Genomic DNA, 60,948 nt, shown 5'->3' with positions numbered 1-60,948 from the left:
GCCACATACATTTTGAACAATGATTCACGGGTTTTCGACTGCCTACACATTGCGTTTATACCTTTTAACGCAGCAATTTTACTTAATTTTTCTATCAGTCTGAGTGTGTTTGATATTATAACAAAAAGTAACTACATTTTACAAACTTAAATTTTTGTTATGCAAATCCATTGTTTTCATTGTATTTTTCACTTGTCTATCTTGTATTATCTATCTTATATACAGTCTCGAATGTTACCTTCCGAAATAGACTTTTTAATTGGCCATGGTCTGTATTTGAATGGACAACACGACGGGTGCAAACTATGTAACAGGACTTGACTACTCATCCAAAGCTCATACGATCACCCCGTGGTTTTGGTGGGGTTCGTGTTGCTCAGTCTATAGTATTCTCTGTTGTTTTTTGTATACTTTTGTTTGTCTTTTTTTGTAGTTTTCCGCCTTTTTGTCTTGGAACTGTCATTTTGTTTTCGACATATGGGTTTGTATATCAATTACAACTTTTGTGTATAATAAAGTTGAATGCCAATTTTGCCTTTTGCCTCTCATTTTGAACACAATTTAAGAAATACAATGATTCGGTATATCGTTAAATCTATGGTGTCATGATGCTTCTGTTGCTAAAGCTCGTGGATTGAATTTTTGGTCCGGGTACACTTTAATCAAATAATCATGATAATTCTTTTTGTAATTATCAGTTCTTTAGTTGAAACGCATATCTAAAAAAGCAAAATTGAAGGATATGACAATCCCCTTATATTAAAAGTTAAATAAATCAAAGTGTTAATTAATTCATGTTGCTCAATCTTTAGTTTTCGTTGTTGTGATGTGTATGCTGTTGTTTGTCATTTTTCCTTTTTATTTTTTTTTGCACTGGTGTTGTTAGCTTACATGTATGTTCTACTAATGAGTTTGAATGTCCCTTTGGTACCTTTTGCCTCTCTTTTACACGTAGCAAAAAAAATGTATTTACTGCGTAAAAAAAAAAAAAAAAAAAAAAAAAAAAAAAAAAAAAAAAAAAACAGAATGAAAAGATTGACTGGTATAGAAAAATGACTACAACAATTTATAAATATCATTCGTCCGAAGAGCTTTTATGGATACACCTTTTCATGAAAGCTCAAACACGAATATCTGAAACCCAAGGGTGTTTAAGAACCAAATAGTTGAGAAGCTATTTGACCAAAAAGGACCTAAAAAAATATCTAAATCTATCTTAAGATCAACTCTGCCTGAAGGGAATGAAACCTTTGTTCTGAATAAACTCAAAATTTATAAACAGACAGTTATAGAAGGGTTTATTATTAATCATCTAATTACTGTTGTACTGAGCCGATGATACCCTCAGGGACTGATTGTCTACTAGCAGCGTTATTTTCATAACTTTATATAAAGTGTTGAACGATTTCAAATAAGTTTCATAACTAAGAAACATTCAAGATCAGCATTTATTCAAAATTATATTTACGTTGAATCAAATGCAATTAAATGACAAAACATACTTATTAGCAAATGTTTTGTGTCCTGCTAGACGGACAATTCCAACTTCCATCACAGTTGCAGTCACAGTTAAACCGGTAACAGCCACTGTTATATTGGAAACGACTGTTTCCAGTGTACGTTTGTCCTCTAACTCGACAAGTTCTGCAGTTCGAACTAGACCCACCATTGTTTATGTTTGATCCAGAACAGATGTTTGTTGTATCCTGAGCAGGGCAGTTCCAACTACCATCACAGTTACACACGCAATTATAACGCGAACAGCCTTGTGTAAACTGAAATCGGGAATTTCCCCTATATTGCTGTCCATTGACTGCACATTGTCTGCAACCGCTTGTCGTGGTGACGCTCATTAACACTAAGAGAAATACAGCTGTTAAAGTGTGAAACATCTGAAATAAAATGCATTATATTTACATTTATTATCATTGAATGACCGATCTTGTAGTATTTATACATATGGTAATGTTCATAATAATATTATTAAAAATCATATCAAACTTTATAAAAAGAAATATATAAGAGAGACAAAACGAGTTGTTTCATAATTTTGTGTCTACTTCTTTGTTACGCAGCCTTGTGGCAGATTCATGCTTATTTATATGCAAGTCTGTTTTTGCAATGAAAATAACTGTTTTGAATGCTTTTTATTAAGTGAAAATTTTGTTTTCGTATTTTTGTTATCATCAACGACTACATGCTCTTGTAAAGTATTTGTCTCTCGGAAATTTGATTTAATAACATGCTTGGCATTGCCCCAACATTTAGAACAACGACGTTTTTGTTCTGAATCATAGTCGCTAAAATTGCTGTATCAGAAATAAAACAAGTACAAAAACAGATTCAAATGTTCATTAAAAAGGATTGTAAAAGGAAAATAAAAACAACATAAAGATACCGCTGAAGAATTTAAAAAAGTCTTTAAATACATGCTTGTGACTCTTCGCATGTCAAATAATTACTGAAAATGAAATCGTTGATACAGTTCCAATAGTTGATTAACCTGGCTGTAATGATAATGAACGAGCTGCTACTAAGCTAACAACATAATATTGTCTTTGTCAATCATTTTCAGACTATTGAACGTAAATGTATACGGAAACCATTATTGTATACGAAAAAGGCTACTTTGTATCCGTAATTATTTGAGGAAACTCAATGCTAGAATTTTTAACATTTTTCTTACTTAAATTGGTCGTTCCTTTCACAACGAACAAAAATACAAATGGTGTCGGTGATATCTGTAACCAGTAGTAATCGTTTCATTATCTTATTTTTATCCAGTCTATATGTTAAGGTCATAAACTAGGTGAAAAAAGCGACAATTAGAAGTATTACCTGTGATTTCACCCGTATTTGTACAAAGATGTAGCAGTATAGCGAAATCAACGAAATTTATCGGATTTTTTCTGATGTTAATTTCCATGGCTCTCAACAAGTTTTTTTGCACCTATTAGCCTACAATTAGAGTGATATGGTGTATTTACAAGGGTCTGTGTGTGGTTTACTAAATAGACATTAATGGTCTATTACATTAAAGAAAAGAGAAACATTAGCAAAATGAGCAAACAGAATGCATAACTAGATTTGCTGTTGTTAGCAATACCGGATAGCACCCTCGTCCCTCAACTGCCATGGTAACGGCAGTCATTTAAAAAATTCCAAAGTTCTACAGCGCATCTACACATGCCAGTTATCATATTTGTTAGTTTCAATTAGGTTTGAAGCAATTTGAAATTTTGGACAATTTTGATGTTTCCATGGTAACGGTGATCATTTCCAATTACAAAGACAGATATCTCATTGGCACATGCCATGATACATATCCATGTAGTTTAATTAGGTTTGGTGTAATATTTTCACAGACAATGCTGTTTAAATGTATTTTCCTATAGGATCAATGTTAAACTTCCCCACTGTTTCCATCACAATGGCAGCCATTTTAAAATTTCCAAATACTCTCTGCACATCTAGGCATACCAGGTAACAATTCCATAACGTTTCATCTAGTTAGGTCTTATAATGTAGGATTTAGAATTTTGAATTATTTTCTTATTTTAGTAGAGTCCATGGCAACGGTAGCCATCTTGAAAATTCCATACCCCGTTTGCAAATCTGAACATGCTGGTGAACATTATGGCATATTTTCATTAAAATTGGTTGATACAATTCCGAGATAAAAGCTGGACAAAAAAGTGGACGAAATATAATAATAAGACGAAAAAGAAACGTAGAATAACAGTATGTCACGCAACTCCGTTGAGCGTGCCATAAGTAATGGCTGCAAAAGTATAAAAAAATTAGTGTTGAAAATAAAAGAAACAAAATAAAACAATACTGATTTAAGAAATAAACAATGTTCAAAATTAAAACAAAATTTAGTGCAACATAATTTTCATGAGAATGTAACATTATAAGCGTTATAAGGATCCAGAAAATGCCCTAAAATGAAATATGCAAGGAATTGTCAAACAGTAATGGTATAAAACAAAATGTAACTTATTTTGAAGGAAAAACATTCCAACAAATGTTAGGATCAGCCCTCAACCAATCTTTCAATTCACGATTTATAGTATAGTTCAACGTATAAAACAACTGATCATAGATACAAGGATTAAAATTTGTATACGCCAGACGAGCGTTTTGTCTGCAAAAGATTCAACAGTGACGCTCGAATGAAAAAGTTAACAGACGAATGTTCATCTGTTTCAAATCAAGCATTTGGTCCAAACAATAATTATAAAAATACCACCTACGGAACGCCATCTTGGAATAGGTGATAAAAATTGTAAGCTACAATGTTTACATTTGGGATTTCCTCGAGTATTTTCCTTTGCAATTTGTATGTTGTAAGTTTATAAAAGCATTGTTAAAAAAGTTAGATAAATAAAAAAGTAAGATACCTTGCCTGTGTTGAGAACAACTCTGTCCAAATCTATGCTACTAGATTTGATTTTAAAGGTTTAAATACAAATATTTGATGAAATTATAATTGTCAAATTAGATATAATTACAAATGTAATAGGGGAAAAAACCTTGGTTATTATGGTTTGACATTTAAGTTGTTCAAAATACAACAATTACAATTAAAATCTATTCTCTTTGTAAAGTGCATTTTGAAATGAAGACCAATGCACGTAACACTAATTATAGCGAGCTGTTCGTGTTTAGTTATCAACACGGTTTTGACATATCCTTGAACTGTAATAATTTTAAAGATTTACTGCATATTAAATTCTGAATTTGTCAACACCTTTTGGTACTGGAAGTCAAACAATAGTTTGCACGGAAGAAATGAATAAGATAGCAAGTAAAAGAGGACCATGAAAGTCTGATAATGTTTGTTCGAATTCGTTCATCTTCATCGTGTACGACTGTTATTCTTTGATATGTGATATTCGGGCACAATTTACTATAAAGATGAATATATAAATCAGATGAGCCTATGGGTAAGACTAAACATGTAATGTTTTCTACAGAAAGAAAAACTAAATACCATTTGCAAAAGCATTTACAGCGATTTAGTACATAAATACTACTTAAACAAACAAATTACCACATTCCAAGTCTTGTGCTATTTCTTAAACCATAAATAGAAAGAATTCACTAAAAAAGGGAATAAAAATGATGGATACTAGAAGCAATGCTGTATATTGATTAATAACCCAGTGTAAAAATGACATGTCTGGTAAATGAAAAAAGCAGCACAAAATATCAGTTATCTTTGTTAAGACACCAACCAGAATATAAATCAAAATTTAAATTCAAAGATTAACATGCGATTGTCAACAATAGACTAGTAAACATACAATTATATATGCCTGAAATTTAGTAGTCGTAGAACTTTGATTTCCTGAAAGAAAAACACATTACGATATAAACAAAGACACCGCTGTCAAGGTTCTGAAGTATATTGGCACAGTTAGTATATAAGAAAATGTATAACAAAAATACCCAGGCAAATTTAAAAAGGGAATTCCATAAAAACGCTATCAATCAAAGAACAAGTGAAAGCAATAGTGAAAGAAAGCAATTGCATATTTCTGACTTGGTACAGGCATTTTCCGAAGAAGCTATTTGCCTAGTATGCAATGCCTTGCATTTTTGTTTGTAAATCCTACGTTGATAATGTATCTATACTACTCAAATAACGAGGTTCAATTTGTTAGCCGGCAAGACGAAAAAACGACGAATCAAAGATTTCAACTTTAAATATAACTAATATAGAACAATGATGTAGATTAAAAATTACACCATTCAATTTGTGTTCCACATAATTAATATTCCCTATAATTAACAAGGTCCGGCTACCAATACCAATAGTATATGTCACATTAAATATGTATGCTACGTATAAGACTCCTTTCATAAGTTATGGTGTACAAGAGGATATTTAACTCACTGTATCGGCCCAAATTTAATATGAACATTTGCCTACCAAATTCAATAGCCTGGCCGTGACGGGACTTACTCCAGAAAGTTAACATTTCCAAAACATGAATAAATACAAGGCAAAAATAAACCATACGAATACACCTACTCACCTTCTTCACCCCGGGTGTAGTAAGAAAACCAGGACTGGTTGAAACAAAAAGATTTTGAAAACACAGAAAACTGTGCACCTCATAATCAGCATGACTTTATCAGATGAAAATACGTATACTAAAAATTCAGGCTACAAATAAAGCGAAGGTACTTTATTTCAGTCACGGACCCGCGATGTCGCGCGTGTATTATTGTGGTTTTTTTAAACTAAGGCTGCCTTTCTCAACTATCGATTTGTTCGTACCCAATAAAGTTTAACACAGAAAAAAATTGGAGCACGGAATTTATACTGCATATGTTAATTTTTTTTATTCCAAGACTCAAAGTTCTAATCTTTACGTCGAACAGAATATATTAAATCAGACTACAAACTGGCTGTAAATATTAAATATTCGTACATTGTAGGAAGTATGAAATTTATTATTACGAGTTCCATACTATAGAGTTTTGATTCCACGGTGATTGTGTGACAAAACAAATGCATACCGGCTATTTTTCATCTTGTTAATTCAAATATGTCATCAAAATATACCTTCATATGCCAATTTTAAGAGATGAATGTGGTCGAACGTTTAGACATTGGCTCAAAATTTTGGTTTCTTGGAGATTTCTAAACTTTGGACAGACATACCCAACTTTTCATTTTCAAAAGATAGGCATCAGCGGATTTAAAGAAAAAGGAATATCTTCTTTACATAAACTTGTTCTAAATTTGAGGCACAATTCTTTGCTTATGATTATGTTATATTACATTTTCATTATTTTAGAAAAATAACTTGGTATTTTTGCCTCTAAATTTCTCTCATCTTTTAAAAAGCATCAGTGATTTTCTCATAAATATTGGTACAAATTCCTCAAACATAATCAAGATAAATGTCAGTTTAAAAAAGTACATGTACTCATTTTCACTCGACGCCATTACTCTCCCTGTTATTATATCGTGTATGTGTACTGTTTAAGCAATTTCAGAGTCCAAATAATTGCTCTTATCAAATCTCCTTCTTTTATTTACAGCGGAATTACTTCACAATACGGCATGACTGTAACCCTTGTCAATAGGTTTATGGATATAAAAAAAATTTGCACGAAAATTAATGTTGATATAGTAGAAATTACAAGAAACAATAACCTTTTCTATGCATTCTGACTTCATTTTTGATTTAACGTCACTGACAATATCTTGCCAACACATTTCGCCGTATGCATGCATAGGAGTGAAATAACAATATTTCTTACACATGCATAATTATTGGTTTGTTAAAGTCTATATAAAGGATATTAAGTAATCCGAATGAATACCTTTCAAAAAATAAATACTGAGATAGGGACGCTATAACAATTATTAGCAGCCAAACAGAAGGACATCAACAAGACAACATAAGAAAACAAAAGAGACTCAATTTATGCATCAACAGAATTGACAGATTTTTACTGTTCTGGACATTATCTAGATCAAAAATGTATTTTAATACTTGTAAATGTGATAATTGGTTTGAGCGATTAAAATATCCCTTTTATAGAAATTTAAGACAGCTCAGTTAACTCTTCAATATTAGTAAACATACGTACACTCTGTGGGCAAGATCCAGAGTGACATCTCCAATTAAATGCAATTTAAAAATATGCCTGTAAAATCGTCTCTTTCGTCGTCGTTTAATTATAAAAACAACTTTGAAGATTACTTTAATTAATAACTTTTCTTTTTTTTTTTATAAATGATGTTTTTACGAGTACTATAATTCCTATTTCACAAATTTTCAAGTTACTGTCTTTCTGGAAGTAAACAACGTATTAAAACATGTACATTTATTATTTGTCGATATTCTGTGTACTTTAATGAGTTCTAAGTGCATTTCAAATAAACACGAAATATCCCAATCATTAGCATTAGTATCATTATAAAGTTGACAATACTTGTTTATTTTTTTCTGAATTTTGTGTCAAATCTGTTTATGAGAATTTTTCAATTTCTATTACACTTATAAAAATATCTTGGTTATTTGATTTATTTGTATAATTATGTTTTAGAAAACAAAATCAGATTTAATGATAAAAACGAATGTATTCACTACTTGAAATTGACAAAAAATACAGTTAAAAGAGTTAGAAACTTACTCAAAGAGAGGCGAAATATACCAGAGGGACATTCAAACTCATAAGTAGAAAAAAACTGACAACGCCATGACTAAAAAAGAAAAAAAACCAACAGACAAACAATAGTACATAAAACATAGCATAGAAAACTAAAGACTGAGCAACATGAACCCCACCAAAAACTGGGGCTGATCATCTAATAAACTGAGCCTAATAATCTCCATGAAAGGGTAAGCAGTTTCTGCTCCATATGTGGCACCCGTCGTGTTGCTCATGTTAGTACAAACCCGGTAATAAGTATCATTCGGTAAGTCACATTCGGAAAAAGGGGAAGGGATTGTAGTTACGCCATTATGAACATATCCACTATCATCTGTGTAACGGATAGTCCGTAACGGTCAATTCGTGATGGCGTCCGTAAAACTTACGAAGGGGTCATTTCAACTTCACCACTTGGAACTCTTGGTTTAATAGCTTCTTTGTGAGCAGCAACCCTCTATCAAGGAAATCATATTAAAAGATACAAGCCCGGGAATATCGTATCAACTGGGAGATATATACTCCGTATGCAGGCGCTGCTGGAATGTTGCTACACAGATATGGAAAGTTCACAATTGGGAGGCTGAAATCATCTTTTTGTCGTAAAGTTTTGTTTACAACCGACCCTCATTGTCAATTTTTAGATGTAAGTCAATATATGAATCAGACTTAACTGTATATTTTGTATCCTGTATCCCAAGTTCGATGGGATAGATTCGTTCAACATAGTCACAAATTTTGAATTATTTAATGAGAGAACGTCATCTATATAGCGGTTGGTATTTTGCAGGTTAAGGGTGATATGTTTTACTAGCCCTACGGAAATAATATGCATATACTATGTTCCACTTTGAATGCAAGTTTAAACACTTGGCACATACAATTTTGGTTTATTTCGGGACTACAATCATGACTATTGAGACTATCAAATACATACGTGTTTGATGTGACTGAATATTAGTTATACCTCAAGCTATGACTGAAAATCTTTGTTTATCTTAGTTTTATTCCAATTCTTTTATGCAGTGATCACAATAAACGGCATAAGGTTTTTTTTTATATTTACTCTTATTTGCTTGCAATCGTTCAGACATGAAGTTTTATGTTTCTTAGTTGATTTTTTTCAGATCTTTATTTCAATTATGTAGTTAATCTTAACATTTCTTAAAATTTGATATGTTATTCAGAGATTACACAAGCTTACGATGTAGATATATACATTTTAGAACTACCATATTAGATTTGTCAAATCATAAATTTCCTTTTAAAAGTAATAATTACAGGATTTTTTATTGTGACCTTTAGATACATCTTGATGAAAGAGGGACGAAAGACACCAGAGGGACAGTCAAACTCATAGATCGATAACAAACTGACAACGCCATGGCCAAAAATAAAAAGACAAACAAACAAACAACAGTAAATATGACACAACACAGAAAACTAAAGACTAAGCAACACGAAACCCGTCAAAAACTGGAAGGGTAAACAGATCCTGCTCCACATGTGGCACCCGTCGTGTTGCTTATGTTATTACAAATCCGGTAAATAGTCTAATTCGGTAAGTCACATTCGTGAAAAGGGAAGGGTATTGTAGTTACGACATAAGGAACATATCTGATATCATCTGTGAAACGGTTATTCCATAACGGTCAACCAACTCGTGATGGCGTCCGTAAAATTTACGAAGGGATGATTTCAACTTCACCATTTGGAACTCTTGTTTTAATAGCTTCCTTGTGAGCAGCAATCCCCTATCAAGGAAATCATGATAGGAAACACAAGCCCGGGAATATCGTATCAATAGGGAGATATATACTCCGTATGCAGGCGCTGCTGGAATGTTGCTACATAGAAATGGAAAGTTCACAATTGGGAAGCTGAAATCATCTCTTTTGTCGTAAAGTTTTGTTTACAACCGACCCTCATTGTCAATTTCTAGATGTAAGTCAAGATACGAGACAGACTTAACTGTATCTGTAGTATCCTTTATCTCTAGCTCGATGGGATAGATTCGTTCAACATAGTCACCAAATTTTGTATTATTTAGTGAGAGAACATCATCTATATAGCGGAACGTAGCGTTAAAGGATATTGCTAACTTCTTATCTTTCTTCCTAAGAAGTTCCTGTATGAAGTCAGCCTCATAATAATAAAGAAACAAGTCGACAAGAAGAGGGGCACAATTGGTTGATGAATTATTCGTTATTCGACATTTTCTTTTAAAGTGAGTGAAGTTTTTGGATATCATTTTCTATTTTCACTCTTAATATTGCATCACTACTCTCGTCGGAGGTTCAAAATATTGAACGTTAAAAGAATAAAAATTATATTATTGAAATGAATATGCCTCGCTTTCATTATGAGTCAAATTTTGCCTTTATATGTGAATTTTTGATAATTTTGTTACATCTCTTTTATAATATATATTTCTTTTCGAAAAAAAAAATCTTAATATTTATTTTTCGCATCAAACCAAAGATGCATAAAGATGCGTATATACTAAATATAAGTACAGTGTACCCCTTGTGATAATTGTTTAATGATAATATAAATATAGAAACATGGGAGTTAAGACTTGATTTTAAATAAAAAAAGGATTAAACAAGACGGCAACATAATATAACTACTACATTGAAACTCTGTACAAATTTATTCATAGCATTGCTCAAGATTCTGTTTTTTATGTACTGCTTATGATGCAATTGTAACTCATGTTTCCATGGATTGACATCATAAAAGACATATTTTGAGATTTAAAAAAACAAGCCAAACCCTGCCATATGTTCATGCTGCCATGCTTAGTCAGGGACATCAGTAATGGCTGATAGTTATATTTTGAACCAATTTTGATTTCTGTCAGCTATTTGGTACATTGTTCAGATTTGTTTGACTTTTCCTCGAATTCTCTATTGCACGCCCTTTACATTACTTAGAAAAGTATATGTATAGTTGGTAGATACACATACATCTAATCATCTAATTGCTTTTATATTTCATATTTCTTCTACTGGCATACATCACTGTTACGCTATAGGAGTGAACGATTATATCAATTAAATTAAGTGTATTATTCCTATTCAAGGTTTTCAAATGTTGCTCAACTGACAAGGAAAACAAACCAAAACCCGCGATGCACATGTGGTACATTAACTTCAAATTAGTTTCAGAACTAGAATTATGTAATTATGTAATTTTGTATAAAATGTTATCAATTTGATTTAAGTGCAATGTAAATCGACTTGGGGTTTATAAAGTGCGTGTACGGATTTTATAACACGAATTAATACACCTCTTCTCTTTCTGTTCACGTTATCCACATAATATCAGCCAGGATGTACACAAAAAATCTTACTAGCATTAACAATTTTAGTGTAACTAAATTATGATCAAATTTAATCCTAATAATTTTTGTAAAAAAAACTTGTCCGAAGCAATATTTGGTTGAAAATGTAGCCCAATGTAAGAGTTTGCTACTATTTTTATTTTACGCACACATGTAACGGTAAGGTGAGTACATACATATCTTGCCCCTGCCACTATTTTTTTCAAAAATCTGAATTTGAATTCCATATCATTATCTAACATAAGCTATCCTCCAAGTAGTACGTGCAGTTGAACAGCATCAAAGAAAAAAAGGAGAACACGGTATCATATTGCCAAGAGAGCAGGTTGGTGAAGGAATATATTGATTGATACAGACAGAATGCACGGTTATCGAGAGAAAAATAAAAGAGGGTAGCGATGAATCAAGAATATAAATGATTCATAAACATGTGAAAAGTAGATAGTAAATGAGAAAAAAACTACTTTAACACTTCTGAAAATGAAATTTTAATGCCAATTTTTTTTATTTGTATTAACAAACTTAAATAATTTTGACTGAATGCATGAATTATGTATTTATCGTGTCAACATTCAGATTGTGGTGTGATCAGTATATAAATTGCATAGTTATTCATAGTAACCGTAAATCTAAATATGATTTCAACAAATTCATTTATCAACATGGCAGAACAGTTCATGTAAAGTTCAGATATTTTGTTGCTTTATTCTCCTTTTTTTAGAATATTGTCTCAGTCACTTCTTCAACATATGTTTTTGTTTTATGCAAACCAATGTAATAGATATGCGATGGGTATATAAATGCAATCAACAGCTAAATCACGGCAATGATTCATGATATTGATCAAATGATAAATTAAAACGTGATTTTTTTCAATCGGATTCTTCTTCCAAAACTCTTTCCCAAAATCATTCTAAAAAGTCGGTCTGGATCAACGCAATGATATTATTCATGAACAGCACATTGACATAGTGACATGTACACTCTGTAAAGGGTCATGTTATATTTGATGAGTTTATATTTGACGATATGTGACTAGTCACAATTGATCATAGCATCATTGGACTGGTGAAATGAAGTTTTCTAAAAGGCCAAAATGGCAAAAACATTGTTTTGATGTTTGTTAAAAAACCAATTTCAGTGACTTTGGGTATATGATGGCGGGCAGATTTCATTGGTGGAGGAAGCTGCATTACACAAAAGTGTTCCTTTGCTTTTGTGTTGTTTTTTTTTTTTTTTTTGCCGTGCATATACTGATTTTGTTCAAGGACGTATACTCATATCCGTTCTTTCAATAATACGAAAGGTAAAAATAAAGGAATCACTCGAAAGTATCCTTAATGAGCACCGGGAAATAAGATATGTCAGACCTTGCTAATAAGTCTTTCATCCATAAAAACACAAAAAATTCAGAATTTTTACTTTCAATGTCCTTTTACAAAATATAGGTTTGCACTTTGTAAATAAAGCTTTTTCACAAACTACGCCTCTTTTGGGGAGATATGTAATATTGTTTTTGTACTGGTTCCCATTTATGATCTCTATGTTTCATCTCATAGAGACATAACTTGGGCATGTTACCAGTATAAGTACACATGTATAGCGGCGAACTTGAATTCTGAGAAAGACCCAAAGTGAAAGGAGAGGTAGTACGGACTTTTAGTATCAGTTTAAACTCTTGAAAGTTCGGGGCATATAAATGTTGAAAATATGCCGCACAGCACTATGTTTTGACCATTGAATAAAATAGTAGTGCATATCAATTTTCCGTTCTAGGATATAATTTTTTACGAAACCTCATAGTGAAAGTGGCACTGGTTTAGCCGTAAATTGAGTTCTAGTGGAAATTGAATTGTCTACAGAAGTGCAGCCAATAGATTCATGTTTATTCTCATGTTATCAAAAAACTATATACTATTGGAACATACTCGTTTTGTAATTCTAGCTCTCGTTTCATAAAAAATTTAGCCAATGATAAATTACTGATAAAAGATACATAATTGATATATATATATATATATATATATATATATAGAATATCAAACATGATATATCTCAACAACGATATGTGTCTAACGAACACTTTGAATCTTTGAATTCAGTAGCTTTTCAGACAATTCTATATATTGTTGATTAGTACAGGTAAATAAAAACTAATGAACAGTCTGTACATAAATTGATTAGATCCTAATGTATTGCAAGCGAATTGTTGGAACAGTTTTTAACTTACCGCAGTGGATAAGTCTGAAAATTTACTGAAATACTGAATATGTTATGATAATTAGGTCTTTCCACTTTTCTGTGGAAAGACCTATTGTATTTGTTCTGATTATTATTAGGTCTTTCCACTTTTCTGTGGAAAGACCTATTGTATTTGTTCTGATTATTATTAGGTCTTTCCACTTTTCGGTGGAAAGACCTATTGTATTTGTTCTGATTATTATTTAGGTCTTTCCACTTTTCGATGGAAAGACCTATTGTATTTGTTGTGATTATAATTTTTTTTTCTTCTTCCGCCACTTTTATTTCTTGCGTATAAATTTTGTTTCGCAAGATGTCGCTTAGAGGTTTGGTATATGATATCGAACAGTTTATGCGCCTTTGAAATTCACCCTGCGTAACCGAATAATTTTCTTTGTAGGATTTATCTCCCCGAACACTGTTTTCATTGTGACTGCATCTGCTCCGTAACCGTATAAGAAAGCGACAAATTCATTTTATAAAATTGCTCGTTATATCCTTCGCATGATTTGTTCAATTTTGACCGAAGCCATACGAACACTCCATATGAGAGTTATTTCCCCTTATGCATTTGATATAAGTGATATGCATTTCTATCTTGTAAACCATAAGTGATAGAGACCTAAGATCTATTTATTTGAGGTCCTTGGTCCAAAAAAAGAAAATAAGGTCAAGGTCAGAGGCCAAGGTCATATTTTAAATTTTGATTTTGGCTTATTTTCAATTCTTTTCAAAAACTGTATAAGATATTGACAACATATTTTTACTAAATTGTAAGTTGCGACATGTCGTAACACATAAATTTTGGCTGAAAGGGTACACTAACATTAATTGGAGTTTTCTTCCCTCTTATATTAAAAATTAGGCATATAGTGATATAACTCATCAACCATGTATAATTAAGACCTATGGTCTTTTGATTTGAAGCCCTTGGTTTATGACCTTAAAATTGAGCTCAAGGTCATTGGTAAATTTGACGTTCTAGATTTTGACCTTTGCTTTTACCTCATATGTATACATGATGAAGCCATGGGACTTTTTGCATTACGTGGCAAGCCACTTGACTATCGAAAAGCCACCCGGAAGTGACCTGGTGTAAACCGGAAGTAGCTATTTTTTGTACTTATTTAATGTAAAAGTATATTGAACCATATATTTTTGGAATCAGTATCAAGTAAACTATCAAATAAAACCGAAAGTGACATTTTTCAAACCGGAAGTAACAATTTATCTCCCTTATTTTTGGAATCAGTGTCAATAAGCTATCATTTGATATCTTTTGTTTCCTATCATGATTTCCTTGATAGAGGATTGCTGTTCATAAGGAAGCTATTAAACCAAGAGTTCCAAATGGTGACGTTGAAGTCATCCCTTCGTAAATTTTACGGACGCCATCACGAGTTGGTTGACCGTTATGGAATAACCGTTTCACAGATGATATCGGATATGTTCCTTATGTCGTAACTACAATACCCTCCCTTTTCAAGAATGTGACTTACCGAACTAGACTATTTACCGGATTTGTAATAACATAACCAACACGACTGGTGCCACATGTGGAGCAGGATCTGCTTACCTTTCCAGAGCACCTGAGATCACCCCCAGTTTTTGATGGGGTTCGTGTTGCTTAGTCTTTGGTTTTCTATGTTGTGTCATCTGTACTATTATTTGTCTGTCTTTTTATTTTTGGCCATGGTGTTGTCAGTTTTTTTTCGATCTATGAGTTTGACTGTCCCTCTGGTATCTTTCGTCCCTCTTTTGACGCTGGATATGATATATCTAACTGAGTTTTAATATTTCAATATCAAAATTGATCTTTATGGGTGGAAAGAATTTTTTTTCCTTCCGTCAAATTTTGTTCTTGTGATAAATTTTTGTTTCGCAATATGTCGATTAGATCTTTCTCATATTGTATCCTATAGTTTATGCGCTTTTAAATTTTACCCTGCTAAGCCAAACAATTTTCTTTGTAAGAGTTATCTCCCTATTCACTGTTTATCATGTGATTGCATCTCCTTCGTAACAAATAAAGATATCGACAAAATTCTTTTTCTAAATTGTTCGTTACATCCTCAGGAATTTTTGCCTAATTTGGATCGAATCGATTCGATGAAAATGTTTTGGAGTTATCTACCTTTACGAAATAAATTTGTCGGTATGTTTTTTTTACTCATGAACCGTTAACCGTATAATCCTGGAGTCTTTTTATTTGATGTCCCTAGGTCCTAACTTTGAAAATGAGGTCAAGATCAAAGGTCAAGATCAAGTTCTCAATTTTGACTTTTCCTTGTTTTGGCATTTTCTCCAGCACTTTTAAAGATACATATAAAAGAACAAGTGCAAAATGTTTGCTTTATTGTAATGAAGATATGTTACATTTGGTCTGAAACAATCTAATGGTATATTATAGGAGTTAGTGCCCATGAAATGTCTAAGTATAAGGTTTATTAATTATTACATCAACTTGGTTCATTATAAAGCCATATGACCTTTTACAAAAGGTTGGGTGACATATGACCTTGAAAAATGACAACAAGAAGTGACCTTGAGAAAACCGCAAGTGCACATTTTTGCACTTTTTTCAATGAAAAGTACGCGGAATCCATATATTTTATAATTTAAATACATAAACTTATCACTAAAGACTATACATGGCTTTTGATAAACCGGAAGTGGTCAATTATCTCCTTGTTTACATGCAAAAGTATATAAAAACTATATTTTTGGAATGAGTCTGAAAGAAGCTATCATATGAGACCGGAAATGATATTCACTTCACCGGAGGTAGCACATTATCTCCCTTATTTCACTCAGAATTATATAGAAACCACTTATGTATCGCATCAGTATGAAGAAACTGATCATAAGTTGCCAATTTAACTTTGAGTAAACAGGAACTAGCTTCTTTTCATCAATTTGAAAATTGCTGTGGAAAGACCTTCAATTGTTCTCTTAAAAATTTGTTTTTAATTTATTCTGTGATCTTTAAAAGCTGGTCAGATCAAAATGGTCGTTTCAGGTCAAAATTGTTTTACTTGTGTATGTCTTTATATCTTACTCTACTGTGTGTACTATCAACTACATACTTTGTATTCGTTGACCTCTTTGTCAGATTTGTTTGTATGCTTGTTTAGGTTTTTTAGGTCAGTTGTGTCGTATAAAGTAAAATAATAACAAAACAAACTCAAAGGAAAGTCCCTAAACAAATGGCAAAATCAAAAGCGCAAACATATCAAACGAATGGAAAACAACTGTCATAATCCTGACTTGAAGCAGTCATTTCCTTATGTAGAAATGATGAATTAAAACTAGTTTTATGGATAGCTTAACCTCCAACAAACAGACATAATAGGTAAAAATGTCAAAAATAGGGGTACAGCAGTCCACATCGTGTTATAATCTTAATCACTATAAAAACTAACAAATATATCAACAAAGAAAAACATAATGACATATATACAAAGCACATAAGTAGAAATGAAAGACAAGAATACAAAAAATGACCACAGCACAACAACATATTTGAGAGATGCACTAGTACCGAGCCACGCGAAAAGGATATTACCAAAAAGGGACTACTCCTTAACGATTAGTAATCTACAAAAACAAAAATAAAAGAACACTAAAACACGTATTTTAGATGATAAACAACATCAATACCTAGAATGTATACTTCAAGACCATCATGTATTATTTGTGAATTTGATACGGATTACTTATCAACTAGGTCTGGGTATCTTCCGATGAAATGTTTTAAAAAAAGGACGAGACGATCTTTGACATAACCTTGGTTAGTCAATTTTCTGCTCAGAAACTGTATGTCTGCCGTGTATGGTAACACAGTTTTGTTTGCATAATCCCAATGATTGTCACGTTTACCAAGTATGTCAGTATGGGTTGATAACCCAATTTTGTCAAAAAACGAAACTATAAACAACTGTCAAACAAGTTGGAGATTTTGATACATTGTAGTTATAAAACCAAGTTAAACACACCATTTTCTTCGAAAAATTCATGTATCAAGTCAGATATATAACAGTTGTTTTCCATTTGTTCCGCTGGTTGACTAACTTTTGATTTTGTCAGGTTCTATACATATATGCTATGCATGGACTTTCCCCTTCTTTTTATTAACGTGGTTCGGTTTGTTTGTTAACACACGTTTAGCAATATTCAAACAAAGACTTCTAAAGAGAAAGAATAAAACATCTTGCCAAGTTCTTTAATTTCATGTTAAGATATATTGATGAACCAACATTTCAGCCATTATTTGCATATCTCATATATCCAAATGAACATACAGATACTTCTGAAACAAGAAGGCCTACCTTATATTCTGATCATTGCTGTGCAATGGAATACTGCAAATAAAAGTAATTGATAGACTTGATGATGTCATGCAGATTTTCAATTATCAACTTCCTATTTCTCATTAGCAGCATATTCCTTGCAAAATCATATGACACTCACATCTGAATCGTTACGCTGTGTGTGTACATGTCTATATCAGACATACTTGGTTCAAAAGCAGAAATTGCCCATCAGGGTTATGAGGAAAATCAACTGGAAGTAACACTTCTCAAGTTTAACTGTCAACATAAGGAATTGGAAGAACGGTACGAAATGTCCATATCTCAACTAACTAGATACATGTTTTCGTTGTCTTAGTTCTTAATGTACCAGAATAGTGTGTGTTTGGATTGTACATCTACCGATTGTGTACTATTCCCTATTGTGTGATTTTACAGAACTTGGAATCACTTGATGATATAATGCATGCATAGTAGGAGATGCTTACAAGGATCAACGCATCTAGTCTAGTTAGAATTTATGCGATTCCATCATTGATTTCAATTAATTTGTAGATTCAAAATAAAATTACGGCGGTTTTGATATTAGTAAAATAATGTTGTGTCTGAATCATGTATATAGTGTACTGTTAGTAATCATTTAATTGAATGACAAGCAGCAACTTTGTTTTTTAATTTTTTTTAATTTTTCTTAAATCAAAATGTTATTAACATATTTACATTTATGATAGAAACATCTAGTACCGGTACATTATCCCGGCCTCGTTATCATTATGGTAAGTTGTGTTAGTACACACATGTTCATTAATTCGGATATGATTTCAGAATTCATCTAATGATTTATTTTCACTAATTGTTTTAACCTTTAAATCAAATTAACAATGAGCAGAGCTACATGTATATCTATTATAAGTCAACATTTATATTCAACATTCACTAGCGGTTTCCTAGCTCTTCCATTTATTGCATGTGAGGAATAAAAGCATCGGACATCTTCAAGCAGCAGCTCTCAATCTTTTCTTAAGGATAACTGAAATATCCTATAAGCTGATTACACATACTAGAGATTTCCAATAAAATGACATACGTACCTAACTCGACGTACGCACGTAACGGGACCGGTTATTGCTAACCTATTAATTTTGTTAAATGCGTCATTCAAGTTTTAACTAAGTATTCCTAAACTATAAAACCCATTCAGGATAAATTTTATCAACATCAAGTATTTCTAAGATAATGAAAAACGTGATTATTGAGATTGCTGCCAAAACTTCACTGTCATAAGACCACGTATATACACGTATCTTTACCTATCATACGATTGATTGGAGTTGTCTTTCATGGTTTTGACCATGACTTTGTTTTTCGATATACTTTGCTGATGAACCTTTTATTATTTAATATTTGACATGCTTTTATTTGTCGTTATCAGATTGGTGTCCCTTTTTCCTTTCGTCTCTTAATGTTTTATAATATTTAATTTCCTAGGGTATTTATTATATGACAGAGATTTTTCAAGCAATTTCAGAAATATCGAATTCAAAGTGTTAGTCAGAATTTGTCTCTGTTAAAGTTGATAACTGGGATTGCATCATACTTTATCAAGCATCATTTCAAACAATATCTTCTTCTGCAATTAATCTTGTTTATTTACAATCTCCGATTTTTTTCCCTAGGGAAAACGTTCGACAAAGGGATGTGTATATTTAAAAATAATTAATACATGTCTTGTACTTCTTTAAATTTTAATAGTTGACATACACTTTTCTTTCAAATAAAAGTCAACTAACATTAAAAAAGAAGAATTTTGTAATTAATAATATAATGATATATGTAAATAAATGTGTACACCAATTCGTTATATAGATTGTAATTTGGAAGGTGTGATTTATTAGCAATTGATGACTAATCTGCATATAAACATTGACCGCTGTGGATAGTAAAATATCAATTAATAGTTCATAGTAATTGGCTAAAAAAATTTCCTGTCCCAGGTATCTCTGATTAAAAGTGGACGAAAATGCCAATTTATATACTTGTTACACTTTTAAGACAACTATATTGCCACTTCAGTCTTTACAGTAATTTTCTTTTTAACACGTACTTTTAATAAGTAAGGCTTGATATTGTCATAGTTGTTTTTGGATTAAGACAACTCTTACTAATCCAACTAGAAGTGGATTCTAAAATTATCACATATTGATTGAGTTAAGCAAAAATGTTTAGTTTCAATTTTTGTCTCGCATTAGAGGTATATATTTATATATAAAAGTTAAACTCTACGACATATTCATGCATAGGATCACCACTGAAGGTGATATACGGCCGAAACACATTTTATATCAATAATTACTTTGAATATGTATATATGTGTAAACCAAGCTCTCTGAAGAAGGTTTTTACAGGTTGTTCTTATGTCGTGCTGTTGCACCACTGTCCAAGGCTTAGGGGGTGGGGGTTGAGCACTCATTCTTAATGTGTCTGTCCCATGTCAGGAGCCTGTGGTTCACTTGCTGTCGTTGGTTCATATCTGTTATATTTGTTTTTCGTAACTTGTTTTGTTTTAAATCAGGCCGGTAGTTTTCTCAATTGAATTGTTTCATATTTTTCAAGTTGGTTTCATTTATAGTCTACTATACGGTATGGATTTTTCTCATTGATGAAGGCCGTACGGTTGCCTATCATTGCTTACATCAACTTCATTTCTTATTGGCAATTATGCCATATCTCCTTATTATTTTTTTTTAACTAAATACGTTTAATATTCTCAGGTAATTTAACATTTAAGAATAAGCTTTCAGTACCTGGGAGTACTTGAAGATCGGTACTCTGTGTCTTTCATCATAAAAATGTGATTGTTTTGGGCTTAATTCAATATTGATTAGTTGGGGCTATTTCCAACTGAATTTTACAGGGTTTTTTTTTCTTATATTGTGCTGTTAAACCAGAGTGTCGAGCGCTGGTAAACGCGTTTAATCAGGTCAAATTTTATATTTGCTTTCCCAAGTCAGATGCTTTCAATTCAGTGGATGTCGTTGGTTACTTTCTGTCATTTTTGTGTTAATTTTACTCTTGTAAAAATGTTTATTTTCGTTTGAAAAGTTTACATTTTTCAAAGTCAATGCCTTATATACTAGTATCTGATAATACGGTATGAGTATTTGCTTATTGTTGACGACAGCACGAGCCACTGTAGTCGTAATTCACACCATTTGGACTCTGTTTGATAGTTTGACCCCAGGAGTGTAAGGAATAAATCGACAAAAGAATGCATGCTAAGCATACTAATGGTTTTGAAGAGAAAATAAAAAATATTTGTTGAACGGACAGACTGGCGGACGGACAGACAGGATGATTGTAATATGAGTGCGGGTACAATATTTTGTCAGTGTATGTATCTTAGGTGCTAGTGGTAAGGAAGTCTGGATCAAAACGGGGTAATCTCTACTTGTTAAAACATATTTTTTACTATTTAGAATATCAATTGTATGCCTACTGGATATCAGTACAATAGCAAGTCACAAGGATAATGGAAGCTGTGGAACACCATTTTACAATAAAAACTAAGCTTTTGATACAAAGAAACAAGGAGAAATTTCAAACAAATTATGCAACAAAACATGATATCAAAACAAAACAAGTGTTGCTAAAATAATAATATATGCACTTTATATGCACTTAAAGCATAAAATATATGAACAGGTTTTTATTAAATATGGAATTGACTGGTAGCAGGCCAGCCTCGATTACGGGTTCAATTATTTTGTTGGACAATTAGATCCAGCGAATCGCTATCATTTCATCATCCTTAATATATATGTAATATTTGTCGCTGGATATAAGACATACATCAGTATCATCATCATCATAAGTATTATGGTTTGAGGCTTAATCTTCGTCGTATTAATTATAGCTTGTAAGTTTTATAGCTTGAGGCTAAATTCTTATCTGATATTTTAGCCAATTTATGTCGAGAACTTATTTTATGCATGCATCTCTTTGCTACATAATTTTTATAAATGTCCAAGTTAAAGCCAAAAGAGATCATAGAAGTATGTTTATCAAATGATCATGTCTACTCATAATTAAAACAGTAAGAAAGCGATTGACTCGTCCGACTAAAACGAAGCACAAAAACAACAATTACTAGTATTTCAAAATAAACTCCATGTACCGATCGTAGAGTATTCACAGCTACTGAACAATATCTTAAAAACAACTACAACTAATAAATACAGAATAATTATGCAGTCTAGAATATTAATCAATTATTTCGTACTGTTACACCAGGCCCGTTAGCATGTTTAACCCCGCCACATTATGTATGGATGTGAGTGTCAAGTAAGGAGCCTGTAATTCAGTGGTTATCATTTGTTGCTGTGCTTTCGTTCATTTTTTTGTACATTAATTAGGCCGTTAGTTTTATCGTTTTTGTTGTTTTACATTTGTCATTTTGTGGCCTCTTATAGCTGACTATTCGGTATGGGCTTTGCTCATTGTTGAAGGTCGTACAGTGGCCTATAGTTGTTAATTTCTGTGTCATTTGGTCTCTTGTGAAGAGTTGTCTCATTGGTAATCGTACTACATCTTCTTTTTTGTACATATCGCAAATTAAGTAAAAGAGTACATAAACACTCTAGAAAAGCAAGACCTTGTGTCATTTCAAAAGCATAGAGTGTCTGTAGGACCATTAGTTTTCATAACTGTATAGCAGATTATATGTAGTTTCTATAAAATGTAATGATAATTTATCAGTAAAAGATACATAATTATTAGTTAGTGGGATTATATATAACTAAATAAATGAATATTTATATTAAAAGAAACATCAGAAACAAGAATATGTGTACATTAGATTACACGCCAGTATCACATTTCCGTGTTAAGTGAGCTCTAAATCCAGGAAAAAATCCAATTCAGTATGTAGTCGTAAACTTCTAAATCTCGTGCGAGATGTCTAATGTTCAAACATTGTTGTTTTTAAAACGTATTTATCAAAGTCAAACGACAATCATTTATTATTTTTTTGTGCTATACAATTTGTGGTTATGGCCGGATCCAAGATATTTGAAAGAGGGCGTAGTTCCCGATAATTGAATTTATACTGCCGAGCGAAGCAACGCGAAAAAATATTGGACGATTTTATACTAAACATTTGTATATAGATAACGTGGAAAATGTGGGATGTTCAAAATTACTTGGCAATCGAAAGGGGGGAGTACGCCCTCTACCCCTGTATCTGCGAATGCACGTTTATGTATACATGATCAAAACCTCGTCCCATGCATTATTATAAATAAAGACTAAAAAGCACTTTTTGATAAATGTATCAATGATATGAATTTCTGCCCACGACAAATTATCTTGAATTAAATTATAGAAAAATATTTTTTTTTAAAGTTAGTCGCGTACACCTTTTACATTCGGGTGTGTTGGAATCCACTTTTTAAACGTTAAAACTTATAAAAACAAAAAAAGAGATAACCTTCTCGCTTCGGATTTCATTATTTTAATATTTTCATGCTAAATATTTACTTGGTAGTTTTTTTAAATTCATATGTTGTGAAGAACTGAAATATGGGTCAAGTGAAATGACAAGAAATGATGGGTGTATTTGATTACAAGTTGCTAGCTTACTTATTCCATTAAAAAATTGTTTGTCAATAAAATCATTAAAAATTTAATAACAAAATATTCAAAGATTAAAAAAATTAGTTGGGGTTGATTTTTACATTAAGTCTATATCTGCAAAAAATGCGTGTTCAAAGAGCAAAATATGCATGCAGTGTATGCTCCCCTCCGTCATGCTTCGATGCAATAGGACGATATACGTTGAGTTAGGTCGGTTATGTCGAGTAAAGTCATTTTATTGGAAATCTCTACTAAGACAAAATCAAAGAACATACGAATAAATGATGACGAACAAAACGCGCAATTATAAATATATATCAAAAATAGATAAAATACAGATTACGCGTCTTCATCTTTGCTTTGCTTATACAGATCTTTTCCCTCTGTTCTGGTAGTTATTACACCAGGCAAGGAAATTACCGTCTCCAAAATATTTGAAAGTTTTTTTTATGATTACGACAAAACCCGAGCCGCCCGAAAGGTTTTCACAATGTGAAAGTAACGAGTAGCGTTGTCAGATCGATCCTTGTACGCAAAGCGTAGAAACAGGATCTGTTTTTCAATAGATTGTGTAATTATTCCATTACATGTTCTATCCAAAAGGAATCTAAATCTTGATACTCCTTGGATGCAGGTAAATTTTCCGATCGACGTAGGCAGAACAAAGGGGAATACAATCAAATGTCATTAACGTATTGTAACATAAAAAAAACACACATGCTTAAAAATGCACTCATATTTACCGTTCTCGAGTTATATATATATATATAGGTGAAAAAATAGCTGAATATTTGGTTTCCGTTCTTTTAGTTTAGTTTGCTTCCACCAAATGTAAGTAACTTATATACAATGCGTTTTACCACAAAACACAGATCAAGTTTGAATTTGGGTTGCGTCACGATTACCTTTCTGAAGTTATTTCCCTTTATTATTGGAAAACATTGTCAAATCTTTAGTTTTCGTTCTCTAAATTTAGTTTGTCTCAATAGAATGTTATAAAACTTATACACAATGCGTTTTACCATACAACACATATAAAGTTCGAACAGACAACACAACATAGAAAACTAAAGACTAAGCATCACGAACTCAACCTTAAACCATATCAAAACATATGTAGTATTCATATGTGTCAAAACATATGAAAACATATGCTCGTAGACACAAGGTTCTCATAGCTTTAGAACTATGTCAAGACCAAAACTAATAAAGAATGAGTAATCAGTTAATGTGAGTCCTGAGTTATATGCATAGAGAAATAAAAAAACTTCAGATGAAGAGAAAGGTTCAACATTTTCCTTAGACTGATCTTGACCAAATAATCACAAATAAAAAAACTGTATGCAAACGCCGCACAATCAACAGCCTCATAACAACAAAATATTTACACTAGCACCGTTATGCAGGTGAACTAAGAAAGACCAACGAACTCACAGTATTCCACTATTTAAGCAGTATTAAATAGTAAATTAGTCAGCAACATAGTGGTCTTCTAAATTTCAATACTAATTGAGCGTTCCTGATGAAGGTCAATCCGGAAAAGCGCTTCGGACGAATGAAATTTATAACTGGTTGTATTCCTTCTTTTTTAAATTCTAGACAACCAACGAATGAAGAACCAGAGTGCCATGTTACAACAGTAGAAATCGTTTGGGTGCATCGTTTATCATTTTGAGTTCAAGCGATAAACAGATTGAATGATGGGTAAAAAATAATTGAACACATATTAGTTACAGAACTTAACGATTAGGCAATGGTTTACGCAGCCGACATGTCACTCCTGACTTTAAGATCGTTCTTTTAGCTTTGTATAGCTATAAGTAACAGAATGGGGACCAAAGATATCATAATATGTACAAGCAGAAGCGTCACTTTCTACGGAAGCAAGGCAAAGAAAGTGTTCTTCAGTATGCATTCTAAATATAAATTTTGTGTTACCAGTGACAAGCAAATTTCGAATTGTCATGCTTTCTCTGAACTAGTTGGTCTTTGGTTGTCTTTGAACGACCAACAAAGTAAGGACATACAGTCGTGAAATGGACTAATCATAAAATGGAAAAAGTAATGCTTAAAGTCAATGAAAAAATCTAATACATATCACCGAGCTTAGGTTATCTTTCAGGTTGGCATGCATTTACTTGAGACATTAAAATACTTTAACCAAACAGTATCCGTATTTTCATGTCAGTATCGAAGTACTTGCTACTTTGCTGGTGATACCGTCGGGGACTAATAGTCTTCCAGCAGAGAAAAGGACCCAGTAGAAGTAATAGCATTACATGTAAGAGTGAAGTAAGATAATGTGGTGTTTGATTACATGTAGCAAGTATTTTAATTGAGAGAATCAACGATCACCAGAACGACAAGATTCAGAAGTATAGGAAGTTAAACGAGCTGCTTTAAATTACAAAATAAAAAAAAACCTTTTATTTATAAAAATCAAAAGATGTGGTATAATAATTATTGCAAATGAGACAACTCTCCACTAGAGACCAAATGACATAGAAGTTAAAAACTATATGTCACTATAATGACTTCAACAATGACCCATACCTCATAGTCAGCTATAAAAGGCCTCAAAACGACAAATAAAATATTATTCAAAATAGAAAAATAACCGTCTGAATTATGTAAAAACAATGAATTAAAGGTTCCTGACCTTGTAAGCTTTTAATACTTTGATTATGACGAATGAAAGGAGATGTAAATACAAAACATTTAATTATAGCAAAGATAGTGTTTCTGTCTAGGCGGACAATTCCAACTTCCATCACAGTTGCATGTACAGAAAAACCGGTAACAGCCATCTTTATATGTGAAATTACTGTCTCCTCTGTACATATATCCTCTTACTTGACAATGTCCGCATGTAGAATACAAGTGTTCCCCCCAACAGACTTCCCTTGCATCCTCAGTAGGGCAATTCCAACTACCATCGCAGTTACAAAAGCAACTATAGTGCCAACAGCCGTCTTCAATCTGAAAACTTGAATTTCCCGTACGTTTCTTCCCTTCGGCTGTACATTGTGTGCAATAACTTGCCATTGTAACGCTTATTATCACTAAGAGAAATACAGCAGTGAAGGTATGAAACATCTGAAATAAAATGCATATTTTGAATAAATGGTCGTATTATAACATACTACAGCAATGTTCATAATAATATAGAAAACTACGCATCTGCTAATAATTTTTTAAATCGCAATTAATTCAACTCTTATAATAATAAGTCCTATCAAACTTTCTTTTAAAAAAGAAGAAACCAAAAAAAAGGAAACTTGTATAATCAACTTGTGTATGCTTTCAGTCTGCGAAGACATGTGGCAAACACAACTGTCCGTATTCGCCTAGAAAAAGCTGTTTTTATAAAATAAAAACGTAAAATTAAAAAAAACAAACAAACAAACAATTCACATGGAAATACCGCTTTAAATTGCAAAGATTAATGATTGTTCATGTCAAATATGCATGCATGCATGTATGAGTCAAGTTAACACTTCTCTGGAGACATCTTTAACAGAGGAATAATTTAATTCCCCCTTTATTGTCTACGTATGTATGAGATTCCACACACGCGGATCGCATTTTAATTATTAGGTGTTGAACATCTCGGAACATGTCTTACATTTGTTGATGCACTATGGGATGATTATCAAATACGCATGAAATAATCAAGCATTAATGGTAAAAGACAAAGAGGAAATTTCCTTTGAACGGAAAGAATAAAATAAATTTTCAATCTTAAACAAACTTATGGATCAGTCATCAAACAATCTTTAAGTTTGCGATTTATATTTTAACGTTGAAACAGACGAATGATCATCTATAGGAAATCAACAAATGACATTTACACTTTGTTCAAACAATAAGGTAAAGAATTTCTATTATGGAATGTAAATTTGAATAAGGGATAAATAATTGTATAAGTACAATATCTTAATTTCGGATTTCATCAACTAATCCGCAAACCAATGTGTACATTTTAAATCTATAAGTACAAACGTTTATGGCAAATATAAATAAAGAAACAAGTAAGATACCTTGCCTGTGTTTAGTGAAACTCTGTATGAATCTATGCTACTTCACAGGATTTTCATAACTTTAGATACACTTAAAGAGGTAAATGTCAAATTAGATACAACTAGTACTTAATGGAGAAACGGTCTTGGTTTTTATTGTTTGACATTAAAAATTCATGAAATTACAATTATAATTTGGATTCATTATCTTTGTAAATTATAATTTGAATACATGATAGGCGAAAAGACCACAGGGAAAATCAAATACATAACTCAAAAACGAACTGACACTGCCAACGACAAAAAAACATTCCATAGAAAACTAAAGACTGAGCAACACGAATTCCACCAAAACCCGGGGCTTATGTAAGGTTATCCGGAAATGTAATCAGAACCTGCAACAAATACAAACCCGTTGTGTTGTTCCTATTAAATACGTTGATAAGTTATATCAAGTGCCTAGACATAGCATATTCTACTGATTAAAGCGAGCTTAAGTTAAGTTATCAACACACTTTTAAATGTTGACTATTTCAACAACTATTGGAATGATATTACAAAACAGTTTGAGTCAAAGTGTAGTAATGAACAAACTATCAATTAAATTAGGACCTCAAAAGACTGATAATATTTTGTTCAAAATAACTAATTGCGCGGGATTGTCATGATCCAACGAAAATGATACGAATACGCTATGTTCAGTTTTTAGATGCATGGAGCAACATTTGGCGTAGACTTATTTGTTTTAAACTACATAACTAGCATGACTATTTATAAAAAATACCAGTTTAATGTGCCCAATGTAAATATGCACGAAGTTGTGACTTCAAATCGTTTATTATATCGAATATTCAGATTATATTTCCAATCTCGAACAGTATGATGGTGACCCTGTGTTTAATGTAGTTTTATTATTCATATGTCCAAAACTGGTAAGATCAGTTGTAAAACTAGTTATAAATCTTGTTAGTTCGGATTCAGATATATGGGTTATGCTTTTTTGTATGATGTTTTTGATTTTAGTTCATCTATATGTTTTGGAGTTTAGTGTGACTGCCATTTTTACTGAACTAGTACACATTTATGTTTAGGGGCTAGCTGAAGCACGCCTCTTGATGCAGGATTTTCTCGCTGTGTTGAAGACCCATTGTTGGCCTGTGGCTGTTTTCTGCTCTTTGGTCGGGTTGTTGTCTCTTTGACACATTCCCCATTTTCATTCTCAATTTTATATATGTAAGTGAAATCCTTTGACGGTTTAAAGGGTTATGTTCCATTATACTATGTAAAGATATTCTTGAGCTGTCAGTTCATCGAAGTTCTCACAGTAACTACAACATACAGTTAAAACCGTTAATTGTCATATTTATGAATATGGATCGTATAAAGTTAAAGTTCATTCATATACAATGACGCGTTGGACAATTTGCATGAAAATGTCAATTTTTATACTGTATATTATATTATATTATCATGTTATAATACCGGTAAATTGTTTGTAAGAGAAAATAACAAATTAATGTGCGCAACCAACTACCCGTAAACGGTGATAAATTTTATTCAACAATAAATTCCGAAAAAAAATTAATATTTTTTAACGATGAACATTTTTTTGTGTACTTCTTTGATTAACAACAGCGAAAATTATATGAAATGTATTCTGTTGAATACTTTCAATTTGAATATCAATCACTTTGTTTACATACAGTAACATATGTACATGTATCTTCTCTTAGAAAATAAGCTGTTGTTCTGCTTATTTATTTATGAAATAAATACAAAAAAAGTTGTCAATTTGGTCAAAATTGCGGTTTTGGATATCTTCTGGAGTATATAAGTATGTGATCTGTTTCGAAATAAGCCAAAATAATGAAAACCATGAAGTCAAATATCGTCATGTTACATTTTGTGTCCAAATATCGTCCTTTATTTCAAAAGCGCTCCCCACAAATTCTGGATCCACTCCTGATTTTGAGGAGAAAATAGTATCACTACATACCTTTATTTTTTTATGAAAACCTTGTTTTTACATGCATTGTACAGGAATTTCGAGAATTACTGTTTCGATTTGGCATCATCATTATCATTATGATAATTAGCATAATTATTATAATTATTATCATTATAACCTTTATCATTATTATTCATTGTAATTATTTAAAAAAAAAATCAGAACTTAATTAGAAGATATAATATGTTTAGAACTTACCATCATGAATCAGAAATACAGCAACGACACATATAATAAGGAATTCAGGTAAACATAGGTTTCTATTTAAACGAAATTGTATAAAACTGGTAAGATTTGTTAAAGATATAAAATTACTTCATGTTGAAGTTTAAGTATGCCAGTCTACGTGCAATCAACTTTAAAATTGTTAAAAGTTAATAGTTCATGCATATTTTAGACGAGACCAAATTAGCAGAGGACATATAAAATTGAGAATGGAAATGGGGAATGTGTCAAAGAGACAAGAACCCGACCATAGAGCAGACAACAGCCGAAGGCCACAATGGGTCTTCAATGCAGCGAGAAACTCCCGCACCCGGAGGCGTCCTTCAGCTGGCCCCTAAACAAATATGTATACTAGTTCAGTGATAATGGACGTCATACCTAACTCAAAATTATACACAAGAAACTAAAATTAAAAATGATACAAGACTAACAAAGGCCAGAGGCTCCTGACTTGGGACAGGCGCAAAGATGCGGCGTGGTTAAACATGTTTTTTGAAATCTCAACCCTCCCCCTATACCTCTAGCCAATGTAGAAAAACAAACGTACAACAGTTCGCACAGTAAAACTCAGTTAAAGAGAAGTCCGAGTCCGATGTCAGAATAGGAAACAAAAGAAAATAAACAAAATGACAATAATATGTTGGATAAAGACCGAATTTTGTCTTGCTACCGGCCACCTTACGACCTCTCAAAGAGTTGTTGCATGGTTCACTTGACGGCATGATGCTTAGGGATTCCCATTAAACGAGGTATTGGATTTAATGTTTCCATTCCAACGTACATGGCTGCCTATTAATACATTCCAAACAACCAAACGGACTCCACACTTTAGCATTGGTTTATTTTGGAATAGGAGAATGACCATATTACTAAATATCTCTATCAAATTTTACTGTGAGCGTTTGATATAAAGTGAGGAAAATAGTCGTACATCCTAATGTGTTAATTGGTATATATAAAGGAAATATCTAGATAATAAAGGAGAAATAATAAATTGTCGAAAAACAGACAACCATAACCAAAAAAAATTAAAAAATGAAAAGACAATTGCAACCAACGGTCAAAAATATTAAACAAAAGAGATAGAACAACCCGCATAAGCAAATGGGATACACTCAGTACTCCGAAAATTGAAGCAGTTTCTGTTTCCATGATTTCTAGATAAATAATAATCAAAACATAACATTCAGTTTCAAGAAGAAATAATTTTTAGAAACAGAAATAAAATATTAATTCAACGGACCCCTTAAGCGCCATGTGAATATAAATATTTTCTTTTTTGAAAAATCGTGCGCTTGAGCTTGAATGTTGCGCACTAGTTTCAAAAATCGTGTACACGAGTTAAAAAGTCATGTGCATCATTTTGAAAATCGTGCGCATGAGTTTGAAAGTCGTGCACACCAGATTGAAAGTCGTGCAAATCAGTTGAAAGTCGATCGCACAAGTTGAAAGTCATACGCACCACTTCGTAATTCGTGGGAACAATTTTGAAAGTCGATTGCAACAGTTTTAAAATGTCGTGCACACGAGTTTAAAAGTCGTCCGCAAGAGTTTAAAAATTGAGCGCATGATTTTTCAAACTGATGCGCACCAGATTAGATCTCCAGCAAACTAGAATATTTATATTTACATGGCACTTAAGAAGCACCGTAAAAAACAGTGACGATGCAAGTGATGCGCTATATACGTTCCTAGTTAAAATAAAATAACATGTACTGCACAGCTTGCAATATATGATGAGTAATTACAATTCAATATTGATATGGTTTTCAATGGTTCTTGAACACACAAGAAACAGGTGTTAACGAACAAGTGATCTTGTCAAATGAAGCAGAAAACATGCTCACAAGATATTTTAGTTTTTGCTTCATGATAAGTAAATGTCGAGATTTCTGTCGATGAAATTCTTTTTCCTAATGATGTTACATTAGAGATGAAAGACTAAAATGTACTTTTGGCCACATTGGCTAGAGGTATAGGGGGAAGGTTGAGATCTCACAAAACGTGTTTAACCCCGCCGCATTTTTACGCCTCTCTCAAGTCATAAACCTTTGGCCTTTGTTAGTCTTGTATGTTTTTAAATTTTGGTTCATTTATATGTTTCTGAGTTTAGTGTGATAACCATTTTCGCTGAACTAGTATTCATTATTGTTTAGAGGCCAGCTGAATCCTGCCTCCGGGTGCGGGATTTCCTCGCTGTGTTGCAGACTCATTGGTGGCCTTGGTCTGTTTTCTGCTCTTTGATCGGGTTGTGGTCTCTTTTACACATTTTCCGTTTCCATTATCATTTTTTTTTAATTTGTGTTGAGATTTCTGTCAATAGTTGTTTAAAGATATTCCATATATGTTTGCTGTGTTTTGTAAATTATATCGTAGCTTTTGTTGAAACCCCCGGCAATAACCTAAATAAACGAAAGAAGAAAACTATACCTGGGAATTTTTTTTTCAAGCCCACTGTGGATTAATAATTGTATAAAAAAGAGAATAAACCTGTATTTTATAAAATCTGGTTCAATAAAAGCATATTTTTCATAAATGACATTCTACCAGATGCTGGAAAAGGTCTCAGTTTGGAACAGTTAGAAGCAAAAACTGACAGAAATGTTATGAAATATAACAGCATAAATTCTGCTGTAAAAAATGAAAGAAAGCGCTATGTTTTGATAATTATAAACTAACCACTCTGTTTTTTTTTACCTTATTTGCCAAGATGTTTTTTGAAAAGCTCAAGAGAAACTAAAGACATGTATTCACTATTAATTAGAAATAATATAGTTTCAACGGATCAGAAAAAAATGGAATCAAATTTTAAAGTCAGATGAAAATAAATACAGATTAATTTTCAAATCATCTTTTATAGTCACAAAAAGAAAACCAAAACTGCAGTGGTTACAATATAGAATAAACCAGCATACAATTGTGAATGGAAAAAGTAAAATCACAAAAATACTGAACTCCGAGGAAAATTCAAAAAGGAAAGTTCCCAATCAAATGGCAAAATCAAAAAAACAAACACATCAAACGAATGGATAACAACTGTCATATTCCTGACTTGGTACAGGCATTTTCTTATGTAGAAAATGGTGGATTGAACCTGGTTTTATAGCTAGCTAAACCTCTCACTTGTATGACAGTCACATCAAATTCCATTATATTGACAACGATGTGTGAACAAAACAAACAGACACAATAGGTAAAAATGTCAAAAATAGGGGTACAGCAGTCAATATTGTGTTATCATCTTAATCACTATAAAAACAAACAAATGTAACGAAGAAGCACAAAAAGGCATACATCAAATTTAAAATCCACATTTTGCTTATATTATACGATTTTATTTATCTATGTAAAATCCACCCATAAAGGATGGAAGGTTTTAAGTACTGGCGTAAAATCGCGCGTTTGAAATTCGCACAGGTAGACATAAAATTATTTTGTCGTTCAAAGTATTAGGTCCGGGTACACAGTTATCGTCCTTTGATTTTCGTTGTCCACAAATATAGTCCCTAGTGTGGACAGTGTGTTACTTGTCGATTTTTTTTATACCCCTTCCGAATTTATTTCTCCATGTTTTATGACTCAAATAGTAAGTAGGGGGGTGAAATGACACTGTAAAAAAATTTGGGTCATGAATTTTAAAGTAAAGTAGTGATTTGGTCCAGCGGAAAAATGTTAAAAATTAGCACTTCCGAGGCTGTCAAAAGATTTGAAGACCCCCTTAGCATGAAATTGTCCATATTTTGAGTTAGAGCCGATGAAGTTTTCTATAATTTTGATATAATTTGTCCCAAAAGTAGTACAACACACTGTAAAAATATTATTGAGAAAGCGCAGGTGGGATTTTTTTAATTTTCATTTATTGTCTAAAAGAAATGCACTACGAAATAACTGTGTACTCGGACCTAAGAGGTGAAATCTGGAAATATAGAATCTGTACTTTGGCAACTTCCCTGAATGATTTGATGGTATCAATTTATCAAATAGCATAAAACTAAAGGATTTAAACTTTTATTTGATAGAATTTCTGCAAAAATGACCAATTTTGGCATTTTATGGTCAAAATAAGCATTTCATAGCTTTTTCAATTTTGATGCATAAGTGGCATTCTGACTTTCTATCTGACAGGTTTTTATGTGTCAATATTTGTGTTTCTATGCTTCAATCCAGTTGTATTACTCATTTGTGAACTCTGAATCTACAGAAAAGAAGATTATCTCAGACAATATGTGCAAAATGTGTTGTATATATGGTCCTCGTCTAACGCCCTGTTTGGATCAAGTTAAATGTGAGGAGCTTGGAACATAAAAATTGAAGTCCATTATAAAGACCTCACTAAATTTGTATAAAAAGCACTTAACAATGTCTTTTGTGCCTGTTTTATGTCACATAATATCTTTCTTTTCTTCTGTAGGATAGCAAGTGGTTCAAATATAAGCCTGTTGAGACTAAAATTGCATGCATGTTTTTCACTAAAAAGTGAAAAATCTTTGTATCCGACCATACTGTCTGCAAAAAAAGTTGAATGCAAGAGTCTTTTTGTGCTCAGATTTATTGTATCATGTCACCTGAGTATAGAAATGATAGAAAAGACACAAAATTTTATTTCATATAGCTTCAATATGCATTTTTAAATGTAAATATGTGATACGGCCTAAATTGACCCTAAATTATTTTCAGTCTTACTTGGCCTAAGACCCTTTTAAACTAATGTGATATGTTATTTGTAAGTTTTCTTTCCATTTAAAGTACATTAAATACATATGTAAGGATTATTTATAACCAAAAAGCTTTACAAATTTAAAATTGCTGGAAAATATTACATCTTCATGTAAGGCCCCCCTTCATTGGAAAACCTCCATTTTTAGCCACAGGCTCATATAAATTTGACTTTTTAATAATTATAATAAGTCTGATAAATCAAATGAGTACTCTATTGCTTTTAATACATAATATATTATATATTAAGGCATTTCAAAAGTATTTTTTTGCAATATTTTAATTTTTTAAGCCCCAAATTTGATCTTCAATGCATGTATGATTAGAATGTAACACAATATAAATTGTGCTATAATCTTCTTTTATTTAGGTATGGGGTTTCATTCAACTGTGATAAATCTAAAACAAAAGTTACTCAAAATCAGATGGAAACATTAATTTTTATTCATTGAATCAGAGTATCTGTGTACACCAGATAACCATGGATAAGGTTCTTTTTTACGTAACAATAAACCATTTCTAGTTTCTCTGCATATGAGTTATTATAGAATGAGACATATCACTAGATTTCTAATTTTTATGATTAACTCGATGGTGGCTACTTTTAAGTAAAGTAATTGTATAATCGTTCCGGAATATCTGAGTTCACCACGGTGTTAAGTTTGTTTGGGTCAACCTGCAGATTAAGTGTAGTGTTTTGGGGGATTTATTTGACTCTTCTTCTTTTTAAGCCATGGCGCTGTATACTTATAAATGTATACTGTCCCTTAGGTATCTTCTATATATCTAGTATTACAAAATGCAGAAATACGGTGACCTTTGATTGTTTGAATACACGTCATTTGGACTCTGTTGTATAGTTGTCTCATTGGCAATCATACCAAATCAGCAATTTCGTTGCTTTTAATTTTGTCAAGAGGATATTGGGATTATGTGTCATGAATTCGAATACATTTTCCCTTTCTTTATTTCCTTTGTACACCTGTTTGATATATAATGCCTTGTTAAAGGTTGTTAATGTCCTTTTTCAAAATGAGGAAAGTATATAATATATTCATTTTTTAAAGTTCGTAAATTTTTATGTCTCAAGATAACTAGATGCATTTTGTTTTGATAAGGATGCCATATTATGTGAAATTACCTTCATCCCCAATTCAATAAACACTGAGAATAAACATTTCAATTCATTTTTTATTTTTTCAGTATGAGAGGATTTAACCTTTCCTTGGGTATCCACATGTTCCTGAAAAGAGACAAAAACACATATATTGAAGATCAGTGTACTGGAAACTCTAGGTCTGTTTTTTCCTCAAATATTTAAATATCCGTTTGAAAACGATTTATTTTGTAAACCATACTCAACCAATCAAATTATATTTAAAACCCGTTCTGTACTTTAAAAGTTCACTAGCAAACCACTATTTTGCATGTTCAATCCATAACGAATTGTTTAAGGAATGATCCTATCTAACCTTTAAGATATCATGAATCCATGTGCCGACATTTTTTAAGACAGAAACAAATATTTATAAAAAAAAAAAAAAGACAAAAAAAAAAAAACAACAACAAATAAATGCATTTTCGACTATTTTAAGTATTAGCTTATTTGAATTTTTCAAAATACATGCTCTCTTTTAGCTATCATAAACTGACTCATGAAAATTACCACTGCTTTAAATGAACGCTAAATACACTTATTGCAATAAACGTACATTTGTAGCAGGATTTCATCTATCAAAAATAAGAAGAGAAAAGGAAAAGAAAAGAAAAGCAAATTTAAAAAAGTCACTGCTGAGGTTAAGCTGTAGATTTTACCAGTTTCTCCAAGAGGAATATCTATAAATCCACTTCCAATACATGTTAGATGTGTCTGGCAGGGACAGCTAACGAAAAATAAGGAATATTTTTAATGAAATTGTCTATAATAAGGAGATCAAAGGGACGTCTGTTATAAGGAACAAATATACGTGGACATCAGTACTATCCAGTTTAAACACAAGATTCAATTGATACACAGGTAATTTAAATCTTTAAATCACGTTTGTGTTTTGACACAATACCCGTATTTAAAGTCTAATTTGTCAACCTCAGTGTCGAGTATATACCATTTCGTAATACTTCTATTACACTAAATACGAAACAAAAAAGAGAAAGAGAAAGATACCAAAAAAACCAGTCTAGAAAATAAAACTTTACACAATGATGTGGGAATAACTACCGACTCAAACTCATCAGTGTGTAAGTAAACAAACGCTAAATTACATCGTATTAAATGATAATGCGAGCATGCTCATTTACTAGCTCATACATCATTGATACTTTCTTACACTTTGATATCTGTGTAGATTATAAGATGTCAACTTTCTCGGTGTTGATAAAGATATTGTATATATTTCAAATAAAAATACGTACACATTATGAATATCCAAACGATACACTTTTTGCATGAACATTTCGATTTGCCAACATTATATTCAGGTTATTGGTGGAACGCAAATATGGCATGGGAGGGCAAATGTAACAGGAAAACGCTTGTTCAAGTATGAAATGTAAAATGCATATCAATATTTCAGTGTCTATGAAAGGTAAGATAATCACAAGTGATATAAGAATATCAATGTGTATTAAAAAAAACTGCGGTGGTTACTTTTACCGGTTCACTTGGTAATTTTAGTCACTCTGTTTTCTTTATATTTCTAAAATGGATATCATTGCCAGTATAACACTGTGTGTTAACTATGAAAACATGATAATGATTAACTTACCAGTATCAAGGATAAATAAAGCTACGACAAAAATAATGAAAGTTGACAGCACGTTTCTCATTTTCCTAAAATATGTACAGTATGAAAGAGTCGCAATGGAAATTTATAAAAAGCATACTGCTGCAACAGGTGTAAAAAGCAATTCATATTGGTAAATCAGACGGTAACAAGTGGGGAATAAAGCATAAATAGTGCAATAATTTTACATGTGTATAGTTAAGGATTAACCAATATACATAAAAGTATTCGTAATCACCCATTGTTTAACGTGTTATCTTAATCCAGTTACATAACAGGTACAAGTACTTGTAGAATAAATGACGCCTCCCTTATAAAGCTTTTGGTTTATTTCGTTTCCTATCTTTTTACATTTATATAACAAGCGGGAAAAGGTAAAACTAACAATGTAATACTTCCCTTTAGTGATTTAAAAAAAGAATGAATTATTTCTATTACCTATTGACTTTACGAAAATGTCAGATAGCTTTTTCTCAGTTATAGCTTACCAACAGTCCGTTCATATAACTATAATGTGACAGTAGATGTTTTTGACAGGGGTTTATTTATTATCTTTGTATTAAAATAACATTTTTTAATAAATATGTTAAATTTACCTTAATTATCGAACGTGATGTTGTAATTGTGTTTGTCGTAACATATCTCTTTTGTTTCGATGTAATCTTTGTTTTAATCATGCGGGATTTCTCTTTTTTCCCTTTTTCGTTTCAATAGTAACAAATATATTCTTTAATAACTATGTATATAAGTCAATTCAAAGTTATCTACTGTCTTTAATTTCATCTCGAGTTTTAGAAATTTAGAAATTATGATTTTTGAAGAGATAGAACTTAATAGAATTGAGAATGGAAACAAGAATGTGTCAAATAAACTTATCATAGATACCAGAATTAAAATTTTGTACGCCAGACGCGGGTTTCATCTACAAAAGACTCATCAGTGACGCTCAAATCAAAAAGTCTAATAGGAAAAAAAAAAAAAAGAGACAACAAATAGACCAAAGGAAACAGACATATATATAAGTCATATTATGTCTGATCGAAATCTTTATATAGTTCAAAATGAAAATAATGTAATAGTGAAATGTAGTTTACTAGACAAAAAAATTTAACAATATACAAGCATTCTGATCTGAAAAAATATTGTTAAAAGTGTACCATGCTAGTTTATAATGGAGGTGTTTCGTGTTGGTGTCTCTTGTAAGTTTAGTAAATTTGAAGCAAAATAAATGAATAGATAGATAAAAGTGGCCAAAATAATTACCAGATAAACTAGATAGGTTGATTGCTAGTGTGACCGATAATGATCATTCCAGAAACAAGTTTCCATGACAAAAAGTTCCTTGAAAGTAATGTTTAAGGTCGTGCATGACAAGGGAATATTTATATAAAAAATGATAGTCAAGGGTACTGACTTTCAGAATGTTACGCCATTAGGGCTTTCAGGCACATGTACGGCCATAACTCTAGAAAAGCTAAAAATGTATAAGGTTTTACCTTCTGTCAAATAGACATAAAAGTGCGATATCGATTTAATGTGAGCACATCACTTGTTTCTGGAATGATCATTATCGGTAACGCTAGCGATCAACATATTTCGAAATAAAAATTGTAGAGCTCATTCAGATATATTGTCATTAATGTATTTTTCTACTATTTATCATATATAGAATGCGATAAAAGAACAACTTAATTATCATTTAATGATAGAAAAAAAAACGCATGTTGTGAATTCGTATTTCATATGTTTGTATTAAAGATATCACCTCTTTTTCAATTTCAATAAAAATGACCGTCATGAAAGCACACGAAAAAGTAGATCATAAAACAATTCCAACAAATAATCAAGAATTACCAAAGTTGTATGCACAATACTTGAACGGTAATTAATCACCATATTATACTATAAATATAATTATTTCTTAAACAAAAGCTTTTGTTTACTCAATAGGCTTTGAGCTTGATATTGCAGTCTGTTATTGTTGTGCATATAACATTTACTTATATTTACTATGAAATGTAAGATATATGACTGTGAAGCAGATTACGATCGGTGTAAGTCTATTAGGTATATGTATGACACGGCATAGCCCTCATATTCATACTCCAGTGGTTTTTTGTTTGTTTTTCAATATGAACTTCATCAATTAAATACTTGGAATTCAGAATAAGGAGTATATATTTTAAACTTTGCACGTCGAATAAACATCTATTCTATTACATCAGTACATTTTTTTCTTACTTATTTAAAATGCATATCAATGGGTGTCGATGACATTATAGAGTAGATGGTACTATATTATTAGTAAAGTTTTCCAGTTGCAGGTAAGACTAAATAAAAAGGGGAACGTTATGAAACAATTATTTTATAAAATTAAATTGGATTTTCTCTCAAATGATACTGACAAGAATCCCTAATACTGCCTTTTTTTATGACATTCAATAGACATACATTTGATTGTCAAACTTTTTACAGTTTTGTGCTTATCGTGAAACATTCTTAATCTATAAGACGTTTTAAACCAGATTAATGATGCCTGTCGAAATACTAGTTTCCATAAACTACACATTTTTTTTTCTATTTGTGCCGGATTAATTTGCGGAGATGTGAATAAGAGATTTGAGCGAATTTAAAATGATTATATGAAGTAGTAATATATCCCAATCTTAATCATTGAATTATCTTTTCAATTGAAAAAATAAATATATTTGAAGTCTTTCACATTTGTAAACTGCAATTTATATAACGGTTTGCCAAAATATCATTAATGGTAATAAGGTTAGTACACCGGATGTGCATTTCGACAATTTATGTCTGTACAGTGATTGTCGAGACCAAACCATCAGACAAACGTTGGTAGATCTAGACCGAAAAGGACCAAAAGTAAAAATCCGGTCAATAATTGAGTTATACATGAGGGGAATACATTCCTTAATGCAAAACGATTATCAAAATTTTATAACAGAAAATTTAGATAAATATCCGTATTTTAGCCAACACCTAAGTTCTGGCTACTGGGTTGGTGATACCATCGGGGGACTAAAACTTAACCAGCAGAGGTAAAGATCTAATGGTTCCAATTTTTATGCACCAGACGTGTATTTTAACTACCAATATAATATAGTGATGCTCGAGGCCAAGATATTGGAATAAAAGTCCAAAACATAATACAAACGTTGCAAGAGCTGAATAATGGAACCAGAGCTAAGTACACATAAAAATGATAGAAATATAAAAAGATGAAATATTCATTTATTGCAAGGTAATTCTACAACTTTCTCTTTCGTATCATCATTGTTGATGTCTGAAGCGTGTCATGTGATTTCCTCCAGTAGTACCAAGATATCCCTTGTGCTCCCTTTCCTTTAAACAGACCATTAAGGTGAGAAATAACACAGGAACCAAACCACCAACCTCCTGTATATGTGGCTGCACAGTTTTGACTTCCAATCGTGTCATTGTCATTATCCGTTGTACTGAACCTTATGTTATTATGATAGGTCAAGTTGTCACCTAAAAATAATCAAAATGTCGAGCAAACTTCACACCAAATTTAGTCAATGACATTAATCTCATTACATTTTAAACATATGTCTTACATGAAAATAAATCATAACATGAAATATTTAACGTTCACACAGTCACGTGTGTTTTATAGGAAAGTTCTAAGTAAAGATAAAAAAAAATGTTGAAATAAAAATGATATGGCAGTACCTATGTCTCTAAACGGTCTTAAATGATGTAGAGTGTATCACATAAATTAAATTCTAAACCGCCCATTTTAGATATGATATGAATGAATTCAAAAGAGACTAATGATGATCTTGAGGTTCAGGCTCCATTCATTTTAGTTAAAGTATTGATAATACTTTCATTAACTTCTAATTTTCAAGGGACTTCGGTGGCTGAGTGGTCTAAGAAGTCGAACTACTGTAACATTGAGGTTGTGAGTTTGAATCCGGCATTTATTAGAATGGTCAGTTTTCCTACCGAAGGTCGGTGGTTTTTTCCGGGCATTCCACGAAATAGCGCAATAGTGCTGAACGTGGCGTTAAACACCAATAAATCAATAAAACAATCAATCTAATTTTCAAACTCCTTAATATTAGATTTTGTTTAGAATATATACTTGATTATTGTAGGTACCATTTGTTATTTAAATATAAAAATCTAGCTATTCTCAAGTACCAGATTAGATAAGAGTGCAAATACCCATTGTTAAAGTTTGATATTGTGTGAAAATGTAAATTAAAATAAGCTTTATATTATGCGAAAACTAAGTTCTTTGCGACATTTAAAATGACAAACATATTGGATTTCAAAAACGTAATAAAGCGTCTTCCGGACTTCAAGTTATATCCTCAGTTTGTGTTTGTTACCTTGATGTGTCTCTTCTCAATCGATTTATAACATTTGAACATCAGTAAACAACTGTAGCCATAATTGTACAAAAGAATTGCATTTCTGCATCAATATTTGCTTATTTGCTTAAAAGTTTAGACCGATTGTTTTCGGCAATTCTACGATTCAAGGTGGTTGCAAAACCCTATAATATCTTTAATAAAACTATTTTCCTCTCAAACTACATACACACTTTTAAGGCCAAAGCAATACAGCTTCATATATATATAAAACTTCATTAATAGGAACACAGCAACAAACGAAAACATTGCATACACCCCTTTCCCGTTACATCATCGCACTTTAGCGTGCTATACTATCGCACTTTAGCGAGTAATACCATCGAACTTTAGCGTATACATTCGCACTTTAGCGTATACCACCGCACTTTAGCGCGACCATTGCACTTTAGAGTACCATCGCACTTTAGACTCCTACATATTTATAAAATATAAAGAAAAAAAAAAAGGAAAAAAAAGTTATATATCTTGTTAAATGGACCTGTATGCATTAAAATAAAACATAAAAAACTTATAATGAGGAAATATGAAAGATCTTTTTTTTTTTAATTATAATTTTGTGTTATACAAAATCTCCAATACCGATGTTCGTACAAAATTTCAATGATATACAATTATATGAAATGGTAAACATGTATTTAGTCTATGATGTACGAAATGGAATATGCATATGGTCCATAGGGTATGAAATGGTTTTGACCATGGGTACAAAATGGTAAATATTGGACACGAAATTGTTATTTTTGGTACGAAATGGCAGAGGTTCAAAGTGGTCAATGTACGAAATGATAAGCTAACGAAAAGAAGAAGGAAAAAAGTTAAACCGTCTGAAATATGATTGTCATATTTTAAATATTCCACATACATATGATTTTAGTTACTATGATATTGTAGAAAAAGCGGTATGCTCTGTTTCAATCTTTAGACAGCACTTGAAATAAACAAAATACCTGCGTTTCCACTGTAACCGCTGACTGTCAATTTGTATTCACTTGATGAGTCACCAATGGAAAAGTGTTTGTATTTAGCATATTGAGGTCTCTTAAATCAATACATGCACGCAGCGAAGAAGTCCCTCCTGATGTTAGACGATGTATCTTGTCGTTTCCTGATAATAAAGATACGTATATTAGTTAATTTAGAAAAAATAAATCGTCATTTTTTATATTCCTGTCTTTCATTTTTGATTATGTGCTTTGTATATATGCCATTTTGTTTTTCTTTGTTGACATATTTTTTGTTTTTATAGTGATTAAGATTATAACACAATGTTGACTGCTGTACCCCTATTTTTGACATTTTTACCCATAATGTCTGTTTGTTTTGTTCACACATTGTTGTCAATATTATAATGGAATTTTATGCGACTATCATACAAGTGAGAGGTTTAGTTACCTATAAAACCAGGTTTAATCCACCATTTTCTACAAAAGGAAAGGCCTTTGACAGATCAGGAATATGACAGTTGTTTTCCATTCGTTAGAGGTGTTTTAGCTTTTAATTTTACCATTTGATAAGGGACTTTCCGTTGTGAATTTTCCTTGAAGCTCGGTATTTTCGTTATTTTACTTTTTATGCATTTTTATTTTGTAAAGGCGGGAGAGGGGTCAAAATTTGATTTTAGAGTTAAGTTTTGGGGCATTGTATTTTTAGGAAGATTGGCAAAAACATTTTTCTTTATTTTGGCAAAATTTAGTTTTTTTTGTAATGTTTTAATTTTCTTATTAGTTTTTGCATTTCGTTTTTACTTTTAGCAGTTATATTTTACTTTTGGCATTTTATTTTTGGTGGAATTTTACACTACAATCATTTTTCTTTTATAACTGAGTCACCAAAACGTCTATTATTAATCTTAACCCTGTTGATTTACATTAATTTAATATATGCATGCTTCATACGAAATGAGATAATTTATGTATGTTCTGAATGCTTTCTAGCAATTGAATTCGCCAATTGTATATTCTACCGCAACACTGTATTCCGTTTGAATGGTTGCAAACGGAGACAATTAAAAGAGAAACCAGATGGAATATCCTGAATTCATTACTTAAAATATCCCAAAACTAATGAGAATATTCGGTGTTTCTAGATCGATTCCGAATGAAAAATTATGTAATTATATCTGCAACCAAGTTTTACAAGGTCATTCGTTCCGTATGTTTTGACATTTTGATACGGTCCCTATATTTTTGTAGTCAGTGTAGGTATCGGTGTCGGTGTAAGTGTTTATGAAGACGACTTTTCGAAAATGTCTAATACACAGATGAAGTTGAATACACCAGCAAATACAATTCAATCATCATCGATCTTTACAAGAGTTATGACTTTTACGTATATTAAACGCATAATAAGCATTCAATCGTTTTTAGAAATATAAGGCATACAGATGAGTGCTGTTCTAACCGATAGAGCAGCTTAACGTTATAACCAGACATTTAGACTAGTTATAATTAACTTGCAATATGTTTCATGACTGCTCTAGCAGCTCATATGACCAAACTCTAGTAAATATACAAATATGACTTGGTTCTAGGACTGTTTTTATGCCTGCAGAAGGAGTTGACTTGAGACATGTTTGCTAACTGAAGTTAACTTCCACACCAGTCTTCCTCAAAGTTAACTTCGACGCGGACAATCCGATTAAACCAGACCTGTTTCTTAAGTTAACGTTTGGTCTGATCTGATCTGCACTAAGGAAACTTGTCACAAGGATCGCTTTGAAACAATTGATAACAATTGATAAAATATTTTAAAATGTCCTCATTTTTCGATATAAACAATAAAGCACGAATACAATTCAAGATCTAATCCGTTTTAAAATATAGCAGTCCGGATACATTTGTACACTTAAAAACTTTGTGATGATAGCATCGGGTAACAACGGCCACATTTGTACAATTAAGGTGTAATACCACCTTTGTTTTTCCTTTATTATTCTTTGTTAAATTTGCACTTTTCAAAAAATTGTACAGAATTTATCTTTGTTTCAAATATAGAAATACTTGGCATAAGTAAAGTTTTATCCTGTCCAGTACTACTGACAAAATTTCCCATAAAATTTCACTGCATATAAGATAATACCCATCACTGGAAGTTAACCAATAAAATTTTCACACCTTTTTTCCTGTGTACAAGCTTTAGTATCCATGTAACCTCAAGTTTCGAAAATGTTTTATAGAAACACCAAATAAAAAAAGAATGGTGCTCTGAAACACACAAGATATATGTTAATGACTCAGAAGTTTATTTTTACCCTTTTTCGTATGCAACCGGATGTGACGTACTTTGATTTAGTGGTATAACACCTAAAGAAGAATTTTTTGTTGAATAAACTGAATGTGATTTTTTTCCTTTGTAATACTGGTTATTTCAAGCATTACTGTCAAGTTTTGTCATAATCAGTTCAATAGTTTGAGAAAAATCTAGTATAATGTAAGACGACATCTTCAGCGATTCGAGCAAAATTTCATCGAAAAATCCAAACCAAGCCACATCATGATAGAATATAGTGTTGACCAATAAATGATCAAATACTTATCTCATCTGCCCACAAACAGTTGAATATGATACAAAAGGTGACTCTAGGATGATAAATACCACTAATGGACAGCTTTGTCTTCATTATAAGGTCCCTTTTGGTCAATTTATACCTCTTTTTTCCTCAAAATTTCAACTTTTTAGGCCACTAAATCAAAATTTTGGGGTAACTTTCACACATTTATGCAAGAAATGTGATAATAAATGAGTAATTGAAGTATTCAAGCTGAACTAACTATCCATATAAAAGTTTACTGACGCCATGGAGGTTAAAATAACTCCTCACGTAAAACTTAAATTTACACTGCGCTCCAGAAAGGGACATAAAATGTTTCCCTTTTAGTGAATTATTTGTTGTTACTGCTTCAAAAATAATTTCATTTACTTATACCTGTATATTTATTAAAGTATAACTTACGAAAAAGTTTTCTTTTATAGCAAAATAATGAAATAAGGAGAAAAAGTCAGAAAAAGCTCCCCAAAACACTGAGTATGGCTTGCTCTGTCTTCTAATATTCATGGTATATTCATATTTCAAGGCAATTATCTCTTAAAATGTGTTTTGAGACTCAATCCACTCAGAATATTTAATTTTTGCAATATTTCACTGAAATAGCATGAAATGTTAACAAATGAGAGTACATACAAGGTCACAGGTGCATGTGTTTCTTCCCATAATAGGTGTAATACCACCTTTGTTTTTCCCCTATTAGTCTTTGTTAAATTTGCTCTTTTCAAAAATTGTGCAGAATTTATCTTTGTTTCAAATATAGAAATACTTGGCATAAATAAAGTTTTAGCCTGTCCAGTACTACAGACAAAATTTCACATTACATTTCATTGCATATAAGATAATACCCATCACTGGAAGTTAACCAATCAAATTTTCACCCCTTTTTTCCCTGTGTACAAGTTTAGTATCCATGTAACCTCAAGTTTCCAAAATGTTTTATAGAAACACCTAATAAAAAAAGAATGGTTCTTTGAAACACCTAAGATATACGTTTATGACTCAGAATGTTTTTACCGCAATGAAATGTAGGATTAATTTCCTACAACTGTCAAATTCAAGGGAATATTTTTTTTTCGACCCTTTTTCGTATTCAACCGGATGTGACGTACTATGATTAGGTGGTATTCCACCTGAATAGAACTATATATGATGGCATTTTAAAGCTGGCAACTTAGGATAGATGATATGATATCAGCACCATATATTACTGTAATATTAGTACACAATGAATCCAAAATTTTGTCTACCCAGCTGCTGTAATTTAGAGTGCCCGCATTTGGTCTTTCTGTTTAGAATACAGAATAATCCATAATGCTTTTCAATATAAAATTTCAGCATACGCTATAAATTTATTGCTTTGGGATACAATACGGCATATTTTTTTAATAGTGAACAAAAAGGTAAAACATGCTACACAGAGGAACAAGTGATCAGTATACAGGAGTTTCTCATTGAAAACATATTTGTTGAATTTGGAGGTAGACTTTTTCAGCAAGTTGTTGGCGTTCCTATGGGAACGAACTGTGCGCCTCTCCTTGTCGACCTCTTCTTATTTTCATATGAGTAGGAGTTCCTTCAGACTATTGTCAAAATCAAGAAAATCAAAGAAGCCCGATCATTTAAGTTCACATTCAAATATATTGATGATGTTCTTTCCATTAACAATCCAAATTTTTCTGATTGGGTTCCATTAATATATCCTCTAGAACTAGAAATTAAAGAAACAACAGACACAGCCTTCTCCGCCTCGTTTTTAGACTTATACCTCGAATTTGACATAAGCGGTCATCTCAATACCAGAATCTATGATATTATAAATGTTCCCCCACCTTCGCAGCAATATACCAACTTCACCTGCATAAGGGATATACATTTCCCAACTCATTTGGTATTCAAGAGCTTGCAGCTTCTACTCAGACTTTATAAAACGTCACCAGTGTCTGAACAGAAAGTTAATGAGCCAAGGTTATGTCATAGGACGTCTCGTCCTTTTTCTAAACAAGTTCATTGGAAGATACCAAGACCTTGTTGATAAATATTTCGTATCAACTTCAGAAATAATACATGATGGTCTTGAAGTATAAATTCTGGGTACTGACGTTGTTCATCATCTTAATTACGTGTTAAAGTTTCCCTGTTTTTTTGTTCTTGTATATTTCTAACCTTTACTGTTTAGTCCATTTTTTATTATATACTTATGACGTGGCTCGGTACTTATACATCCCGCCATTGTGTTATTTTGTTATATTCAATTTTCAATTATTGTCTTTCATTTTTGCTAATGTACTTTGTATATATGCCATTTTGTGTTTCTTTGTTGAAACAGTTATTTGTTTTTATAGTGATGAAGATTATATTACAATGTTGATTGCTGTACCCCAATTTTTTACGTTTTTACCTATTATGTCAGTTTTTTTTGCCCACACATTGTTGTCAATATAATAGAATTCAGTGCGACTGTCATACAAGTGAAGGGTTTAGCTAGCTATAAAACCAGGTTCAATTGACTATTTTCTACATAACAAAATGCCTGTACAAAGTCAGGAATATGACAGTTGATTTCCATTTTTTAGACGTGTTTGAGCTTTTGATTTTGCCATTTTATAAAAAACTTTCCGTTTTGCATTTCCCTTGGTGTTCGGTATTTTTGTTATTTTACCTTTTTTTCAAGAACTTTTGATATCTTAGTATGAATTGTATAATGAAAAATGTTTGCTCGCATCAATCACTACTGGCCAAATTTGTACTTAATAATCTATATGCTAGTATCATAAATCAGTAAATCAAATAACTCAGGATAGATTGTATGATATAAATGACAGCATTATTGGTAAACAAAAACTACAAGAAAGTTGTTGGCTTTAATCTAACGTGAGGGTACCCAAATTGCACCTATTTTGATAGTTTTTTACCTTCGTTCATTCATGATCCAGACAAAAGTTTCAAGTCTGTGTTTATTTTGAAGATGTATCCTTATTTACTATATAGTTGCACCAATTTAATTTTGAATCCATATTGAATCGTAAAAAAATTAGTTTTAAGCGGCCTCAAAACGATCCATGATTCTGTAATGAAGAGTACCCAAATTGCATTCATGCTTAAATTCACATCAGTAAAAATCGAAGAACAAATGTTTTGTTCTATTTCTTCAAATATTTAGAACAATTTGACATTAGTCCATGCTTGCTATTAATTCTTTAAGAAATGAATGATTGTAACATATTTTATTTGCTCATTTATAAAAGAGTAGATTTTACTTTTTCCAGCGAATACTTCATCTTTGGTATATACTGTGAACGTTATGTGTATATCTAAATATATTTACCTATGTTGAAAGAATTTCATAATATCATATATATAAAGGATACAACAGATACAGCTAAGTCTGCCTCGTATCTTGACTTACATCTAGAAATTGACAATAACGATCGGTTGAGAGCAAAACTCTAAGACAAAATATATGATACTTGCTCCCCAATTGTTAACTTTCCATTTCTATGTAGCAACATTTCAGCAGCATCTGCATATGGAGTATATATTTCCAGTTGATACGATATTCAAGAGCTTGCATTTCATATCATTATTCCCTTGATAAAGGGTTATTGCTTACAAGGCTGTTATTGAACTAAGAGTTCCTAGTGATGAATTTGAAATCATCCCTTCGATAATTTTATGAACGTCATCACGAGTTGGTTGACCGTTATGGAATATCTGTTTCACAGATGACGACGGATATGTTCCAATTGTCGTAATATGGAATTAGATTCTTCATCAGGTTTGTACTTACATGAGCAAAACGAAGGTCAACATATGGTGTAGGATCTGCTTACCCTTCCGGATCATTTGAGAACACCCCTGATTTTTTGGTTGGGTTCGTGTTGCTCAGTCTTTATTTCGCTATGTTGTTTTGTGTACTGTTGTTCGTGTTTTCATTAACCAGTATAAGTGCATTATAATCCGAAAATTCCAAAAAGCTCTGTCAAATAAGGCTAAGTGTATCTATACCTTGGGGACGAAATACCCTAGTTTTTAGAATAATTCCATATTTATCAACAGCACTGACAGTAGATTTACAGAAAACAAACATATCAATGATATATATGTCAACGCAAAAGTGTGAAACGTCCATCAACAGTGGCATGAAGCCAGGAGTTCTTTGCATCATTTATGGTATTATTACCGACGTAGAACCCACCAAACCATAAATCAGATATGTTCATTTGGTTTCAAATGGGGATGTTAACTATAATTAATGTTTATGAATTTAATATTAGAGGTAACACTATTTAACCCTCTAAACTCAGAGGCGCTTGAAGAATGGGTCTCTTTTTTTCTTTTTTTTTAAATTTATTTCAAGTAATAATTTGCAATTTCCTTTATCATCTGTTTATTTTAACTTAGTTTTCACTTTTAAACGTATTATTGATTTTATCTTTACGACTTAATGTTGGAAACGAGAGAAGAGAGTCATCGCTCATACAATACTGATATTGTTAAATAGTAAAGATATTAGGAAGAATTAATACTAGAAAATTCATTTTTCATTGGGGGTTCATTCCTCAAGCGCTTGTTATATTTTAACAAATGAAAGTACATACAAGGTCACAGGTGCATGTGTTTCTTCCCATAATAGGTGTAATACCACTTTTGTTTTTCCCCTATTAGTCTTTGTTAAATTTGCACTTTTCAAAAAATTGTGCAGAATTTATCTTTGTTTCAAATATAGAAATACTTGGCATAAATAAAGTTTTAGCCTGTCCAGTACTACAGACAAAATTTCACATAACATTTCATTGCATATAAGATAATACCCATCACTGGAAGTTAACCAATCAAATTTTCACCCCTTTTTTTCCTGTGTACAAGTTTAGTATCCATGTAACCTCAAGTTTCCAAAATGTTTTATAGAAACACCTAATAAAAAAAAAATGGTTCTTTGAAACACCTAAGATATACGTTTATGACTCAGAATGTTTTTACCGCAATGAAATGTAGGATTAATTTCCTACAACTGTCAAATTCAAGGGAATATTTTTTTCGACCCTTTTTCGTATTCAACCGGATGTGACTTACTATGATTAGGTGGTATTCCACCTGAATAGAACTATATATGATGGCATTTCAAAGCTGGCAACTTAGGATAGATGCTATGATATCAGCACCATATATTACTGTAATATTAGTACACAATGAATCCAAAATTTTGTCTACCCAGCTGCTGTAATTTAGAGTGCCCGCATTTGGTCTTTCTGTTTAGAATACAGAATAATCCATAATGCTTTTCAATAAAAAATTTCAGCATACGCTATAAATTTATTGCTTTGGGATACAATACGGCATATTGTTTTAAAAGTGAACAAAAAGGTAAAACATGCTACACAGAGGAACAAGTGATCAGTATACAGGAGTTTCTCATTGAAAACATATTTGTTGAATTTGGAGGTAGACTTTTTCAGCAAGTTGTTGGTGTTCCTATGGGAACGAACTGTGCGCCTCTCCTTGTCGACCTCTTCTTATTTTCATATGAGTCGGAGTTCCTTCAGACTCTTGTCAAAATCAAGAAAATCAAAGAAGCCCGATCATTTAAGTTCACATTCAAATATATTGATGATGTTCTTTCCATTAACAATCCAAATTTTTCTGATTGGGTTCCATTAATATATCCTCTAGAACTAGAAATTAAAGAAACAACAGACACAGCCTTCTCCGCCTCGTTTTTAGACTTATACCTCGAATTTGACATAAGCGGTCATCTCAATACCAGAATATATGATATTATAAATGTTCCCCCACCTTCGCAGCAATATACCAACTTCACCTGCATAAGGGATATACATTTCCCAACTCATTTGGTATTCAAGAGCTTGCAGCTTCTACTCAGACTTTATAAAACGTCACCAGTGTCTGAACAGAAAGTTAATGAGCCAAGGTTATGTCATAGGACGTCTCGTCCTTTTTCTAAACAAGTTCATTGGAAGATACCAAGACCTTGTTGATAAATATTTCGTATCAACTTCAGAAATAATACATGATGGTCTTGAAGTATAAATTCTGGGTACTGACGTTGTTCATCATCTTAATTACGTGTTAAAGTTTCCCTGTTTTTTTGTTCTTGTATATTTCTAACCTTTACTGTTTAGTCCATTTTTTATTATATACTTATGACGTGGCTCGGTACTTATACATCCCGCCATTGTGTTATTTTGTTATATTCAATTTTCAATTCTTGTCTTTCATTTTTGCTAATGTACTTTGTATATATGCCATTTTGTGTTTCTTTGTTGAAACAGTTATTTGTTTTTATAGTGATTAAGATTATATTACAATGTTGATTGCTGTACCCCAATTTTTTACGTTTTTACTTATTATGTCAGTTTTTTTTTGCCCACACATTGTTGTCAATATAATAGAATTCAGTGCGACTGTCATACAAGTGAAGGGTTTAGCTAGCTACAAAACCAGGTTCAATTGACTATTTTCTACATAACAAAATGCCTGTACAAAGTCAGGAATATGACAGTTGATTTCCATTTTTTAGACGTGTTTGAGCTTTTGATTTTGCCATTTTATAAAAAACTTTCCGTTTTGCATTTCCCTTGGTGTTCGGTATTTTTGTTATTTTACCTTTTTTTCAAGAACTTTTGATATCTTAGTATGAATTGTATAATGAAAAATGTTTGCTCGCATCAATCACTACTGGCCAAATTTGTACTTAATAATCTATATGCTAGTATCATAAATCAGTAAATCAAATAACTCAGGATAGATTGTATGATATAAATGACAGCATTATTGGTAAACAAAAACTACAAGAAAGTTGTTGGCTTTAATCTAACGTGAGGGTACCCAAATTGCACCTATTTTGATAGTTTTTTACCTTCGTTCATTCATGATCCAGACAAAAGTTTCAAGTCTGTGTTTATTTTGAAGATGTATCCTTATTTACTATATAGTTGCACCAATTTAATTTTGAATCCATATTGAATCGTAAAAAAATTAGTTTTAAGCGGCCTCAAAACGATCCATGATTCTGTAATGAAGAGTACCCAAATTGCATTCATGCTTAAATTCACATCAGTAAAAATCGAAGAACAAATGTTTTGTTCTATTTCTTCAAATATTTAGAACAATTTGACATTAGTCCATGCTTGCTATTATTTTTTTAAGAAATGAATGCTTGTAACATATTTTATTTGCTCATTTATAAAAGAGTAGATTTTACTTTTTCCAGCGAATACTTCATCTTTGGTATATACTGTGAACGTTATGTGTATATCTAAATATATTTACCTATGTTGAAAGAATTTCATAATGTCAAATCATAAAACTACAAATTGTTTAGTCTCTAAGAAAACTAGTTTTCCGCTGCTATTTTCGCTGCTATTTATGCTAAATAGGTGCAATTTGGGTCATCGGTGCAATTTGGGTACTGTAACGTTAGTGTACTTACATTTCCCTTTCTTTTTTTTTTTTAAAAACCGCAATAAAAGCAGTAATCTTGACCTCAGTATGGTTTGTATAATATATCTATTTGCCCGGATCAATGAACACTGTTCATATTTGTACTTTATAATGAAAATTAATATTATCATATATATAAAGGATACAACAGATACAGCTAAGTCTGCCTCGTATCTTGACTTACATCTAGAAATTGACAATAACGGTCGGTTGAGAGCAAAACTCTAAGACAAAATATATGATACTTGCTCCCCAATTGTTAACTTTCCTTTTCTATGTAGCAACATTTCAGCAGCATCTGCATATGGAGTATATATTTCCAGTTGATACGATATTCAAGAGCTTGCATTTCATATCATTATTCCCTTGATAAAGGGTTATTGCTTACAAGGCTGTTATTGAACTAAGAGTTCCTAGTGATGAATTTGAAATCATCCCTTCGATAATTTTATGAACGTCATCACGAGTTGGTTGACCGTTATGGAATATCTGTTTCACAGATGACGACGGATATGTTCCAATTGTCGTAATATGGAATTAGATTCTTCATCAGGTTTGTACTTACATGAGCAAAACGAAGGTCAACATATGGTGTAGGATCTGCTTACCCTTCCGGATCATTTGAGAACATCCCCGATTTTTGGTTGGGTTCGTGTTGCTCAGTCTTTATTTCGCTATGTTGTTTTGTGTACTGTTGTTCGTGTTTTCATTAACCAGTATAAGTGCATTATAATCCGAAAATTCCAAAAAGCTCTGTCAAATAAGGCTAAGTGTATCTATACCTTGGGGACGAAATACCCTAGTTTTTAGAATAATTCCATATTTATCAACAGCACTGACAGTAGATTTACAGAAAACAAACATATCAATGATATATATGTCAACGCAAAAGTGTGAAACGTCCATCAACAGTGGTATGAAGCCAGGAGTTCTTTGCATCATTTATGGTATTATTACCGACGTAGAACCCACTAAACCATAAATAAGATATGTTCATTTGGTTTCAAATGGGGATGTTAACCATAATTAATGTTTATGAATTTAATATAAGAGGTAACACTATTTAACCTTCTAAACTCAGAGGCGCTTGAAGAATGGGTCCCTTTTTTTCTTTTTTTTTAAATTTATTTCAAGTAATAATTTGCAATTTCCTTTATCATCTGTTTATTTTAACTTAGTTTTCACTTTTAAACGTATTATTGATTTTATCTTTACGACTTAACGTGGGAAACGAGAGAAGAGAGTCATCGCTCATACCATACTGTTATTGTTACATGTAAATAGTAAAGATATTAGGAAGAATTAATACTAGAAAATTCATTTTTCATTGGGGGTTCATTCCTCAAGCGCTTGTTATATTGTACGGTTAATCTGAAAAAGGAATTTAAGAAAGTCCCTTTCCCTTTATATATTTTGTTTGTGTCTTGGGTTGCACAGAGGTAAAACATTCAGATCTATATCCGTTATACTGTAAATACAGAAATTATTGCGTGCATTTATTATTGCGATTTTTGAAGAATGGACATAAATGCAAAATTAATTATTGCGAATTCAGGAAAAGCTGCATACAAATTATGCATCAGATATCAGAATGCGAGTTCTTTTTATTGCGATACTCACCTAGTCGCATTATTCGAAATAATAAAAACTTCGCAATAATTTCAGTATTTACAGTAATATTTCAAGGTTTGTAGACACTCTATCTAACTTAACCTCTCTCATTTTGTATTCTACTAACATCGAATTAATTAGATATTTTATTTCAAAATCGCACAATTTGTCTCAAACAGGATAAAAAATGTGTAACTGACAAGTAGATTACTGACAGGAATGCTATGCTTGGACATCGGGTTATCTCCAATTTAAATCCAAATAAAGCAAAAAAGAGGACAGAAGCGAGGAAGGTGAATTAGGCACAACTCAAAACAGTTTAGATAAACGTTACTTGTATTTTGGTAAAATTATCGAACCATTTTTCTTTTTCTTGTTTGTCATTGGCTATCGATGACAAGTATTTTACGCAAACTAAGTCCGACAGGGGCCTTCCAGCAGGAATGTGGTAATCACTTGTTATACACCATCCATATAAGATTATTTTTCATACAATTTTAAAGGAATTTGTTTTAAATGTTCTTTATATAATCGCATCCAACAGTTTCATATGAAAGAGCAATAAACCACAATATCTTACAAGAAAAAACATTCACACGTAACGTTATGAACATTTAAGAGCGGCGTATTATTAATCAATGTATAAGATTAAAATCTGTGAAAAGAACTCTGAACAATTAAAAAAATCAAATCCTGGCTGGATATTTATACGCAGGAAAAAAAATTTGAATCATAAAGTAATTTAGAAGACCTATACAGCTAGCTAAATACTACTCCATTGCCTTTATTAATGTATATATCTACAGATTTATTTGCATAACTACGCATTATTTTTGCAGTTTGGCTCGTTTCTTATTGACATTTAAGCCACATTCCGTTTTATACATATTATAAAAATATACATTAGATGACACTATACTATTCGTTAAGTGTATATAGCATCAGTACAGAAAACATAAAGAATATGGTGTCAATTCATGACACAAAATAACTAGCGTATATGAAAAATACAAAGAAAAGAATTATGATTTAACTGTTGTTCTCAATCCCAAAGTTACTGTTTGACCTGTGTTAAGATGATGTGAATTCAAAAGAAGCAAATAAATTGAAAGCGAATGAAATATAGATTATAAATCAAATCAAGAAACAAACTACTGAAAAACTATTATTTCTTACAATGTCGTATTAGCTTTCAGCTAAAGATAGTGTTTGCAAATAAAGGAAAGATATTGTGCCTTTTTATGCTGATTCACTCTCCTCTCATTCATCCTAGTTGTTATTGTTCGGGTTTTTTGCCCTTTTCATGTGAGAGAAAAAAATTGTAAACCTGAGCAAACAGATAATGTTTTAAACAATAATCTGTGAATGTGGACACAAAAGAAAAAAATCAGATGCATTATCTTTCCGTCAATCACTGAAAAATTGTGTTGTATATCACTAGAAATACTTGTTATTGGTAAAATGTCATCATGCATTGCAACTCATTCACTGGATTGGTCGTTTTGCTAAGATAAAACATATAGCTTTTTATGCAAACAAACAATTATATTGACTGGAACATTATTATGCTTATGTATATATATATCAATCCATTTAAAGTAGTGAACATGTCCTGATTAACATGATTTATGTTCGGCCGATATATAACTTGTTTAGTGGTTATCAATTCATCAATTTCTGTTACTATAAAATTTTTATTCACGTTTTGGGATTTTTAGTATTCTATAAAATGTGAGGTCTTTTTGAGGACCTTTTCATGGCAATAAGTTTTTACTGCCTTGATAATTATATTGACATATAAGAACCTTCATGCACCGTTAAAATGGTAAATATGTTTATATTGAAAAATGAGCAACGTTTTGTAAATTTTGGCATGATTTGTCAATTCAATATCTAAATAAAAAAAATGAAATCAACACGTTATAAGTTTCATGCGTTCGAAGCGCTTTTCTTGAAATACCTTCTTCAGGAGTGCTTAAAGCCGAATATTTGATTATTAGCTGTTGCTTCCTTTGCTAATTTCCATATCAGCGCGAAATGTTGACCGCATGCTTTAAAGTTGTGATCAGCCTTTAATTTCCGTGGTCATGTTAATGGTAAATCTTTTGCTAGATCGCTGTGCAGATTTTTCTTCTGTTGTTCAATGACATAAGATTATATAATCAAAGAGGGTTGTTTGTACGCATGACAACATGGAATAGACCAACAACCATTTGTGCCAATACCAATATATATTTAAATATTAGTATTTTGATATATACGAATTATGTTTGATGTTTAAAGGAGGCATGTTTTTTTTAAATACATTGTTTGATTCCAAATCATTTTGATGAAGAAATACTTTGTTTCAGAAAAAGGGGGAAAATATAAATTTACATTGGAAATTAGGGACAAAAGGACAAAAAGAAATACAACATTGAGATTTAGAAAGAGTTATTGTGCCTGTCCGTTTCTTAGAAAGAAAAATATACAACACGCCACTTCATAAACATATACAAAATAAGAATGTTTGGTGCATAACCATGTATGAATTCAGGACAACTTGGCTCTTCTCAAGTAAAGTAATAAGCGCCTTAATCACTGTTAATCAAAACAACGCTTTACTTTAATTTGTATAACCCCCTTTTCAAAAATTACGATAGGTCCAAAGTGCAACAAAATCAAACCAGCAAAGACAATGATAAAATAGACATGCAATTTTGTCAATTAATCATCAGGAAACATTTTTTTTTAATGAATTCAATGGTAATTGGGACAAATCACGACACGATTTCACAGAAAACCCATATGATAATAAAGAGATGAGGTATGATTGCCAATGAGACAACTATTCAACAAAGTGCAAATAAATGGATGTAAGCAATTATAGGCAACCGTACGGTCATCAACAATGAGAAAAACCCATATTGTATAGTCGTCTATAAAAGGCCCCGATATGAAAAATATGAAACAATTCAATTGAGAAATTTACGGCCGAATTCATAACAAAACAATTTACGAAAAACAAATATGACAGACATGAACCAACGACAACCACTGATCAACAGGCTCCTGGCAGTAACGTAACAGAACAACATAAGAGCAAACTATAAAATCAGTTGATAGACTTTATTACATATATTGTCGTAAAATTATTTAAAACATACATTACTATATCTATAGGTATAGATACCAGTAAATTTTAACAAATTTACTGGTATCTTATTTGTCTGTTTGTCCTTTTATTTTTGGCCATGGCGTTGTCAGTTTAGTTTCGATCTATGAGTTTGACTGTCCCTCTGGTATCTTTCGTCCCTCTTTTATTGGAGATGACTGCTTAAGTTCTTAAAGAAGTTTTGGATCAAAATTTTTCTATGATTCACAGTTCAGAGGACAAATGAAATACATAAGTTATATAAGTGAATAATGTTTTAACAAATCGTAGTTAGGTTTTATTCAGGGTAAATAATGACCTTACACGTGTCATGGTTTTATACAATGAAGTACATTTCATTGAACCTTGTAATGTCTGGGTTATTCTTTAATACAAAGACCTATCATATTGTAATTGCATGTTCCAAGTCAGGAGCCTGTACGTCGGTAGTTGTCGTTATTTGCTGTATATCATATTTGTCTTTATTTAATTGTTTTGAATATAAATTAGGCCGTTAGTTTCTCGTTTTAATTGTTTTACAGTTGTCTTTTCGTGGCCTTTTATAGCCTTTTAACAATGTTATTTTTCAACAACATCATGGTTGAAAGCTGTACGGTGACCTATAGTTGCTAACTTTTACGTCATTTGGTCTCTGGTTAAAAATTGTCTTATATCTTCTTATTTTTCTATCGTTCTGAAAGGGAACAAATCCATATAGGTATATGAACACTTTTATTAAACTGGATCGCAGTTTATTGTTTATATATGTCACTTTAAATATGATTTTTGTTTTGCTATAAATCGTGGTGTTGGCGAAAAGAAAAAATATTTTTTAATTTTACATTTTTGCTGAAGGAACCAGGTAAATTGGATTCGTTTGATAGTGTGATATAGCAGTTGGTTCATGCAAATTGCTTGATGACTGTTAAAAAAAAAACATAATAAATAGATATATCATTGATTCTTTTTATCTTTTCTTTGGCCTTTATACTCATAACCGAGTTGCAGCGGCAAAACTGAAAATGAAAATAAACTTTAAATGTCAACTTTCAAATGGATATTTCTTTTTATTGAGTGAATTTTAAAGCATTTTAACCATGATTGTAGTAGTTAAATATCATGAAAGTTCCTAACTTGGATATAGACATTTTCATTGTCAGTTCAAAGACTTTTGGAGTTTTCTGCTTTCTGGTTTGCAAAGAGTGATGCTAGATGCATTCATGATAAAACAAATTCAGCTTTAATTTTCCCACATATATGATAAAACAAAAGAAATAAACATGGATAAAAGAAACGGTCATTTATAATTCTCTCATGCGTATCATCATCGTTGATGTTTAAATATTTCCATGTGCTGACTTCGTGTTTTACCAAGAAATTCCTACTAGTCCTGCTCCTTTATACTGACCATTTAGGTTAGATTGGTGACAAATTCTATACCACCAAGTTCCCCGATATGCTACCGCGCAGTTATTTCTATTTTCATTCTTTGTACTGAATGCAGCACTGCTATGATGAATCAGTCTGTCACCTAGATATGACAAAGCATAAACATATACTTCTTGAACAAATAAAACCATGCCATAAGCTACCTTCAATATGGGAAATAAAGCACATTTTAAATTAAAAAAAAGAATGGCGATAGTCGTTACACTGTAAATGTGTCAAATGAAGTGATGATTAGACAAATTTTGAATGATTTTAAACATTGACTGTCAAATATTTTAGTCGACATAATCAGTCTGTTCGTGCCATTTGGTATTAGCAACATGTTCCTCAATTTCTGTGTAACTATCAAACTAGTTCCTTTGAAGCTAATATATGTTCTGGTGCACTGTTTGATTTCCCAAGTTTCGATCTTTTGAGTCAAGCTAATTGCAACGTGTTTTTTTTTTTTTTAGTTTTTTTTTTTTTTTTGTTGTGCTGTTACAAACACTTTCCCAGGTTAGGGGAGGGTTGAGCGCTCACAAACATGTTTAACTCCGTCAAATTCTTTAAGTGTCTGTTGCAAGTCAGGAGCTTGCAATTCAGTGGTTGTCGTTGATTCATGTCTGTCATATTTGTTGTTTTATTTTTTTTGGTAAATTGATGTTGTTATAAATTAGGCCGTTAATTTTCTATTTTCAATTGTTTCACATTTTTCATGTGAGGGCCTTTTATAGTTTCTCTTTGTTGAAGGCCATATAAATTATAAATCATAATTTGAAATACAGGAGTTGCGAAAAATATCAAAGGGTAAATGCTTAACTCAAAAACAAACTGACAATACCATGACAAAATAAAAAACGAAAAACGTCAAAAAAAAAAACAAACAACAGTATAAAAAAACACATCATAGAAAACTAAAAGCCTGAGCAACACGAACTCCACAAAATCACGGGGCTTATTTCAGGGGATCCGGAAGGGTGTTCCGATCTTTTAACAAATACGACACTCGTCGTGTTGCTCCTATAAAATACGTTGATAATGTATATCAAGTGCCAAGGCATAGCATAACATGCTGATTTAATCGAGCTTGCTTCTAAAGTTTAGTTATCAAAACACTTTTAAATTTGGACTATTTTAACAACTATTGGAATGATATTACAAAACAGTTTGAATCATAGTGTAGTAATGAACAAACTATTAATTAGATTAGGACCTTAAAAGACTGATAATACTTTGTTCGATACAACTTATTCCGCGGGATTGTCATGATTCAACCGAAATGATATGCATACGCTATGTTCAACTTTTAGATGCATGATGCAACATTTGACGCAGACATTTTTTTTTAAATACAAAACTAACATGACTATTTATAAAAAAAATACCAGTTTAATGTGCCCAATGTAGTGCACGAAGTTGTGATTTCAAATCGTTTATTATATGAATTAATGTTGTATTTCCAATCTTGAATAGTATGAGGGTTACCGAATGTTGAAATTCTGTGCTATTGAAGATGATTTACTCTCATATTAATTTCTATCACACAGACTGAATTGGTTTTCATAAATAGATCCTTCAGATCCTAAGTTATGTAGTTTAGATTATAACGACTCACTATTACACATGATCACGATGTAGACATATTTTTCATGGCATTTAGGATTTAGGATTTTGTCAAATCATAACAGTTCAGAGTTGTTTTTTTCCCATCTTTTGAAATATATATTTTGTTTTCGTTTGATTAATCCGGGAAATTAAATTTCGTAGACATACACAGCATGGCATCAACAGTTGATGTAAACAAATAGATCTAAAAGGTTGATTTACAACATTAACAGTAAGAAGGTCTAATCAAGAAATATTTGACCAGTTAATATGTTATTAAAC

At 31.7% G+C, this 60,948-nt stretch overlaps 3 long non-coding RNA genes across 3 annotated transcripts; all 3 read right to left on the bottom strand.

Moving 5' to 3' along the window:
• Window positions 1-1,434: 1,434 nt before the first annotated feature.
• Window positions 1,435-4,453, bottom strand: LOC127711115 (uncharacterized). Its single transcript, XR_007986502.1, has 2 exons — window positions 4,404-4,453; window positions 1,435-1,892 (listed from the first exon to the last, which is right to left on the bottom strand). It is a non-coding gene; the product is annotated as an uncharacterized LOC127711115 (long non-coding RNA).
• Window positions 4,454-26,361: 21,908 nt separating this feature from the next.
• LOC127711116 (uncharacterized) lies at window positions 26,362-27,802 on the bottom strand. The gene is made up of 2 exons (XR_007986503.1): window positions 27,747-27,802; window positions 26,362-26,802 (listed from the first exon to the last, which is right to left on the bottom strand). It is a non-coding gene; the product is annotated as an uncharacterized LOC127711116 (long non-coding RNA).
• A 12,887-nt stretch (window positions 27,803-40,689) lies between these two features.
• Window positions 40,690-42,911, bottom strand: LOC127712692 (uncharacterized). The gene is made up of 2 exons (XR_007987246.1): window positions 42,829-42,911; window positions 40,690-40,970 (listed from the first exon to the last, which is right to left on the bottom strand). It is a non-coding gene; the product is annotated as an uncharacterized LOC127712692 (long non-coding RNA).
• Between the last annotated feature and the right edge of the window lie 18,037 nt (window positions 42,912-60,948).

Source organism: Mytilus californianus, unplaced genomic scaffold (genome assembly GCF_021869535.1).
Source record: "Mytilus californianus isolate M0D057914Y unplaced genomic scaffold, xbMytCali1.0.p SCAF_8, whole genome shotgun sequence".
Classification (NCBI taxonomy): Eukaryota; Metazoa; Mollusca; class Bivalvia; order Mytilida; family Mytilidae; genus Mytilus; species Mytilus californianus.
Note: the sequence above shows the minus strand (reverse complement) of the source record. Positions and strands in the feature narration are given on the sequence as shown.